Below are 72,089 nucleotides of genomic sequence, written 5' to 3' on the forward strand. Positions count from 1 at the left end.
ATATGCCAGGTCGAGTGTCCTGGGAGATGTGCATGACCCACTGCCCCTCAACGTCTTAGCCGTGGACGACCCACCTTCCTTGGGGGACCCTCAGGTGCAGGCCTGGACGATGCATGGGATGCTACGTCAGAGAGTACCTCCTCCTCCTCCTCCTCCCTCCCTGCGGCTGGTGTCACACTTTGCCGTGATGTTGCTGGCCTTGTGACACAGGGAGGGTGCTGCATGTTGGCAGCTATCTGACGTAGCGATTGGCTAATTTCCCGATGCACCGTCAAGAGCTGAGCCAGACTTGCCTCCACCCGTCCATAATGTAGGTCTTGCCTGGCTATTTGCTCTGCCTGCTGTTCTTTTACCTGGTTGAGGGTCTCCGCAAGCTGGCCTATCTCCCTGGTGTCCCGCCGGTATGCCTCCAGGATGTTAGCGAGTTCAGGCATACCGGATGCTGCAGCTGACTGGCCAGAATCTCACCTCCGCCTTCCGCCACTCCCACCACCCTGACCCACACGAACACGGCCTGCGCTTGTGGGCACATCCAATCGACGGGCCCCCCGAGTGCTGCCAGGGTGGAGGTCGTCTGCAACCTCAGGGGCGCCCGACAAAGGGTGTCCCTCATTTTCAGACTGGCTCGATTGTGGATCATGGGCAGGGCTGTGACCTGTCTGCTGGGATGTGGTGGGAAAGGGTCCGGTGGTTGGCTGAGATGTAGCTGGTACAGTTGCTGCAAGCGTTTGGGATCCAGAGGAGCCAGGTTGATTGGGGTCATCCACAGTGCGTTGAGTGGCGTCGCTGTCGGTGGGGTCTGGGTCCTGCTGAGCCTGGGACTGGGATCCTTCTCCCCCCTGGTTGGGGGGGGCACACGTTCCCCTGTGTGTGGGAGAGACAGACACTGTTAAGGCACTATCAAGTGACATCTTGTTTAGTTATCCATTATGAGCATCACAGTTCCACAAGCTTCACATTGTTGACATAGTTCTGTTGTGTATGTAGTGGTAGTAATTTGACATGTACTCTGGGGTATTTTCATTATTACATTATCTTGACAATAACTGACACAGCCATTGCTGTGTCTTGTATTGGCGGCACAACACATGTAAGGCATTGGTCATGTTCAGGCAACATCCAGGATACGGTGTAAATCCTTATGTCTGCGTCAAGCATGCACAGAGTTTAGATACAGCATGTTGATGTTAGAGACAGAGCATCATTAATTTGCATGACATCTACTACTTTGGATGTCTTTTGCTGTACCGTGATGGCCAAACTATGCCAACACCCCTGGACCTGTACACACACTTATAGATCATGGATTTAGAACTTGGCACTTCTGTAAGACGCATTACCTTGTCAATACCCATGTCCATGTTGGTACTTCAGTGCATCCACAACGTTCATGAGATGGGGCACGTACATTGTTTGAGCACCACAATGGACTTGAGCATCTGCAATGTGCATGTATGAGTAGTATGCGTTTTCATATGAGTGAGTGTTTTGTTGTGGTACATGACAATTGGGACAGTGTTGTACTCCAAAGCCTGTCCCCAGGGGATGAGTTTCTGTAAGGCGGGTGTAGGATAGGCCATGGTAGTAGTTTGTGTGTGATTTGCAAGCGTCCATCGTTCATGATTTGGCTGCCCCCTGACGTTGCATGCTGACATATTGGTGGTTTTGTCTTCATGCACAGGGTGTGTGACCTTGTCCTGGTGTTTGTGTTTGCAGTGATCACTGGAGGGACTTGTGCTGCCTACACCTGTGGCCATTGTGTACTACAGAGGTTTACGATATGTGTGTCCTGACACAGTACAGTGTTGGCTGGAAATGGTGTGTGTGTTGCAGGCACTTAGTGGATGACTGCTGGTAATTAGGAGACATCCCTACACATTCTGCTCTATGGTGTTGTAAGGCCTGTGCAGTGCTTGGGTGCAACTGTGTGTGTGCCCAGGGAGATGCGGTGAGGTGACAGTGGGAGGGAGGGCGACAGTGGGAGAGTGTGACAGAGGGAGAGGGCGACAGTGGGAGAGGGCGACAGAGGGAGAGGGCGACAGTGGGAGAGTGTGACAGTGGGAGAGTGTGACAGTGGGAGAGTGTGACAGTGGGAGAGTGTGACAGTGGGAGGGAGGGCGACAGTGGGAGAAGGCGACAGAGGGAGAGGGCGACAGTGGGAGAGGGCAACAGAGGGAGAGGGCGACAGTGTGAGAGGGCGACAGAGGGAGAGGGCGACAGAGGGAGAGGGCGACAGAGGGAGAGTGTGACAGTGGGAGGGAGGGCGACAGTGGGAGAGTGTGACAGAGGGAGAGGGTGACAGAGGGAGAGGGCGACAGTGGGAGAGTGTGACAGTGGGAGAGTGTGACAGTGGGAGAGTGTGACAGTGGGAGGGAGGGCGACAGTGGGATAGGGCGACAGAGGGAGAGGGCGACAGTGGGAGAGTGTGACAGTGGGAGAGTGTGACAGTGGGAGGGAGGGCGACAGTGGGAGAGTCTGACAGAGGGAGAGGGCGACAGAGGGAGAGGGCGACAGTGGGAAAGTGTGACAGTGGGAGAGTGTGACAGTGGGAGAGTGTGACAGTGGGAGGGAGGGCAACAGTGGGAGAGGGCGACAGAGGGAGAGGGCGACAGTGGGAGAGTGCAACAGTGGGAGAGTGTGACAGTGGGAGGGAGGGCGTCAGTGGGAGAGTGTGACAGAGGGAGAGGGCGACAGAGGGAGAGGGCGACAGTGGGAGAGTGTGACAGTGGGAGAGTGTGACAGTGGGAGAGTGTGACAGTGGAAGGGAGGGCGACAGTGGGAGAGGGCGACAGAGGGAGAGGGCGACAGTGGGAGAGTGTGACAGTGGGAGAGTGTGACAGTGGGAGGGAGGGCGACAGTGGGAGAGGGCGACAGAGGGAGAGGGGGACAGTGGGAGAGGGTGACAGAGGGAGAGGGCGACAGTGTGAGAGGGGGACAGAGGGAGAGGGCGACAGAGGGAGAGGGCGAAAGTGGGAGAGTGTGAGAGTGGGAGAGTGTGACAGTGGGAGGGAGGGCGACAGTGGGAGAGTGTGACAGAGGGAGAGGGCGACAGAGGGAGAGGGCGACAGTGGGAGGGAGGGCGACAGTGGGAGAGTGTGACAGAGGGAGAGGACGACAGTGGGAGAGTGTGACAGTGGGAGAGTGTGACAGTGGGAGAGTGTGACAGTGGGAGGGAGGGCGACAGTGGGAGAGGGCGACAGAGGGAGAGGGCGACAGGGGGAGAGGGCGACAGAGGGAGAGGGCGACAGAGGGAGGGGGAGACAGGGTTGGAGGCAGGTTGTTTGTGCTTGTTCACTTGCTACACTGCCTTACTGTGTCACAAAATATTGTATCTCTGGAAGGTGTGTCCACAACATGATATTGTTTAGGAGCTGTGGTCTACTATCTTGTGTGATATTTCCCTATCCCTGTACATTGGGCATGGTGCCTGGGTGAGGCCCTGGGGCATATGGGATGAGAGCAGCCTCCTACCCTCCACCTTCCACCCTTTGTGGGTCCCACTTGCAACAAACCACTTTTAGTTGTGTCCTGCTAGGACTTATGGCCACCCACCCCATGCTGCTGGGCACTGTTGTAAGTCCACCAATGTAACATGTATTTTTTGTACACTCACCAGACTCAACGGCTCCTAATATTCCATGTACTCCCGCCGGTGGCAGCAGGGCCATGACCTTCTCCTCCCAGGGCTGGTATACAGGAGGTCTGCGGGGACCACCACCTCCAGTGTGGTGTGCAGAGGCGTATTCCTGGTCCATTTTCTTCTTGACCATCCTCCGCAGATCATACCACCTGGCCTGGCATTCCCCCTTGGTGCGCCGGATGGGTGCAACAGCATTGACCTGGTCTACGATCCTCTCCCACAGGCGTGTTTTTTCTGCCATGCTGGTCTGTCTGACCAATGCGCCAAACAGCTGTGGCTCGACTCTGATGACTTCATCTGTAAGTATCTCCATCTCCGGGTTAGTGAACTTTGGATTCTTGGGTGTGGTCATGGTGTGGGGTGTATGTGATTGAGGGGGTGATGGTGTGTATGGATGAGGGTGTGTGGTTGTGATTGTGAAGGGGGTGGTGTGGGTGTAGATGTGATAGGGTGTATGTGTGAAGGTATGTGGCTGCTATAGTTGGTGTGCTCTCTGTTTCGTTGCAAGAAAGGGTATGTTGCAAAGGATGATGGGTTGTATGTGTGGAGCCTTTTATTGGTCAAATAGTGGGTGTGGCTTAATTTGAATTGGTTGTGTGTGTGTTATGTGGGGTGGGTGTTAGTGTTGACCTCTGTTTGGCTGTGACCAGGACATTGATTCTCTATGGTCTGTACACAGGAGACATGTTCAGTGTTGTTGTGCCACTTGTTTGCAAAGTCCTTGTGCTGGTTTGGGTGTTGGCGTTATGTGTGCGTGTCGTACTTGTGCGTGCGAGTGACTGGTACGGGCCATTGGCGGGTGGGGGTGTTCGCATAGGCTTGTTGGGGGTGTGTGCGTGTCGTACTTGTGCGTGCGAGTGACTGGTACGGGCCGTTGGCGGGTGGGGGTGTTCGCGTAGGCTTGTTGGGGGTGTGTGCGTGTCGTACTTGTGCGTGCGATTGACTGGTACGGGCCGTTGGCGGGTGGGGGTGTACGCGTAGGCTTGTTGGGGGTGTGTGCGTGTTGTACTTGTGCGTGCGATTGACTGGTACGGGCCGTTGGCGGGTGGGGGTGTTCGCGTAGGCTTGTTGGGGGGGTGTGCGTGTCGTACTTGTGCGTGCGAGTGACTGTTACGGGCCGTTGGTGGGTGGGGGTGTTCGCGTAGGCTTGTTGGGGGGGTGTGCGTGTCGTACTTGTGCGTGCGAGTGACTGGTACGGGCCGTTGGCGGGTGTGGGTGTTTGCGTGGGGGTGTGTGCATGTCGTACTTGTGCGTGCGATTGACTGGTACGGGCCGTTGGCGGGTGGGGGTGTTCGCGTAGGCTTGTTGGGGGTGTGTGCGTGTCGTACTTGTGCGTGCGAGTGACTGGTACGGGCCGTTGGCGGGTGGGGGTGTTCGCGTAGGCTTGTTGGGGTGTGTGCGTGTCGTACTTGTGCGTGCGATTGACTGGTACGGGCCGTTGGCGGGTGGGAGTGTTCGCGTAGGCTTGTTGGGGGGGTGTGCGTGTCATACTTGTACGTGCGAGTGACTGGTACGGGCCGTTGGCGGGTGGGGGTGTTCGCGTAGGCTTGTTGGGGGGGGGTGCGTGTCGTACTTGTGCGTGCGAGTGTATGGTACGGGCCGTTGGCGGGTGGGGGTGTTCGCGTAGGCTTGTTGGGGGTGTGTGCGTGTCGTACTTGTGCGTGCGATTGACTGGTACGGGCCGTTGGCGGGTGGGGGTGTTCGCGTAGGCTTGTTGGGGGTGTGTGCGTGTCGTACTTGTGCGTGCGAGTGACTGGTACGGGCCGTTGGCGGGTTGGGGTGTTCGCGTGGGGGGGTGTGCGTGTCGTACTTGTGCGTGAGCGAGGGGTACGCGTGTGGTATGTGTTGACGCTGCTAGATGCGAGCCGCATATTGCCGTACGTATCATTATTCAAGTGCGATAACTTAGTTCCGTACGATTCGCTGTCAGGCTTCTCGTAAAGGATCGTACTTGTGTGTTTGTACGGGCTGGTTACGAATCGTACGGTAGGATTCCCGATGCATGTTCATACGGATCATCGACTGTGATTCGGACGGTTCGGTGATAATCGTACGGAAATAGACGGGAACGGATCGGAATTCGCAGGTCGGACGTAAAGTTCCCATTCGTACGGAATCGGATACGGATGCGAGTCGTACGGCAGAATATTTTCCCGGATCGGAATCGACCCCTCTGTAGGTAAGAGCGGCAGAATTTTCTTACACGACCTGAGTGCAAAGGAAGTAGCAGAAGTCACTGAATTCACTTGGTCTCTAAAACTGAGCTTCTGGTCCACCCACACTCCTAAGTTTTTTACCTTCTTGGGTGCGGGGAGAGGACACAAGGTGCCTGGCCACCATTCAGGGGTCCAAAAATGTGGATCGTTGCCAAAACATACCACCTCCGTTTTACTAGAGTTCAATTTAAGGCAGTTTTGGGCCATCCACATTCCTACGACAATCATGCAGTCCTTAAAAAGAATCGCCGTGCTCCGCCACTCCTCTGTTTGTAATGCGACCACGATTTGTGTGTCCTCTGCATAGGAGGTTAAGCTAAACCCAAAAGACTGAATAAGGGGCGCTAAAGAGGACACATACACATTAAATAGTGTCAGGCTTAGTGAGGACCCTTGCGGGACCCCACACGGTAATGAGAAAGACTCGGATGAGAATTCCCCGAATGACACTGACTGACTTCGATTTGAGAGAAAAGATTTCAAAAGTCCCCATTCAGAGACCTGAACTCTGATCTCCCACAGCAGGCCCATCAACAAATCGTGATGGACCGTATCAAATGCTGCCGAGAGATCAAGCATGATCATAGCAGCCTTGCCCCCTTTACCTAAAATAGTCCGGATCTCTTCAGTGGATTTCAACAGAGCCAATTCAGTGCTATGGCCCCCTCTGAATCCATGCTGAGTTGGATCCAATGCTTGCATCGACTCCAAAAAGTGACCAAGCTGCATGTTTAAATTCCTCAAACAATTTTTACAGGTAATAGGAGTCTGAATATAGGCCTGAAACTATTGGGGTCTTTTACATCTAGATTAATTTTTTTTAAAAGAGGCAGGATATAGGTTTTTTTCCAATCTAGCGGAAAGTATCCTTCTGAATACATAGTATTGAAAATGGAGGTCAAAACTTGGGAGATCGGTTCTGCCGCTAACTTTGCTATAGGTGTCGGACAAGGGTCAGAAGGAGAGCCAATAAGAAGATTAAAGGTGTCATTAACTGTAAGCTGGCAAATTTATCCAGATGAGCTTTCTGTTCTGAATTTAGGTCATTCGTAGGGCCCAACGTCCTCTTAGCTTTAGCATTAGAGAAAGTGGAAAAGATGGCATTCACTTTCTCATAGAAGAATTTAGCCAGTTTATCACAGAAGGGTTGATACAATAAAGCAGGATTCTACATAATAGGTTCTGAAGTCCAAGTGTGCTGAGCAGCATTGAGGTAGTCCGTGAGTCCTGAGATAACCTTATACAGTGCACAATGTCTTGGGGTTGAACCAATTAAGGAGGATAGAGGAGCAGCTGGGGGTCGAATAGCAGGGAGGAGGTACGTTTTAGAGTAGCAATGTCAGGAAGAGACGGCGAGCAGGAGATAGCGTTTTGCTGGCGGCTATCCATTCGGAGGGAGCGGTTGAGGAAAAGGAATTTAAATTGTTTTTTGAATTTTGTGAAGGATGGGATAGTCCTGATACCGACTGGGATGGCATTCCAGATTTTGGGTGCGTTTCCGGCGAAGGACGTGCAGCAGGTTTTTTTGCATGTTTTCATGGGGATGAGTAGGAGGGTGCTGGAGCTCCTGAGGTTCCTTGCCTGACCAGCCCTCTTGAGTTTGGTAGCCAAATACTCAGGTTTTCCTGTGTGCAGGGCTTTATGTGTGAGGCAGGCAGTTCTGTATCTGGCACTCAGTTCGATTGGGAGTCATTTTAGTTTTCTGAGTGCTGGTGAGATGTGATCGTATTTCTTGGTTCCAGTGACCATTCTAGCTGCTGCATTGAGAATAGTTTTGAGGAGGGCTAGGTGAGATTTTGTTGTAACAATGAGGGTGGCATTCCCATTCTCGAGTCTGGATAGCACCAGTGATTGGGTGGCTTGTTTGAGGTCGTTTGTTGGGATGAATAGTTTTATTTTGTTAAGTAACTTCAGGTTGACGAAGGCACTCTTTGCGGAGTTCTTGATGTGATTGACCATGTCGAGTTTTGAGTCTAGGGTAATTCCTAATGATTTGACGGAGTTGGTCAGAGTGCGATTGCCGTTAAGAGCATCCAGAGTTTTTAGCCATTCTGAAATATGAGGGTTCTCCTCTTTGTTGGAGATGAGGAGTATTTAAGTTTTGTCTTGGTTTAGTTTTAAGTCGTTAAGCGACAGCCAATGTTGGATTTCTTTTAGAGTGACATTTAGTCTGTGAATGTCATCAATGGAGGAGGTTTCAAGATAGATTTGGGTGTCATCTGCATAGAGGTGGAAAGGGATGTTAGCTTTTTTGAGTATGATGGTGAGGGGTTCCATGTAAATGTTGAACAGTTGAGGTGAGAGCACTGAACCTTGGGGGACGCCCCTGTTGACAGGGTGTAGGTCGGAGGATTTTTTAATTTTTTTTATCCTTTGTGAGCAGCTATGTAAGAAGGAGGAGAATCATCGTAGGACCACCTCATCAGCACCTACCCTTTCTTCTAAAGACTTGATGAGAAGTTGGTGATCAACCGTATCAAAGGCTGCCGATAGGTCTAGGAGGATGAGGAGGCAGCATTGGTCGGTATCGAGGGATTTGTGGATGTCGTCTGTGATGTTAAGGACCGCGGTCTCTGTGCTGTAGCCTCTTCTGAAACCCGATTGGTGGGGGTCAAGAAGGTTGATGTTATCCATGTGTTGAGTCAGTTGTTGGAGGACGTATTTTTCCAGGATTTTGGATAGGAGGGGGAGATTGGATATGGGTCTGAAGTTATTCAGTTCCTTGGAGTCGAGGCCTGTTTTTTTTAGTAGTGGCGTGACTTGGCCAACTTTGAGGCATACAGGATGATGCCGGTTCTCAGGGAGCCATTAATGGTCCTGCACCAGAACGGGGCTATGGAGAGACTCAGCTTTTTGGTCAGTTCGGTGGGAATCAGGTCAAGGACGTGAGAGGCTGGTTTGGAGGTGGAGATCAGTTTGAGGATCTCGATTTCCGGGTTGGGGTTGAAGGACTTCAGGTTTTTGTGGGGTGCTTGGGTGAGCTATCTACTGTCTTTTGATGCAGGTTTTTGCAGAGGAGGTTGACGTTGATGTCCAGTGAGAGCTCAATCTTGGTGATTTTCTCTTCGAAGAAGTTGGCGACGTTTTCACAGAGGTCTTTGGAGGCCTGTAGGAAGGATTCCAGGGGTTTGGAGGTTTGTTGTCTGATGATAGTTCATTGGACCTGTTTTTGCGTTGTCCCGGGAGGCGCAGAAGAAGGTGGATTTTTCGCTGCAGATGTGTTTTTTGTATTTTCTTTGGGCAGCTTTGACTTGTTCGAGTAGGTTTGAGGAGGGGTTGCTCCTCCATAGCCTTTCTGTAGCTCTTAGTTGTCTTCTTTCATTGTTGATCTCCATGTTGAACCAGGATCTGAATGGGATGTTCCTGTTTTTCTTAGTTTTATGGGGCTACTTGATCTAGAATGGATGTCATGTTTGTGTTGTAGTGGGTGGTGAGTTCTGTTGTGGATAGATTGTCCTTGGCAGCAGTGAGGAGAGACTTAACCCTTCCCTCTAGGTCAGCCATGTTAATCTGTGTGAAGTTTTGAGTCCATTTCGGAGGGTCTTGGGTGGGGGGGTTTAAGTGTGATAGGCTGAGTGAGGTGGAAAAGGATTGAGTGGTGTCGGGCACGATGCGATCTATCGTGACAGTGTTGTGCCGGGTGCTAATGGTGTCTAGGATTGTTCCTTTGTTATGGGTTTATAAACCCTTAGCTGTAATTGTTTGTGCAATAAACATTTAAAATGAGCAGTTCTTACAAACTCTGAATGCTAACATATTGAAGAATGATTTTAAAGTAAATGCAATTTTTGCAATATTTACCATTTGTGCTTACATTAACAGGTAATGTGATTGAATAGGGTAAAATTGAGTTTAAATTGTTTTTCCACAGTTTTGTTCATTAAATTTAAATCAGAGATTTGTAACATAAAGTTTAACTTATGGTCAGTTTTTCACGGACACTAGAGAGCCAATGGTATGATGGCTGCACCCTCGTGCAGCTCCGCTGGCCTGGAGATAAAATCCAATCATTATCCTTGCAATCTGCACCATATTGAACAGGGCATTGGAGCGAGGAGAGTCCTGAGAGCAGGCGTGCAACTCAAAAACCCCGGATAGCACTTGACAACGCTTGCTGAGGACCACTTTGCGTGTACGGTGATGGAGAGGAGAGGCTGCAGCTATGCTGTGAGCAGAGACCGTGGTGATCTGGGAGAGGCCTGGCTGTGCACCCGTAGTGTGCTCAGGCCAAAGCCCAGTGGCTGTGTGAGGTTCTGGGAGTACCTGTGATGACACTTGTGCAAGAGAGGTGAAGCAGCTCAGGCCCGACTGATGGTACCATCAGGAAAATCTATTCAGAGAGGTGCAGCTTGAAGCGGCACATAAACATGGTGGATCCGCTCCCGTAGCTTTGCCGCTGGGACACTTTGCCGATCTGTGTGTCTTGGTGGTGCAAGTTGGACAGGTGAGCGCCTGGCCCCTGACACCTTGAAGAAGTGGAGGTTAGTGATTCTGCAAGCGGGAAAAGCTGACTAACTAAGCACTGATGTCAGGGCCGAACCAAAACCGGCCCTGGCAAAGTGCTCGGCTGGCCCTCCGTGGGGTTGGGGGTGCGGCCCAGCTGTTTGCCAGGGTCAGTTTTGGCTGATTTTGTTACAGGGGCCAATATTGCAGCTATCCTATTGCAGTAACTAAAATGGCCCCCCAGAGGCCCAAAACCAGTCCCCAAAACCAGTCCCCACCCTGGCGGCCCACCGGGGAAATGCCCGGTGCCCGCTACAGCCAGTCTTGACCTGACTGATGCTGAAGGCTGGTGAGCCAAAATGGAGCTGATAAGAGACACTGTGGCCTAAGGGCTGATGAAGCCATCAGCCTAGATTGGTAGCAGCGCCTGAGAGAGAAATAGCGGCTCAAGAGTAGCTGAAATTAACCTTAGGGGAGTGCAAGAGAAATCCTTCTGATGTGATATAAAAGGAGGCTGACCGGTTGGACGGTGATAGCAGATGCCTTTCAGTGAGAACAGCAGTGCTAAGAGATTTTGTGACTCAGGGGCAGCTGTGGTGCACCACGCGAGAGTGATATTGGAACCCTGATATTGCAGGGTGTAATTTGAAGTTGTAGTTACAGAGATAAACACAGAGGAAACTAAACATGTGCAGGAGCCCGATGTTGGTGTTGATTGCCCTGCCTACACTGGCTATAAGTCGAGCACCTCCTTACAGTCTATAGGTGGTTGCAGACACACCCCACTTTGACATATACACCGACTACGATGAGACACAGACTCACTTGGGGCACAGCCTCTGGCTCTTCCTACCAAATGTGCCCCTGGTTGAGAATACACTGTGTATTAGCTTGATCAGTTTGTGCCAGTTCGTCACCGTTGTGATGGAGTAACCCGTCTGCCAAGATATAAATCAGGCACATAGGGGGATATTCTCAAGAAATGCCAAAAATGATTGCTAACTACGGTTAGCGATAATTTTCTTAACGCCGCATACCGCAGGCAACTATCGCCTTGTTAGCGACGTTTTCACAACATGTTGCTACATGGTGATAGCTACAGGGATCAGTGGTAAAAACTGCTGCTAATATTAACGTTATGGCGAAAGGAATTCCAGCGTTAGCAGGCGAAAACTAACGTTAGGCCTATTAGCGATAAAAAACTCATGTTAGTCAGCCCAACATGAGCTTTTTTTATCTATGAGAAAAAATAGGCTGTCAGTCTACCCCTGATAGAAAATATGCCCCCCCAAAAAAAGGAAAAGCAGAATGAAGCAGCCAGGGCCAAGTGCAGCACACATCAACAACCCCTCAACTCACCCAACATCCAGGATGACCAGGATGAAAGCCTGGATGCCTCGCTGGACCTGCACCTGGATCTTGGATGCCTCGCTGGACCTGCGCCTGGAGCCTGGATGCTTCGCTGGACCTGTGTCTGGAGCCTGGATGCGTCACGAGACCTGCGCCTGGAGCCTGAATGCCTTGCTAGACCTGCATCTGGAGCCTGAATGCCTTGCTTGACCTGTGCCTGGAGCCTGGATGCCTCGCTAGACCTGCGACTGGAGCCTGCAGCTGAATGCGGAGGAGCTGTGGAGTTGATGAGCCGTGGCGGTAGACATTGAGGCGCAAAGATCGCCCGTACCTGGTGGTGAAGTCTGGCAGGTCGCATGGAGACATGTTGCTGACCTGTGTGAGAAGACCGCCTAGCAACCCTTGGAGTTGTTAATGTAGTGAGGTCTGCATCCCCTACTAAGATCCCCCACTACACTGGGGCACAAGGAGGGCATTAACAATGGTGTGTGCTGTCTCCCTTCATCACAGACCGGATGATGTTGGGGTGGCCGTATGCTGTGGAGGGTGAGGCCCCTGTGCTACGGCAAACTTGTGTAGCATGAGTGCTGCAACATCAGGCCTAAGGGGGGCCTGCTGCTTCAACTGCATCTGGAGGTCCACCACCAGACTAGGCGGTGACTGCTGTACACAGCCTAGTGAAATCACGCCTGGCTGATGCTCCTGCTGGCTGAGTCACAAATTTGGAGAGAGTGCAGTGGATTGCACCATGGTGTCAATGTCCAGGTAAGGAGAATGTGGGATGCGTAGCACAGGAGGGCTGGGGGCGAATTGCTCAGGCCTAACACATATAGATGGCACACCTCTAGTGGCAGCTTTTCCACTATGGCAGAAGAGCATTGCCCCACTGACTGAATCAGTGCAGAAGAAGAACAATAATCACATGATGATAGCTAACTGATGTAATCATGCCATGTATCCTCATGGAGCAGAGCATGGGAGGATTGGCAATCCCTCTCAATTGCGCTATGACTGTTTGGTCGCCCCACTCAGGCCTCCCAAAGCAGTCATACACACTTCCCTGTTTGCAATGCAGGCTGCATTAAAGCCTGCATGGAGAACATGCCCACCCCTCCGGCCCTTGGCTGCATGACTTGCCAATTACCAATCCCACCGCTGCATCGCAGCGTTGTGATTGACTAAGGGGAGGGAGCCTGCCAACTTCCTTTTCCTGGATGCAGACGCAGGAGAGCAGGAGCTACGAAAACACGGGAACCGGCTTCGAGGTAAGACTTCCCTCATTAAAATGTTTGCAACAACCGCTCTCACTCACATGCCCGCGTCCACACCCCATCCTGTGATTTTCTCAGCGTTTACCACCTCACAGCTGTCCAGCCACGCCCCAGCACTTCTCATTGGCAGCTGCTATGCACCCATGCACAGTGGGCGCACGACTTATGTGCCAAAGGCACATACACATTATCGATGCATGCCATAACATCGCATTCTATTCCAATGCATCCTAATACTAGGCACATTGCACCAGTAGAATAGGTGTTGCATGGCGGAGACATAAATAGCACTATTCCCACTTCTGTGAGTGCAACCTAAAAGTAACCTTTACACCCCACACCCAACCGTGAACCCAGGAATACCATTTTGAGCCCCCAAAACACACCCTGATTTTCATAATTTACCCCAAAAAACACCCCAATTTTCATAATTTACCCCAAAACACACCCCAACTTTTATAATCTACCCCAATGTTCATAATTTACTCCAATACACACCCCAAATATCATATTTTACCACATAATACACCCCAAATTTCATCTCCAACAACCAAAAGCCATACACACCCTAAAACTAAAAAATATCCTATTACTGACCTCACAATTCTTTGTAATGGAACGCAATGCAAAGGCACCTGCGTTGTTGGGTTTGCGTTGTAACGGCATTGTGATGTAATGTCTGCGTTGTAGTGGATGTCTCCCGTGCCAAAGGCAAGCCTGTCTGCATCCGTCTGTCCCTAGAATGCGCAAAGCACCAAGCACCCCTCCTCTCGGACACTCCACCGCTACGACGTCAGCACCCTCCTCGCCATCAGCCCTGGATGCCACAACGCCTGCCAGGACCAAATTCTGTTTTGGAACAGACATTGCCATCGTCATCACTTACGGCTACTAAATCACCTGCAAATCACCCGACCTGTAAAGGAGGAGGCATTGCCATCACCTACAGAAGCACACTCTGACTGACCACGCACTCTAATGACCCAACGCTGACCCTGGAACACCTCAACTTCCAGATTCGGGCCAACCCCAAAACCATCTTCTGTGGAATACTCATCTGTTATTACTTGCGTCATGGAGCGCTGCCCAGTGAATACAGCGTATCCGTGGTGTCGCAAGAAGGGGGTGGTGAAAAGTGTTGCAACGCTGTCTTGTTGCAGCGCTGCAACACTTTTCATGAGTTAGGTCCAGGTATGCGCACCATCTTATTGAAGGTGTGTTGTCCTGCCCTCTAATTCTGTGGCAGGGCAGTGCAGCAACATTGCTTGCTGCGCGGTCCAGCAAAAAAATCTGCTGAAATTAGGCCCCAATAGTTATCTCCATTTTAAGACCTGATATTTTCTGGTCTTAAAAAACTGTCTCTAGTTGCAGTTAGAGCCATTTTTAGGTCCTCTGGACGTAAGGAATCCCCGTGTGAATATGGAGATGTTGGGTTAACTGCACAATTTGCACGGGAATGCCTCCCTTACATGCCATTAGCGATAATTATCGCTAACAGAAGTCGTGATCTTTTAAATTGACGTTTTCGCCCAAAAACTGTCGCTAACGGCTGTTAGCGACAGCTTGTGAATTATGGCAATAAAAATATTGCCGCTTTAGCTGGGGAGGCGGAGTGGGCTAAAGAACGGTGATGGATTAAACCCAGATCTGTTGATTGGGCGTGAGTGTTTGATTGGTTCAGATCCTCCGTCCATCACCACCCCCTTTTGTACCACTTTGTTCGCCATAAGTTGGCAGGGTATGCTCAGAAGTGAGTCCCTTGCTCACTTTGACACTGGATTCAAGAAAGCCGGGCTGAAGATGGCTGAAATGCCAGAAACTGTTCCTCGGAAGCTTGTTTCCGGTCCAGGGAAGCTATGGCTTGGCAGTTCGGGCTGGACTGTTCCCATGAGGCACAGGGCCAGACTGATTTGCATATGGCCATGTCTGAACTGGGGTGGCGGAGTGGGCTAAAGAACAGTGATGGATCAAACTCAGATCTGTTGACTGGGTGTGAGTGTTTGATTGGTTCAGATGCTCCGTCCATCACCACCCCCTTTTGTACCACTTTGTTCGCCATAAGTTGGCAGGGTATGCTCAGACGGGAGTCCCTTGCTCACTTTGCCACTGGATTCAAGCAAGCCGGGCTGAAGACGGCTGAAATGCCAGAAACCGGTCCTTGGAAGCTTGTTTCCGGTCCAGGGAAGGCATGGCTTGGCAGTTTGGGCTGGACTGTTCCCATGAGGCACAGGGTCAGACTGATTTGCATATGGCCATGTCTGAACTGGGGTGGCAGAGTGGGCTAAAGAACGGTGACGGATTAAACCCGGATCTGTTGACTGGGTGTGAGTGTTTGATTGGTTCAGATGCTCCGTCCATCAACATCCCCTTTTGTACCGCTTTGTTTGCCATAAGTTGGCAGGGTATGCTTAGACGTGAGTCCCTTGCTCACTTTGCCATTGGATTCAAGCAAGCCTGGCTGATGACGGCTGAAATGCCAGAAACCGGTCCTAGGATGCTTGTTTCGGTTCCAGGGAAGACATAGCTTGGCAGTTCGGGCTGGACTGTTCCCATGAGGCACAGGGTCAGACTGATTTGTATATGGCCATGTCTGAACTGGGGTGGCAGAGTGGGCTAAAGAACGGTGATGAATTAAACCCAGATCTGTTGACTGGGTGTGAGTGTTTGATTGGTTCAGATGGTCGGTCCATCATCACCCCCTTTTGTACCGCTTTGTTTGCCATAATTTGGCAGGGTATGCTCAGACGTGAGTCCCTTGCTCACTTTGGCACTGGATCAAGCAAGCCTGGCTGATGACGGCTGAAATGCCAGAAATCGATCCTAGGATGCTTGTTTCGGGTCCAGGGAAGACATGGCTTGGCAGTTTGGGCTGGACTGTTCCCATGAGACACAGGGTCAGACTGATTTGCATATGGCCATGTCTGAACTTGTGTAGGAGAGTAGGCTAAAGAACGGTGACGGATTAAACCCAGATCTGTTGACTGGGTGTGAGTGTTTGATTGGTTCAGATGCTCCATCCATCACCACTCCCTTTTGTACCGTAATGTGAATTATAGGATTATAATTGTCACAGTGGCAAAAAAACTGCTACTGTGGCATGGTTTAAGTCATCAGAAGTATAGGGATGAGGCGGAAAAACATAAGTACTGGAATGGAGGACAGGAATCAGGGCATGTCTGGCCGATTTCTGGATCCGGTGACCACAGGGGAAGGCCAGAGGTCAGGTCACCTAAGGCAAACATGCTCTGTGCAAGATGTGACTGAAGGACATGCCTTATGGCCACAATTGTTCTATGTGATCACTGGGCTTGAGTGAAAGATATGCATATCCAGCACTATGCCAATGAGACTGGAGAATTGGACAGTGGGCATTGGGCACGGTTGAGGGTCTCCTCCTGCACTCTGTCTTTGCTGGGCAGGGCCAAAGGCTGTTCAAAGCTGGCCCTGGTGTAAGGAGTACTGTTCCATATTCAAGGCTTTGAACACAGCAAGTAGACTGTAAGGTAAAATTATGTTACATGAAAATGGTCAAAGTTTTGGTGTACTGTGGAAAAGGGGAGTGGTTTCATTGCTGTTTTTGTGGGATGTGAGAGAACAGAACTGTAGTCTGTAGAAGGAGTTTAATCAGTTTCTCAAATGTAGACTTTATTTCAAATGTCAAGTTAACATCATTTATAGAACCAAGTTTGATCCCATCTCAGTGAATAATTTCATGTGGGGTGCTAATAGTTTGACATTTAGTTTAATGTTGCAGTACCTGATTTCACTTAAACCTCTAATTGTGGGCTCCATAATTAAAAACCTTTCTTTTAAGGGGCCCAAGGGCGGCACGACACGGACTCGTATGGAAAGGTACGCCTGCGACAAGAGTGCCTCTCCCCCCGCGAATGGAAAAGGGCAAGCAGCGAAATCGACGGATGTAGGTGGAGGGAAGAAAGCGACGCTGGATGATGTGATGCGGGCGCTAGCGCAGGTGCAAACCACAGTTGGATCTATCTCTACCGAGATAACACTTATCAGAGCGGACCTCCACAAGATGTCCGAGAAGGTGGGGTCACTGGAACTAGTCACGAAATCGTTGGTGGAAGATGTATCAGAATTGCAGACGGAGATGGAGAAAATGGCGGTCGAAAATAAATTGCTGAAAGAAAAACTGGACGACCAGGAAGGGCGCTCTAGGAGGAACAACATAAGAATCCTTGGGGTTCCGGAATCTGAGGGTATTAGAGCAACTGACCTCTTCGTGGAAGATCTAATCAAATCGAAGCTCCAGCCTAAGGGTCTGTCAACCTTCTTCTCAGTGGAGAGGGCACATAGAGTGCCGGGGGGACGTCCGAAGCCGGGAGCAACCCCGAGACCCATATTGGCGAGACTTTTTAACTTTCGCGACAGAGACGCCATTCTACAAGCAGCGAGGGTATCCCCTCCAGTGAAGGTCCAAAACTCCACCGTAGCCTTTTTCCCGGACTATACGGCGGAAGTGGCCCGCCGTCGGAGGACGTTTTTGGAGATAAAAAAGGAACTGCGAGCGAGAGAGATTCAGTACTCTATGCTATTCCCTGCCAAACTAAGAGTAGTGGCGGACAACAGGACATGGTTTTTTGACAATCCGGATGTGGCTCGGGACTGGCTGGAGGGTTGGAGGCCGGCATCACAGCCCCGCCGCTCGAGTAGGAAACCAGGGGATCGGCATACAGGTGAACGCACGAACTCCCAGCAGTCGGAACTTGAAGAAGAAAGGCGCTCCCCAGCAAGAGACAGCGTTACTGGTGACGTACTGGCAAAGGAGTAATAGTCTGGTAGACACAGAACACCTCTTGAGGGTGGAACTTGCCTCAAGAAAACATGACACAACATGCTGTTACCGTTGCTAGGAACCATACACTCCGGACTGGACGCAGCACACCATACTGTAAAGGGGTGCTTTGGCCCCGGGTAGACCCATCCCAGTCCCGGAAATTTAGGCTGCGTAGAGTTCTAAATTGCAACAGGACAACAGGTTGACGCCTCAGGAGTGGGGCATCAAGTGACTTCAGTAACTCCACTGCACATCATGTCCTGGAATGTTAGGGGATTGGGTGACAAGATTAAGCGTGGATTGGTTATGCAGGGTATCAAGAGGGTGCGACCGACACTGGTTCTTCTCCAAGAGACACACCTTACGGGCACTGCTACACAAGCGCTGGATAGACGGGGTTACCAGATGATAGCTCACTCGGAGTTTACCTCCGGATCACGTGGGACGGGCATACTATTGCGAAGATCGTCCCAGTTCATAACTCAGACCACTAAAATAGATGAACAGGGACGCTTCGCGGCAGTGCATGGACAGTGGGAGGGTAGGCCGCTGAACGTAGTTTCAGTGTATATTCCGCCGGCGCTGCATGCGGTGGCTCTGCCCGACCTAGGGAAGTTCCTACTGGAGCTCCCGGAGGGCGATTTGATAGTGGGGGGGGATTTTAATGCAGTGATACATAATGCACAAGATAGATTCCCGACTCGAGCACAAACTCCTGGTCCTTCCCGATTCGGTGACTTCCTGGAAGCACAGGGCTTGATTGATATTTGGCGACACATGCACCCAGAGGAGCGACAATATACCTACTATTCCGCCACCCATAATAGTTTGTCCAGAATTTACTATTTTTTCACTCTGGGCACTGGCCGCCTCACGATAGACGAGGTGCAGATCAAACCAAGAGGTATTTCAGATCACTCGCCGTTAACGTTGACCCTGTCCAGTCAGGAAAAGACTCGTAGAAGAGTCTACCCAATATATCCAGGGTATCTCAAGGTCCCGTCTGTTAGTAAAGAGTTGAAAAAGGCGACCCGAAACTACTTCACAGAAAACCTGAACTCGGTTGACTCCCTGTCAATCCTGTGGGAAGCCTATAAAACAGTCCTGAGGGGGCAGGCCGTCTCGTCCGTATCAGGCCATAAACGCGCGCTACAGAGCGACCTAGTAAAGCTCGAGCTGGAACTGAGCAGAGCGAAGGCGGCCCATATGACTGCCCCGTCGGATGATACGTTGCATTCCCTTCAGCTGAGCCAACGACTCTATGATGGCCACCTGAGACGCCAAACAGTGGCAGATGTCGCGGCGACCGCGCATAGAGTATACGATATCGGAGATAAAGCGAGTAAACTCTTGGCCTGGCTGGACAGAAAAAAGGGGGGTAACAGAACTATACTGCAAATAACTGACGCAACCGGAATAATGCACACGCGCCCGGAAGAAATTGTAGACATACTGGCAGGTTATTTCCAAGGGGTGTACTCCCCAGCGGTCGAAGTAACGGAGGAAATGGCTAAAGAGGCTCTCCGCGGTGTTCTAACCCCGACCCTATCGACGGACGCGGTAGAAGAACTCGACTCTGACTTGACAACTGAAGAGATTCAGTTGGCCATTGCAGCTATAAGATCGGGCAAGGCTCTCGGGCCGAACGGGATACCAATCGAATGGTATAAAACACGGTCAGAATCACTGAGTGAGCCCTTGCGGGCGATGTATGAGGAGAGTAGGGAAAATGGAATCCTCCCCCTCGATCAGCGAACGGCGACTATAGTGGTAATCCCGAAGCCAGGTAAACCGCCTAGTGAATGCACGTCTTATCGACCGATCTCGCTTCTTAACGCCGAGGCTAAAATACTAGCAAAAGTGTTGGCGACTAGACTGATGCCCTTCCTGGAGCACTTGATCCATCCAGATCAGTCCGGCTTTATGCCGCATAGGAGTACTGCGCTAAACCTCCGCAGAGTGCAGGGAGCTCTGGCTAGAGCGCCCTCGCTGACAGAACTGGCAGTTATATTATCCCTAGATGCCAAAATGGCATTCCACATGGTGGAGTGGCAGTACTTATTCGCGGTCCTGGCTCACATGGGGTTCGGCCCTAAATTCATCTCCTGGGTGCGGCTGCTATACACCAGCCCCGTGGCCCGTGTGGTGGCGAACGGGCATACCTCACGCGAAATACCACTGGCAAGGGGGACTAGGCAGGGATGCCCACTCTCACCTCTATTGTTCGCACTGGTTCTGGAGCCTTTGGCTGTTACCATTAGGAAAACCCCGCTACTAAAGGGGATCAGCTGGAACGACAACTGGGAAGACAGGGTCTCCCTCTATGCAGATGACATGTTGATTTACCTGACAGACCCAGAGAGAAGTGTCCCTAGCCTATTAGGGATATGCGATACCCACGGACGAGCATCCGGATACACTATAAATTGGGCAAAATCGGTCATCTACGAATTAAAAGGCCCCGCTCCGACTCTCCCCGACACTTGCCCCTTGACGGTGGCGACAACCTCCTTCAAATACCTAGGAATCTACGTCACCCAGGACGTTCATGAATTCTTTGGGAGAAATCTGCAACCTCCTCTCACTCGGTTGAGAAGCGATGTTAGACACTGGAAGGCCCTTCCGCTGACGCTGCTGGGCAGAGCGGAATTATTTAAAATGATGGCATTGCCGCGTTTCCTGTATGTGCTCGAAAACACACTGACCTTGATACCCCCAAGCTATTTCCAAAAAGTGACAGCCGCAATGACGGGCTTACTATGGGGAGACTGCCTGGCTCGCATTGTGCATTTAAAACTTAATAGAAGCTGGTATGATGGCGGGATCACCCTGCCGAATATGCAGTTGTATTATTGGGCAGCACAGCTCAAAATTATTAATCAGTGGCTGCACACCTCACAGACTGAACCGGCCTACCTCGCAGACAGGGCACAACTGGGCACTCATAGCCTGTTGGCACCGCTGTACCACAAGGGAGCTGCGGCAAAATTAATGGGACCCACAAAACACACAGTATTGTTATGGCATAGGGCACAAACAAAACTGAAGTGGGGGGGAGCAATCACAAAGTTAACTCCGTTGTGGGACACAAAGGCCCTAGGACAGCTACGACAGACTAAAGGGTTCACCCAGTGGGATAATATAGGGATCTCCATGGTGGGGGACATGTGGTCGAGAGAAGGGGTAGTCCCGTTTTCATATCTTCAGCAACACTATGACCTTGGTCCCACTGAAACGTACAGATATGTCCAGATCAGACACGCCCTGATGGCAGCAATCCCTGCAGACACAACAGTCCCGGAATCCTCGCCGCTTGAAGATCGCCTGCTCACTGATTTTATGCAAGAGGGCGCCACCTCCCTGACTTATCGTAAACTGCTAAATAACCTGCCTGACCCATTGGAAAAGTTGAGAGAAAAATGGGTGGCGGAGATAGGAGAAATGGATGAAAAAGAATGGAATGCAGCCATGGCGTCCCCACGCGAGGCGGGCATATCAGCTAGGTTCCATCTGGTTCAGCTAAAAATTTTGGCATAGGATATATTATACAAGGACTACACTACACAGATTACATAGGGCACCTCACCCACACTGTCTCAGGGGCTGTGGGGCAGAGGGAACTTTCATACATACCATCTGGGAATGCCCATCCCTTGTGTGCTACTGGCAGCAGGTGTTGCGTACCATCTCACAAACACTAGAAACCTCTCTGACGCCTGACCCTCGTGTGTGCCTGCTGAATGTGTGGGACGCTAATGATCTAACGCTTTATGGTAGATTGTGGGCCACTGTGGGTATCGTGACAGCAAAACGAGATATAGCGCAGAAGTGGGGGGCAGCAGAGGTACCAACTTTCTCACAATGGTGCAGGAACATGGACACACTTATGGTAACAGAACGGGCGGTATATAAATTGAGGGCGAACCCTCGTAAATGGAATGCGATATGGCAACCATGGAACACCTATAGGGGGGACCTGTGTGAACCCCTAGAGGAGGAGGAAACTGACAGCTCAGAGGACGAGATGGATGACAATTAATTGCTCAGGGCCACTGGATACTGTGAGGACGCTAGGAGGAGCAACTCCGAGACACATAACAGATTCATGGTGTGGGTCGGGCAGGGGATGGGGGTGGTTGGGTCATAAAGCAATGGAAAACAGATTAAGAACGAAAGGGGATGTTGTTTTTTTTAATTAATGAGTCACTAGTTAAGTTAAGTTAATATAAATCAAAAAGCAAGATAACATTCAATTTTGCAGATAATGTGGATTGTCGGTTGTTAGTATGTATTATTGATGACGCTGCCGGACCGCTGGTTGTCGGCTGAATAGCTGTGTATCTTTCTATCCATCAGAGGGAATAAATGTTTCGACCGGCCCCAGGGTTGTAGGCACACTACTGTATTTTACTGACACTGTCAATAAAATCTTGGATCAAAAAAAAGAAGAGAGAAAAAAAAAACCCTTTCTTTTAAAAAATGAGGAGAAATAAAGTTTCTCCGCGTTATGCCTCCACTGGAAAGGTGTAAGATTTTGATGTGTTATGAATCTAAATGGAGTTGCATGGGAACACCCACGCAATGCCCATGGAATGCCTACCCAAGGCAGAGTAGGGCAAACAGTGATTTGCGCTGCGTTGCTCTAATTCAGATTGATGAGGTTATTTAGAGCCACGCCAAGTGGCTTTGCAAGACTTCATAAATCTGATTTAGAGCTTTGCGTTGTGCATGTACCACATTGCCTGGTGCAAAAGCGATGCAAGCCTCCCATAAATATGCCACTAAGGGGTCAGATGTACTAAACACATCACAAAATACTTGTTTCAAATTGTGGCCAGTTTTTTCACTACTAGTGTGGTATTTAGTGTACTTACCTAAGTACTACTAGATCTGTTTGCAAAATATTGAATCGTAGTGGGTCACATTTCCATTTATCTCATGAATATTAATGAGGTAGGTCGCAAATTGCGACCCTCTATGATTCACTGCCATCACAGAGATGGTGTTATGCTGGAGTAAGTAGACAACCATGTCTGTGATTGCTTTTAAATAAAGCAATATTTCTTTGTAAAATGCTTAAAAGCAACATGGAATGTGTTAAAAAAAAGTCTAACAATTTTTTTAATACTAGGCAGTGGTACATGGTACTACTGGCTACTCTTAAAACATGTTTTTGTCAACATTCATGAAGGGGAAGAGGGTCCTTGGGGACCCCTTCACATTTGGAAATGTTTTGATACTACCTTTCAATAGTCTGTAAAATATTAATGTTTTGCGACCGGATTTCAGTCGCAAAACGTTAATACATTCCGTTCTGGGTCTCCATTTGGAAGGGACGCCCTAAACACGCCCCTTTCAAACACCAACTTGGAATGTAGCCACAAACTCAAACAGTGATTCAGCAATGTGTTATAGAATATTATTTCGAGTTTGGTACATGCACAAAGGCCATTTTGTGCTAACAAATAGTCTGATTCTGCGAATCAGACCATTTGCAACCACAAAAAGCCTTATTGTATCTGGCCCTAATCCTGTTAAACACTCATTTGTAGAGCAAAGTGTAGTCATGCATACTTTATAAATTAAGTCATGAGCATCTTTAAGTGTGTAAGTAATGTTTCATCGATTTTACATCTTTAATCTTTAAAACCAGCTTTATATAATGAGACATTTGAAATGCATATACTTCAGAGTAATATGTAGTGAATTCAGTATACTGCCTTGGGAAAGTTTGTATTAACCTGATATCCCAGTAGGTTAAGCTCTTGTTGCTAAGAAAAAAAGAGCGATGAATTACAGCACTTTTAATAATATTAAATATAAGGTTTCGAGTATGTAGTCTAAGTGTGATAACATACATGTAATTGGATTAAGCAACTCTGAAAAAGGGCGTTTATTCTACTTTACTGAAGACTGATAATATGTAAGTGATTTGGGAAGGTATGATTTTTTTAAAGAAATGTTGGTGTTTTTGATGATTTTTGAACTTCATATTATTTTGAATAAATACAGAGTGCTATTTGAAAGGTCTGTATACATGTTTTTGTATACGTGTTATAAGTTTCACAAGGCTGAGTCAAGCAGACCTTTACGGAGCTCCAGAGGAGGTTTGGTGATTATTTCTATTCGTGACTTTTTCATGGTCGATAGAAGTTTCTTACCTCCAAAGGATGGCGTCCTTTATTTTAATCTGTTTCTGTTCTGTTTCCAGTGGTTTTCTTTTACCTTTGTTCTTATTCCTGAAAAGGATTTCAGTTGCTGAAATGCTTGTCACAGTTGTGCGTGATTAAATATTTATCTACCTAATTTCATTTGAATAACAGTACTTTCTCCCTCCTCATATAAACCTGCTACTTATCTGTAGGATCAACTTTGTAACACTGCTGACCCATGTTTCTGAGCTTATCTACCTTCATCACCCGTGCTCCTTCTAGAGTAACAGATCTCCACAACATCATTGCAGATTCTGGTTCTTTTGGACCCATGCCTCCTACTCATCAGGCATTTCTGCCTTCTATTCCTGTGCATCACACTTATAAGGTAAGGACTGTGTCCAGACTCTCCTCTGATTGTAAACCCTGCTCACTCAATGCCCTATTCACAAACTCATTATGTAGTATAATTAGTAGTACTACAGTAGTTCTACAAAAGTACTACAAAATTGTATTCACAAACCTAAGAGTGTAAGGGCCAGATGTACGACTACTCTAAATTGCGAGTCGCAAATTGCGAGTCACAATTCAGAATGTACAACAATGTCAGAGACACTGATTGCGATTCCCAATGGGGTTGCAAAATGCGAGGCTCATGAATATTAATGAGCCACTCGCAGTTTGCGACCCCATTTGGAATGGCTGGCACTCCCAGGGATGGGGGCCTGCTGGGCACAGCAGACCTTCATGTCTGGGACTGCTTTTCAATAACGTAGGTTTTGTTTGTTAAGGCAGCCCGTTTTCCTTAAAGGTAAATGGGATGGATTTAAAAAAGAAAAATGAAACGTTTTTGTTTCATTTTTTAAGGGCAGGCAGTGGTCCCTGGGAACACGGCCTGCCCCTAAAAAAAAATTCCCCTCCATTTGTAAAGGGGAAGGGTCCTTTTGTGAGTGCATTACCACCCTCTTGAAGAGGGTGGTAATTTGCGAGTGTTTTGCGTCCGCAATTGCGGTCGCAAAACATTCATACATGGCTTTGGGGTCGCTATCAGGAAGGGAACGCCCCTTCCTAACAGCGACTCGCAAAACACTATTTTACTAGTCGCAATTTATTTGCAACTCGCAAAATAGTGTTTGTACATGGCCCACAAGGCTTTAGCATGCGCAATCGGGTCACAAACCCATTTGCACATGCTAAATCCCGTCGTACATCTGGCCCAGAGGCCTATTCACAACGGTAAACCTACAAGTGAGTATAGCTCCACATGTAAAATTGCTCTTACCCTAGGTACTAACAGTACTACTTTTGGCTATTCACCATTTCCAAATTTAAATGTACTCAAAGCATACTTACATGCCTCTGCACACTTGGCAAAGATCTTCGCCATTGTGATAGAGATCTCTGCCTGCTGGGCAGAAATCTCTGTCACTTGGGTAGAGATCTCCCTATGATAAATACACAGGACAGTTTCAAAGTGTATTGAACTTTGAAAAAATATTAAAATACTGTTATGCTAAATGTTAATGTAAACTAAATGTATAACATTACATAAAATGTTACAGAAGGCCTGATTCACAAAGGTAAACTTACAATTGTTTACTATTCACAAAGATATTTTACTAATAGTATCTTTATTATTACGGAGTCTCCGCAATTAAAAAGATAGGTTTGTCCTGTCTTTTAATGAATCGAGATGATAGAGAATGTTTAATAACGTGTAATATATATATAATTATTAAAAATATAAATATTTACATACATTTTTTAATTCCACCTACGTAGAAATATTTACATGTATTCTGTAGTTATACACATTTATCATACATTATGTATAACAGTATTAACACATGTATTAAATATATATATATATATATATATATATATATATATATATATATATATATATATATATATATATATATATATATATATATGTATATATATATAGTTCAAACAGGTTGCCACAGGTGAAGAGGCCACTCAGAGTATAACGCCTTTCAGCGAGGGCCCCAACAGACGCATCGATCAGCCTTCCTCGGCAAATGCAGCTCAACATGTTTCGGGCCACCGCCCTTGATCACGAGCCTCCAGAAATAATGAACATGGCCGCATGGAGTTAGAACACCTGCATTTATTTATTCAAGTCCGCCTACATGGGCGTGTCTTTGAGCCTAATGCGGCTTCGGCAACAGGGTGCCTTCTGGTACTTGCAGTTCAGCTCCAAAAATGTGTTACCCCAGTGGGTTGCACCAAGTTCATGTTTTCATCATTAAAATCCCCAGTGGGTCCGAGGAAAGCAGAAAGGTGAGTCCATTGGATTAAGCAACCCCTCGTGCTGACAAACTCTGCTCCTTCCAACACCTGGAGTGTTCAGGTGAAAGGATCCGCATATATGCGTCGGGCCATCCTCGCGACCGAGCCCGGCCGCTAAAATTGTTCAAACAGGTTGCCACAGGTGAAGAGGCCACTCAGAGTATAACGCCTTTCAGCGAGGGCCCCAACAGATGCATCGATCAGCCTTCCTCGGCAAATGCAGCTCAACATGTTTCGGGCCACCGCCCTTGATCACGAGCCTCCAGAAATAATGAACATGGGCGCATGGAGTTAGAACACCTGCATTTATTTATTCAAGTCCGCCTACATGGGCGTGTCTTTGAGCCTAATGCGGCTTCGGCAACAGGGTGCCTTCTGGTACTTGCAGTTCAGCTCCAAAAATGTGTTACCCCAGTGGGTTGCACCAAGTTCATGTTTTCATCATTAAAATCCCCAGTGGGTCCGAGGAAAGCAGAAAGGTGAGTCCATTGGATTAAGCAACCCCTCGTGCTGACAAACTCTGCTCCTTCCAACACCTGGAGTGTCCAGGTGAAAGGATCCGCATCTATGCGTCGGGCCATCCTCGCGACCGAGCCCGGCCGCTAAAATAGTTCAAACAGGTTGCCACAGGTGAAGAGGCCACTCAGAGTATAACGCCTTTCAGCGAGGGCCCCAACAGACGCATCGATCAGCCTTCCTCGGCAAATGCAGCTCAACATGTTTCGGGCCACCGCCCTTGATCACGAGCCTCCAGAAATAATGAACATGGCCGCATGGAGTTCGAACACCTGCATTTATTTATTCAAGTCCGCCTACATGGGCGTGTCTTTGAGCCTAATGCGGCTTCGGCAACAGGGTGCCTTCTGGTACTTGCAGTTCAGCTCCAAAAATGTGTTACCCCAGTGGGTTGCACCAAGTTCATGTTTTCATCATTAAAATCCCCAGTGGGTCCGAGGAAAGCAGAAAGGTGAGTCCATTGGATTAAGCAACCCCTCGTGCTGACAAACTCTGCTCCTTCCAACACCTGGAGTGTCCAGGTGAAAGGATCCGCATATATGCGTCGGGCCATCCTCGCGACCGAGCCCGGCCGCTAAAATTGTTCAAACAGGTTGCCACAGGTGAAGAGGCCACTCAGAGTATAACGCCTTTCAGCGAGGGCCCCAACAGACGCATCGATCACCCTTCCTCGGCAAATGCAGCTCAACATGTTTAGGGCCACCGCCCTTGATCACGAGCCTCCAGAAATAATGAACATGGCCGCATGGAGTTAGAACACCTTCATTTATTTATTCAAGTCCGCCTACATGGGCGTGTCTTTGAGCCTAATGCGGCTTCGGCAACAGGGTGCCTTCTGGTACTTGCAGTTCAGCTCCAAAAATGTGTTACCCCAGTGGGTTGCACCAAGTTCATGTTTTCATCATTAAAATCCCCAGTGGGTCCGAGGAAAGCAGAAAGGTGAGTCCATTGGATTAAGCAACCCCTTGTGCTGACAAACTCTGCTCCTTCCAACACCTGGAGTGTCCAGGTGAAAGGATCCGCATCTATGCGTCGGGCCATCCTCGCGACCGAGCCTGGCCGCTAAAATAGTTCAAACAGGTTGCCACAGGTGAAGAGGCCACTCAGAGTATAACGCCTTTCAGCGAGGGCCCCAACAGACGCATCGATCAGCCTTCCTCGGCAAATGCAGCTCAACATGTTTCGGGCCACCGCCCTTGATCACGAGCCTCCAGAAATAATGAACATGGCCGCATGGAGTTCGAACACCTGCATTTATTTATTCAAGTCCGCCTACATCGGCGTGTCTTTGAGCCTAATGCGGCTTCGGCAACAGGGTGCCTTCTGGTACTTGCAGTTCAGCTCCAAAAATGTGTTACCCCAGTGGGTTGCACCAAGTTCATGTTTTCATCATTAAAATCCCCAGTGGGTCCGAGGAAAGCAGAAAGGTGAGTCCATTGGATTAAGCAACCCCTCGTGCTGACAAACTCTGCTCCTTCCAACACCTGGAGTGTCCAGGTGAAAGGATCCGCATCTATGCGTCGGGCCATCCTCGCGACCGAGCCCGGCCGCTAAAATAGTTCAAACAGGTTGCCACAGGTGAAGAGGCCACTCAGAGTATAACGCCTTTCAGCGAGGGCCCCAACAGACGCATCGATCAGCCTTCCTCGGCAAATGCAGCTCAACATGTTTCGGGCCACCGCCCTTGATCACGAGCCTCCAGAAATAATGAACATGGCCGCATGGAGTTAGAACACCTGCATTTATTTATTCAAGTCCGCCTACATGGGCGTGTCTTTGAGCCTAATGCGGCTTCGGCAACAGGGTGCCTTCTGGTACTTGCAGTTCAGCTCCAAAAATGTGTTACCCCAGTGGGTTGCACCAAGTTCATGTTTTCATCATTAAAATCCCCAGTGGGTCCGAGGAAAGCAGAAAGGTGAGTCCATTGGATTAAGCAACCCCTCGTGCTGACAAACTCTGCTCCTTCCAACACCTGGAGTGTCCAGGTGAAAGGATCCGCATCTATGCGTCGGGCCATCCTCGCGACCGAGCCCGGCCGCTAAAATAGTTCAAACAGGTTGCCACAGGTGAAGAGGCCACTCAGAGTATAACGCCTTTCAGCGAGGGCCCCAACAGACGCATCGATCAGCCTTCCTCGGCAAATGCAGCTCAACATGTTTCGGGCCACCGCCCTTGATCACGAGCCTCCAGAAATAATGAACATGGCCGCATGGAGTTAGAACATCTGCATTTATTTATTCAAGTCCGCCTACATGGGCGTGTCTTTGAGCCTAATGCGGCTTCGGCAACAGGGTGCCTTCTGGTACTTGCAGTTCAGCTCCAAAAATGTGTTACCCCGGTGGGTTGCACCAAGTTCATGTTTTCATCATTAAAATCCCCAGTGGGTCCTAGGAAAGCAGAAAGGTGAGTCCATTGGATTGAGCAACCCCTCGTGCTGACAAACTCTGCTCCTTCCAACACCTGGAGTGTCCAGGTGAAAGGATCCGCATCTATGCGTCGGGCCATCCTCGCGACCGAGCCCGGCCGCTAAAATAGTTCAAACAGGTTGCCACAGGTGAAGAGGCCACTCAGAGTATAACGCCTTTCAGCGAGGGCCCCAACAGACGCATCGATCAGCCTTCCTCGGCAAATGCAGCTCAACATGTTTCGGGCCACCGCCCTTGATCACGAGCCTCCAGAAATAATGAACATGGCCGCATGGAGTTAGAACACCTGCATTTATTTATTCAAGTCCGCCTACATGGGCGTGTCTTTGAGCCTAATGCGGCTTCAGCAACAGGGTGCCTTCTGGTACTTGCAGTTCAGCTCCAAAAATGTGTTACCCCAGTGGGTTGCACCAAGTTCATGTTTTCATCATTAAAATCCCCAGTGGGTCCGAGGAAAGCAGAAAGGTGAGTCCATTGGATTAAGCAACCCCTCGTGCTGACAAACTCTGCTCCTTCCAACACCTGGAGTGTCCAGGTGAAAGGATCCGCATCTATGCGTCGGGCCATCCTCGCGACCGAGCCCGGCCGCTAAAATAGTTCAAACAGGTTGCCACAGGTGAAGAGGCCACTCAGAGCATAACGCCTTTCAGCGAGGGCCCCAACAGACGCATCGATCAGCCTTCCTCGGCAAATGCCGCTCAACATGTTTCGGGCCACCGCCCTTGATCACGAGCCTCCAGAAATAATGAACATGGCCGCATGGAGTTAGAACACCTGCATTTATTTATTCAAGTCCGCCTACATGGGCGTGTCTTTGAGCCTAATGCGGCTTCGGCAACAGGGTGCCTTCTGGTACTTGCTGTTCAGCTCCAAAAATGTGTTACCCCAGTGGGTTGCACCAAGTTCATGGGAAATTATGTAAATGTAAGATGCGGTGTGAAGGGAGAATTAACAAGACTTTTCCTATAAACCGAAGTGTTCGCTAGGGGGGTGTACTGGACCAAACGCTATTCCTCCTATATATTAACAACTGAATTGCCTACATAATAACTTGTGTCAATGACTCCCCAACCCTGGCAAGAGAGAAAATACTGGGACTCCTCTTCACGGACGACAAGTTGTTGTTGTCCAAAACTAGGAGGGACCTACAAAACTTGATTGACAGCTCCAACCAGTTCTGTGAAGACTTTGGCCTTGAAATAAATACGTCCAAGACCAAATATATGATTTACACCAAGAGAGGCAGAGTGAGAGGGGTCATCAAGGTGGTATCTGAAATATTGGAAAGAGTCACTGGAGTTTGATTTTCTGGGTATCAGGCTGGATGATACTAGATCATGGGACCCTCAGTTCATCAAGAGCACCTTAATTGTGAAACACCAAACTGCAGTCATTCATTAATTTCCCAAAAAAACAGCTTGGTCCAGCAATTTAAATTTATAAAGCACAAGCAAAGGGGTGGGGGGCGCACTATATGGGGCCGAATTATGGGGCCATTGTAATACGATCACCTTGAGCACAACAGAAAATAACTTCCTTAGGGGCCTGGGCTTAGGAAAGGCATGCCATTTGTCCTTCTTCGCCTTGATCTGGGGATATCAGTACAGTTAGCGTTGAGACCTTTATTGTTCTGGGTTTGAATTTGAAGTACCCATGAACTGTGCCACCTTAGGGAGGGCTTGCTGGAAGCTATTAGGTCCAATGGGGTGTGGAAGGTCAGATGACTGGGGTTGCTTAAAAATGCCTGGCTTGAGCTGGGGCTAGAGAAACATTGGAGCGAGCCCCAGTCTATTTTTTGAGGAGACGCTCTTAAAGTAAAAAAACTGATTCATGAGAAAACTATTGGCTGTAGGGACCATTCACCCATGCTAGGTTGCCTAACAAGTGCTTTCCTTCTCCACAAATCCATAACCAAGGGGCAGGAATTCCTGGAATTTATCCACCCAGTGCATTCCCAGTCTCTCTTTCTTCAATTTAGTTACGGAACCCTCCAGTACCAGCTTTTACTGCTAATTGGGGGAAGTGGAAACAGGGATCTGCTTGTTGTTTCTACTGCAGAACTTTCCAAGAAAGTGATGAGCACTTGTTCTTTTTTTGCCCACTCAATGTTGATCTCAGAAACAAATGGATTGTCCCTCTGTGTTGATCGCTTAGCTTACAAATTTGAAATAAAGCTTATAGAATATGTAAACGCGATACCACCTTGATTGTGGCTGTGGCTGTCTCTAAATTCTTGCATGTAGCCTGAACAATTAAAGCCAAAGCATTAGGCCCAGTGCAAGAAGCTATGTCCTAAATGATTTATGCACAAATCTGATCTTAAGGAGACTTTAACTGCCTGATGACATTTTTTAATGTTTTATGTATGTATCTTTGATGATGAGACTATGGAATTTGATCCCTCTAAGGGCCCAGGCCACCACTAACCATATGCTCTTCCGGAAACGGATTAAAACTTGGTTGTTCTCCTCCATCTAACTTACTTTCACTGGCTGCGCTGCTGTATTATTCTCTGGTATGTCCATAAGCGCTGGGACGTCCCGTTGCTGGGGTAGCCATGCGCTTTACAAATAAAATTAACATAACATAACATAACATAACAGACTGACTTCTCAAAGGATCAATAAACAAATCAGTATGAAAGCAGAACAATACTCAAAGCCTCCATCCCAATAGCACTGATCCTCCCCATATTCTTTAAAGCAATTGAGGTTGGTGTCCCCTGACAGACACATCTTCACTTTGAAATATGGAACCACATGGCCACATGAAAATTTGTAACGCAAAGTGCAGAAAATTATGCAAACTGCGCAAGCGGAGCTGAGTTCACCACCCAGACTTACTTCTTTTCTATCCATAATTGAAGGTTTTCCACCATCTTCTTCCCACCAACATTTACATGACTCAAACTACATCTGTACTTCTTCTCAGAAGTGCTTAGATGGGTGTGGAGGTCCAAATGTCTGTGTCCCCAAATGGTCACCTTCTGCTGCCTTATGTTTCGTAAAAACAAATGTTTTCAATACCTCTTTGAAGTTTTCTGCAATGTTTAATTTGTTAACCAAGGACCCAAAAGTGCTTGTGTAATACACACTACTCTTTCATGCATGTCAAAGTCCATTCCTCCTCTTCAATCTGAAATCCTACAACTGTTGCTTTTTCAGATATTATGGATGATGTGCATCTTATGATGGTATTATCATTTTTATAAGGTCTGACCTGAACCACACAAAAGACAATGGAAGCTGAAAAAATGTCCATTTTGAGTAACTACAATTTTTAGTATTGTTTTTTAAGAACCAGCCATTCTAAAAACACTTCACAATGATTAGACCCATTTTTGTTACACATACAAGGAGATGAAGGATCTGGATAAGATGTTTAATCTTGAAAGATGTTGCAATTGGCAATGTCACATCCATTGAATTGTGGGGTTTCCTGCACTAAGAAATTTTAAGGTGTTTCCTATATTATATGATCTATTCTATACATTTTTTACATCTTGTTTGTCCTTTTTTCGTTTCCTCTTCTTGTTTCAGAATTGGCATGTCCATTTTGATGATTATTTCTAGGTTAAAATAGAGGGTATTCTCTGATGCTACAAGCATCAAACATCAAGTAACTGTAGCACATCCTGATTCAGTGAATCATGATTGGTTCAATTTTATATTTGCACTTATGAATGCAAAACAAAACCACCACTATGGTGCAAATGGTACATAAATACATTTTATGTTTGGGGTGAGATTGTGATCCTTTATAACTGCGGCAACCAGCATAGGTAGGTAGACACCTACAAATCCATGGTTGTATATCAAAATATCGAGTGACAAAATATCCCCCTTGAATAATATTGTACCCAGTGTATCTACTACCACAATGTTGTGAAGGTAAGTATATAGAGGCAAGTAGAAGTTTCCAATTCTTAACTCCACATATAGTCATGAACATATCTTGAAGATACATATATTGTCACAAATTGAAAATCTATTACCCATATATTCTTACAATCATCAACACTCAAACCCATTAGCTTGTGGGAATTAATTTTCCTGTTGCCGGTAGTGTCTCACTCTGGAAACACATGTAAACATGTTCATTTTAAAGCCAGGAACATTAGCTTTTCCACAGTGTAGAACAGGACGACTCTGGTCCATATGTGGGGTTATAGCATGAATGATTACTCCACAGTCACAAATATTGCCCTTTAGGAGAAAATATGATGCAAATGAAAATTGTACTATTATTTATGCATTCTAAATTTACCACCAATATTTCATGAGGAATTTTCCATGCATTTAGTATTCTTTGCACCCACATAACAAAACAAAATTATGTAATGCACAGGTTTACCTCCTTACATGAATGTATAGTTATACATTTTAAAAGTTTATAACATTTTCAAAGAGATCTCTGGGAAACCTGAGACAGCAACAGATTTGTAGCAGGAGTCTGGGAAAACTATTCAGAATACCTAGAGCGAGTAATGCAAAGGGTTTTCCACATGCTCAGTTGTCCAATTACACTTTTTTTTCTATTCGGAATGTTTTTTTTAATTGAAGAAAATCCTTCCCCCTTATATCAGCACTAATTTTCGGGATGTTCCTTTTCCATTCCCACCCTGGAAATGAATTTACTTAATTAGAGTAAATATTAAACTGCTTTGAGAGGTGGGAATGGGTTGGAAAAAAGGATGTGAGTACCACAATCACATGTATTTTGATGTATTCCCGAACTTTCCATTGTATCTCTGCCATGTTATGTTATTATGTTTATATGCATTTGTGTAGAACATGACTCATACTTGAGGGTATCCTGGTGCTAAATCACGAGCTTAATATGCTGAGCCAGTGCCATCGCAGGGTGAAGAGTCCAGGTCTTCAGTTTCTTGAGAAATTCAAGAACTCAGAAGGCAGCTCTAGTGTGCAGAAGCAAGTTGTTGCAGGCTTTAGGAGCAAAGTCGGAGAATACACGACTGCCAGATCTAGATCTACATATGTAAAGGGGTGGTTGTGCAAGTAGGAGTCCAGCTGAGCTGAGGTCTCTGGTAGGTTTCTGGAAGTGTGTGTGTGGTGTTGAGGTATGTGGGGCCAATGTTGTGTAAGGCTTTGTATGTGTGTGTATGTGAGGAGGTTGAAGAGTGCTCACTTATGGATTGAGAGTCAGTGGATCTCTTCGAGGTGCTGGGTGATGTCAGTGTGGAGTGAGACGCTGAGGGCAAACCTGGCCACTGAGTTTTGTATGATCTGAAGTCTTCTGGTCAGTTGCGTGTTGGTTCTGGCATAGAGTCTGTTGATGTAGTCCAGCTTGCTGGTGATTAGGGCTTGGGTGATGGTTCTGTGAATGTTGGTGGGGGCCATTTGACGATTTTCTTGTGCATCTTGAGTGTGTTGAAGTAGAAGAGAGAGACTGTGTTGACTTGGCTGGAAATGGTAAATTGGTAGTTGATTACTAGTCTGAAGCTCCTGTGCTCCATAGGACTCCTACGCCCACACATCCCACATATACACTGAACCAAAACAGGAGGAGGACCTTTCTTTTACATTGCTCCTAAAGCGTGGCACAACCTCCAACTCCACATCAGGGCCTCCTTTTCTCTTCTTGAATTCTGCAAGAAGCTGAAGACCTGGAGTTTCAATTGACCAACCTACCATAGACAGAGCTGGGCACACCCACATGTTCAGCATCAGGATACCCTTTGAAGTCATAGTGAGCTCTGCAAATACACATAACAGAACAAGTGTGTTCTGTGTTACTGGTGGTGCTCTCCGAGGTGGTGAAACGTTGGGTGGCTTCTTTGAAGATGGTAGATTTTGCGTGATATGGAATGCAATGGAATACTTATTACCCCCTTGAGTAGGATTTAAGCTTCCATAATATTGCACCCTTATGGGATAACATTATGAATGTGTAAACACCTTCTTAAGTGCTTTTGTAAATGCCAAACTTGCATTTATTTTCATAAACAAACCACTAGCATGAGTAAATTTTCTTTGGATTCGTTCTGAATCCCCAAAAAGGGAGAACTCTGCATCGAACAGAGAGGTAACTAAATGGGAGCAGAATTCCACCTTTTTAAGTTGGGGCTTTGTGAAGAATACCCTACGTATTTTGCGTAGACCTAAAAGGTGAGTTATTACCGTGTTACCATTCCTATGTTATACCTGCATTCTCACACCCGTATTAGTCACCTCATTTTATGAGCTCAAACACTTCCACAAATATCTCGAGTCTTTTCATTGTTTTTATCCTAATATCCCCAGTAACGATATTGCTGTAAAAATATGCATTGTTTAAACTAACTGATGCACGGTGAATACATGCAATCAGTTCTTTCACATCAGTGACTGTGCCAGTTATAGGTCACCCAACAAAGAGAATGCAACATTTAATTATAATCTCGAGTTCTGATTTTGTGTCTTTTGCTTAGTCTTTGTTGAGTTATTTTTTAACACTAAGCTATATCATCATCCCACTCAGCTTTCAGAGTTTTAGGGTCATTTGGAGGGTAGCCTTATAAATTGCCGCGATGACTGAAATCATGACTTTTAAGCCACTTCTTCACCCATTAGCAATTTGTTCTGCAGGTAAAATATAAAAGAAAGTTTATAAAAGTATACAATTTCGATATATTTTTGGCAGACGTTCTGCCCTTTGAAACCGGCACAAAGCTGCGTGCAAGTACTTCTGAATCGTAAATTAAAGGTGTGCGTGGCCAGGTTTCATGCTTGTTAACTTTTATATGAAGTAAAAAACAACTTTCTATGCTGCGTTAGGAGAAGTCGTGTTTTTCAAATTCAAAACAGGTATTAAATGTACAGTCCATGTTTACTTTTTGCATCACGAAGACATAAATGCTTAGGCACATAAGAACCTGAAGGAACATAGGGCCTCATTACGAGTGCCCCTGTGTGGAGGATGTTAATTCCACGCCCTTGGAGTTAAATGTACTGGGTCCCGTCAATTTAGGGAGTGAAATTAACAGGGATTGTGGCTTGAACCCTCAGAATCACCTGACAAATGAGGCGTTACTGCGGGAATCAGCAATTCAGAGTTTGATTTCCCCAGATATTTTCTCATCCTAAATAGCTGAAGGAAATATAGAGACCTGGCGCTTCTGCAGAACTTACATTTACCTTTGTTACTGGCTTCATCGTGAGTTTCTAGGCACTAGTAATGAAGCTTCAAAAATATGCCTCTTCCCTTGTTTGCTCATCCCCTATAAACTCTGCTTGCTTTCCAGATTTAGGATTAAAGAATGTTTTTATATTCAGACAATCACTTTTCAAATTATTATGATTTTTTACTTACTTTGCTGTTGTGGCAAGAGAAGGTTTCCAAATTCATATGACTGGCAGAGAGCTGTCTGAGGGTGAGGTTTAAAAATTGTAAGGGCAAAGGAGTGGGTCTCCCTCAAGGATAAGAACGTAAGACGTATAAACAAAGAGAATCCACTAGGATGGTGTTGGTGATCCCTACATCCAATCAGGGTTATTAGCTATTCAGCTCAGCTCTTTCACTTGGCTATCTTCATGACCTCTGCGCACAACCACCACAACCACATTTCACCTATCTTCATGATGCCTGACCTTTCTGTAACTTTTAATACTATCAACCACTCAACTCTTGCTGTAAATCCTTATCAGTTTGCTTAACACTGGTTAGTCCTGAACTAGTAACCTTCCTATATTCATAACTGTTACTTTTCCTTCTCTTGGAGCTGCTCACTCTTCAAGTTGGCTTCCATTCTGTTAGCATTCTACAAGGCATACACCTGTTGCCATCATCTCCGCTAGATGCTTTTCACATATTCTTCCCATTTCAGACTTGCACCCCTCATGTCCAGTCACAGATGACTTACTGCTTCACAGGTATCCAATGCAGTCTGGCTCTCTGCACACTCAACTTGTCTACAATTGAGACAACGTATTTTCAGTCCCATTTTGAACATGATAATATTACCAACCCTATCTAATTCTGCTGTGAAATTCTCACACTGGCATCACCCCTCAAAATGTAATGAAATGAAATGAAAAGGCAACTTATAGAGGCGAAACTTTCACCCAAAGGTGTCAAGGCGCTTACTCATTGAGGCTGAGGTTCGACAGACCTCAACAACTAAACAGCTAGGTCTTTAGCGCCTTCCTGAACGCTAACAGATTGTTCTCATGTTTCAGATTTGATGGGAGAGAATTCCACAAGCTAGTAGCACCCAACAAAAAACGTATCCCTCCCCAGGAGCATTCTTTCACCCTGGGAACAACAAGATCGTTGGACGAGGATGAACGAAGGTTACGAGCTGGAATGTAGAACAACAGATTCCGTTTTAAAAAACCTGGTCCTATGTCCTGAGTGGTCTTAAAAACAATACATAGAGCTTTGAACTCTATACTTTTTTTTATTGGCAGCCAATAAAGATACTTCAATGCTGAAGAGACTTATTTATATTTTGGGATGTTCAGTAGGAGCCTGGCTGCAGCATTTTGAACAACCTGAAGTTTGGCTAAGCATTTTTTTAAGGTTTAAGGTTAATGAAGAGCCCATTGCAATAATGGGCTCTCGAAAGGACAAGTGCTAAGACCACCAGCTTACGAAGCTCAGCTGGAATAAATGGAAGGATTTGTCAAAGGATTTTCAATGTATAAAAAGAGAGTGAGGTGACCTGATTGACATGTTTTTCAAATGAAAGTTTAGAGTCAAAAGTGACTCCCAAGTTCTTAACCTTGGTCACTGGTGTAGGTAGTGGTTTATTTTGCTCTACCAAGATGATGGAATACTTCATACCTATCACTGTCATAGCAGCATGGTATCATGTGCTGAGTATCAAATCAGCCTTACTCTTCCAATACATACAGCTAAGATGTTTGCAACTGCATAAGTCCTCAGTAACTATTGCAGTTGCCCAAACCTTTGAGATTTACCCCGCACTCTTTCTGCCTACTCAATAAAGTTATTAACTGGGAAAGGTATGGTGCAGTGGCCAGGGCAGCTGACTTCAGAGCACAGGGCTCACGGTTGCATCCAGCAGCAGTTCAGCTTAGCACCGTGTGAATCTGGGCAATAGCTCACTTAATTACCACAATGGCCTGCAGTGCATTGAGACCAGTAAGGGTGAGCAGTTTGCGCGATTTATTATCACTGAGACTTTAAACAAACTCCTAGTGCATAACCAAACCTCTTGCTTAGGCTTAGGCCAACTGGTCTTAGTATTTGAAGCCATCAGTGACATCTCCCTTATCTCTCCAAAAACCTCATGTGCTATGCCTTTCCTCAACTCCTGTGCTCATGGCAGTGGAACAAAGGAATTTTAGGATTATTGGAGGACATGACCGTTAGTATTCAAAGATATTTTGGCATTGTCGCATCTGAGAGACTAGGATAATCCTTCACAGTGTTGGATAGAAGATATTTCATGAATTCTTTAGAGAGTGTACCTTTAATTATTTAAGATTTCCTTTGACAATACTTCAACAATTCACAACCTATTTATAGAATTCTTTTAAGTTTTCGATCTGGGTTATTTGAGGAAGTAGCCTCATTGTTTGAAATGCTTGATATTAGCCATTTGAATAAATGTTTGTAGGCATTTATATCATGTTTGGGAGAGTTGGACCGTGTATATTTGAGGAGTCCTTGCAGATTATTGACCCTTGATATCTGAATAATACTTGGACGGCACTGATTGCATGTAGTTGAAAGCAGTGAGTTTTTTTGGGGGATTTTGGGATACTAGAAAAGATCTGGAAAGATTTTGATCTCAGCAAGCGAAGAATGCTTGAAGGGCTGAACCTCCAGTACTTGAGCAGAGGGTATAAAGGCAGGGATTCTACCCCTCACACTTAGAGAAGCGGTTATAGTCCTACTCTTGAAGCCCGGGAAAGATCCAATGTGATGCGGCTCATTTAGGCCCCTTTCATATTAAACTTTAACTACAAAATCTTAGCCAAGATGTTATCTACCTGCCTGCATGGAACAGACAATCTCCCCTGCACAAGCTGGCGTTATATCGCACAGATCTACTGTGCTGAACCTGTGAAAAAATGTTGCTGTCCTTCACAGAATAAATCTTACGTTTCTGGCTGTGGCGGCTCTGCTGGGTGCCGAGAAGTCCTTTGATTCTGTGGAGTGACCTTTTCTTCATGCCACACTGCGGAGGCTGGTGGTCCCAGAGGGATATGTGGCTCTCATGCACTTTTTATACATGCTACCAACAGCACGCATCAGGGTTAATGGCACGTTGACCAGGCCACTCCCCAGTTCCCGAGGCACTAGGCAGGGATGTCCAATATCGCCACTTCCTTTTATAATAGCGATGGCCCACTAGTGCAACAACTTCATGGAAGCCACTCTCATCGGGGGTTGCAGTTTAAGCCTGGCCCTTTATTAGTGACCCTTTATGCAAATGACATTCGGCTATATGTGGTGCTATATGTGAGGAACCCTGCTGATAACCTCCCACCACTCTTGACTGAGGTACATCGTTTCAGCCCTCTATCGGGGCTACCTATAACCTGAGGAAAGTCGGAGATCTTTCCACTAAAGGAAGTAAAAGAACTGAGGCAGTGGTGGGTTATCGGGGGCCTGGTGTGCGTCAGAGGAAAAATACTTGGGGATTTATTTACAAAGGGACAGAGAACAGCTACTGAGGCTGAACTATGGCCCAGCAATAGACCAGCTTCGCGACAGGGTGGAGAGGTTGATTCACCTCCCACTGTCCATAGCTGGGCGCATAGCCATTATCAAAATAGTGGTCGTGCCCCAGCTCGTCTATTTGTTCAACAACATGCCCATTCCCTTGACGAATGCCTTTTTTACTAAAATCCGCACAATTTTGATATGCCTCATTTAGGAGGGGGGGAGTAAGCAGCCTTACATCAGTTGGAACATCGGTGTCCTTCTGTTTGAACGTGGGGTTTAGGGTTCCAGACATACACCTTTACAACCAAGCGGTGCAGTGTAGATACTCCCAACACTGGTACCACCCGGATGACGGTGTTTCCTACGCCAAGCGGGAGAAGAATCTAGTAGCCCCTACGCAGATGGCAGCCCTTCTTCTGGCTGGACTGCCACAGATCAGAACAATGTTCAAACTGTGTCCACTACATGCTGGGCATGGAAGAGATTATTAAGAAAGACGGGTTGCACCACAATTTATTCATCGGCACTTCTATTGATGGCGAATCCATGGTTACCCATCACAATGAAGCCTCTAGTGCAACGTACACTCCAGCGACATCCGCTGCACATGTTTGGGGACCTCTTTCCCGCACCACCCAATCTCACGAACAGAAGACCCTCATTTCCGAGATGCCCCCTTACAAAGATCACTTCAACCAGGCTAGGCTCCAGGCAGCCCTCAGGGACAGAATACCAACATACCCGCTATAGCCAGACAGGTTTGCACCACTCGCACTGCTTATCACTGACACTAATGGAGACAACTCATAACTAGGCAATACTGTGCATGCTTAGCACTTACACCTATGCATGACACCAGATTGAGGGCAGCATGGGAGGCAGACCTGGAACATCCACTTACAGATTAGGTCTGGTTAGAATGTTGCACGCAAACCAAATTGGTGCCTTGTAACCACCGGCATAAGCTATAACATTACAAATTTCTGCGGAGATAATTTACCACCCCAGGGCTGATGGCCTATACAGATCGTGCCTGTTTCTCACACTGCCTCAAATGTCCTGAACCTGTGATAGAATTGCTCCATACTGGAACATCATCTTTGCAGAAATGGTACGAATGACGAATTTCCAATTAGGAACTTCCCCACTGGTGGCACTACTGGCTAATGTCACCAATGTGCCTAGAGCATCACGCAGGTTTGTGGTGATGTCACTGCTGCTGTCAAAGAGACAAATAGCCTTGCACTGGAGCAACAAACGGGGTCCCACTTTGGAGAAATGGATCAAAAGTATCGTGTATTGTGACGCTAATAGTGAAATACTCGCAGAATTACAGCGCTCCACATCTAGACCTAGGGAAATATGGCAGCGCCTTAGGGACTACCTGAGGGCGCTTGGTGCAAAGGCTGATACCCAATGATCAGACGTACAGTCAGCCTCCCAAAGAACAGGGTGTAACACAATGGGAAATAGGTGGGGGGGGGCACCAAAAGTTACTTAGAGTCAACTAGAGTCCACATTAGCGCTGCGGAATACCATGGAACTTTCCACATCAGACTTACTTGAACTTACTGGGTCATACTGTAGAACATACGCAAACTATGTGAGGTCTCTTCTAAGAACTACTGATATTTCCATTACTGTATTACGAACTGATATGCATGTATGACACTGAGGAAATGTAAGCATAAATAAAGTTATAAAAAAAACTTAAGTACTTGAAGATACTTTGAGAATGTTTTAATCAGAAGATTTGAAGTCTGTTGGGAGTATTTCGATGCAGAGGTTGTCCATACATTTTGAAGGACAATTGCAAGTGTTTTTACTTGGGTTCTTAAATGCTCATTGAGAACGTTTGACCAAAGGTGTTTTCATAATCATTAGGAGAATATGCCCTTGTTTACTTTAAGACAGCGTAAGTATATCTCAGGTAGAAGAAGAATCTTTGAGAGAGTTTGAATTCAAGCAACTGAAGAAGCAGATAACTATATAACTAAACCATCAGATATGTTTATTCTTGGTACCTAGAGTCAAAGACCATGATAGGCCATTTCCATTTATGTGCCTTCATGTATAACACTGTCACAGAACCAAGTGGAAGAAAGGATTTGTTTGAGGTCTTGGGAGGGGGGATATAGTCAGGCATATTCTGGAGGCCCTAAGCATTGAGCTCTGAAGAGATGGATACTGTTTTACACAAGCAACGTGTGGAACAACATATGGGCAAGCCTGCTTTGCCACAAATACATTTGTGAGTACCGCTATAATGATATTGAGAACCAACATAAATAGAAATGTTTGAGCTGATAGCCAAGCTCAGCTCAGCTGAGTATTAAAATGTCAGGGCCAAGTCTAAGATGGACACCAAGAGATCAGAAAAGTTTAGATCAGGTCTGTGGAAATGTTCAATTATTGTGACTTGAAATACAGGATACAAAATCAACACAACCATTTCATAGATGACATCCTGTTCAGATGACCTGCTGCTTTGTTAAACTTCAAGTTTTACTACGTGGCAGTCATCCACACATGGAAATCTGTAAGGGTAGTCTTCCTGGTGTTCTCTCACCAACCCTTATGATGGGCAACTGCAGCTTGTAGGAGAAAAATCTGGACACAGATGAGAGGGGCCTGTACTGCCCAGCTACAAAGACTTATTGGATAGGCATGTAGGTCTAAGTAGGTTGAATAAGTAGATTGAATATGTGCCTCCTTCCATAAAGGGCTATTTTGTTTAGTTCGACCATATTCTCTACTTGCAATACAGATAAGTCATATTTTCAGCTATAACCAGGGTTTCAAAAGCACATACAACCAAGATTCACCACACTCAAACATCCAACAAAACACTTTAGATCATACATTTTAGTTCATACCCTATACATCCTTCATATATATTTCACATGAGTTTAAAGAACATCTAAAAAGATTCCTTATTTACCGACTTGGGGGCAGAGTAACTCCTTTTTTACGCAACGTAGCAAGGTAACTTGCTGGGTTGCGTTGTGTGAAAGGGAGACAGCAGAAATGTGCCATATCTACAAAGATATGGCGCATTCCTACTGTCTCCTAGCGCACTGTGCACTGCCTAGCACCAGCACAGGCAACCTTGCACCATGGTACAAGAGTGCCTGCATTACAAGTAAGACTATTTTTGTGCAGGAAGAGATACCTTCCTGTAGAAATCAATCCTTGGAGGCATTTTCCATTTTCTACATGTGCTCCATATTGCAGTATACATGGAAAAAGGAAATATCGAGGAGAAATAAAGACATTTCTCCTCATTACACCTCACTGGAGAAGGCATAGCATTTTGATTCACTCTCATATTGCACTGCCTCATGTTACTTTAAATTTACGAAACCATCCAAAGCCACACAAAGTTTTTTTTTATGGCTTAGTAAATCTCAGATAAGGACTTGACTTGACTTGCCTTGCGACAATTCGTGTCACACAAGGAAAATGCAAGACTGTAGTAAATCTGGGTCTTGGTACCTGGCCCTGTATGAACATCATTGTATACATTATATCTAATCTTGACTTCTTTCCACTCCCACATTTTTGTGATTTTGGTTTGCTGAAAATGATTTTGCATATAATATTATTATTCAGTTCAGTTAAAATTTCACAGTTATCAGTAAAAATAGTATGCACTGAATAAAACATTGTCATACAATTCTCATTAAGATGCATTCTAAAGTTACCAAAATTCATATCAATTGAATCACCACACAGCAAGGTAAAATAAAATGGATAGTGTTCCTAATGTAATTAAGCAAATTTGCTTTAAGAACCAAACGTAGAACAAAAATGTTAAAACTTCTCCAGGAATTTAACAACTGAAGATTGCAAAGAGACATTTACATGAAAATACTAGGTTAGCATGAAAACTGCGAGAGAGTGTAGAGTGACTCAACAAAAATCTGAAATTTTGTTCAAAATGTTATTTTATTAAATCAAAGTTTAAGCCATAAAGCAGTGTGTGTTAAAAAGCCTTTGAATCTGGCTAAAAGATTGAATCATTCGTCCTCACAGCATTCAGCAACTGCCTGAAGTGGCCTTTGCCTTAATTATTTGGAGCTATATTCTAAGCCATTTCTTGTGACTTTTTACTTCTCTTTCTTAGCAAAGGTTGAAAACCTTTGTTGGTCTTGAGGTAGCTTCTATGTTACATCCTACCATTATGTGATAAGTGAAATTGCTTCAAGAATTGTCCAATTGGGTACACTCTGTACTAAAATGTGTCTAATGTAAAAAATGGTATCTTTATATTGAGAAACAAAACACATAACAACCATTAAGGCGTTTCTCATCCTGGCCCTGTGCCAACATGTGTGTTGAATGTAAGGATACAAAATACATGTGTTTTCCATATACCCTTTATCCATTGACTTGCAATGCTTCAGCCAGATGGAAATATTGTGTACATTTGCTTTCGAAAAGAGGGGGTACTTTATATCAAATGTGTTTCCAAAGCAAATGACGAAACAGCATAGTGTATCCTGTAATCTGGCAAAGGAATACACTTTTTTATTACGTAACAGGTATAGTAAATTATTTTCTATTACCTATACAATTGTTGATGAGGTGATGTGTCCTTGAGGGGTGGCACTTCAGAGGCATAGGGGAGTATTGCATGCAAATGTGCTTGTACCAAATGAAGATAATCAAGAGATGAACCAGACAAAATCATACTGTCAGTATAACAGAGCCTATAGATGAGCTATCAGAACCACAAAAAAGTAAACACCATTTTACATGCATAGTTGAAGTCAACTGTCCTTCCAAGGAACTCTGCAATATTCCAATTAAATTCTGCAATCTGAAGTGGCAAAACACGGAAATGCACAATTGCATACCTTCTGTACCAAAACCTCCATAAATCTGATCTTTAAATAAGAATACAGACAATTGCCTAAAAGAGAACACAGATATCAGAGAACACATGACCCAACCACAATAGAAAGTTAGAGAAACAATCTTTCACTGCTAAATGTATTTAATATCCTGAGAGCAAAAGACTTTTTGGGACATTATGCCAAGAAGAGTATCAGGATCAGACCAGACACAGCCAAAAATCTTTAAAGATGTTCTTAGCACAACCCGTACAGGGGAGATAGCTAGAAGCTTACTCAACTACTCCCTGGAACTAGGTTAATTCCCATCCTTGCTGAAAACCTTTGACATTAGACCACTCTTCAGAAAGAAAACCTTTGACACAACAAACTATAAATCAAGATCAAATGACACATTCCTATAAATAACTTTATAAAGAAAAGTGTTTACTCAACGTTCAAAATTTAAAGAAGAACACATCTTGAAGTCAGACCAACGATTGAACCGGGCAGAAGCACAGAGCCGGACATTATATCCATTTGGGATGACCTAATGATCAAGGTGGATAAAACATTGGCTGCCCTTTTTCTTCTGGACCTATCAGTAACGTCTGAGATTGTCCTCCACCACATACTACTAAAAAGTCTCCATCATCTTGAAATACATGAAATGCTCTAAAATAGATTACTTTTTATCTCAGAGACAGGCTAAGTGTGTATACCTAATAACTTTCACGTCAGCTACTGGGCACTCAAAACCACTGTGTCCCTCAGGGGTATAATATATTTCAACAATTAAGTTGTGCCATAAATACATGGAAGAGTAAACAGCTAAAGCTCGACATCATAAAGGTAGAGACCATATTATGACATTCATACCTAAGGAAATTGAGGCCCCTCTAGCACCATCCAGTGAAGTAAGAAACCCTGGGAGTAAGCATGGGTTAAGACCTAGCCTAGATACCACATGTCAGCAAAGTTAGAAAGAACACCTCCTGCATAATACAAACATAAGTTGCATGTTCCCATACTTCGGACACCAACAAAAGCTACACATTATCCTTGCACTCTTAATCTCCACGCTTGATTATGCCAACAGTGTATACCTTAGTGCACCTAGTTAACCATACACAAAATACAACTAATCCAAAATACCACCAGCTCTGCCTTCACTCAAGAGAATGAATGACTCCAGTCCAGTAATAACTCAAGTGGCTACCTACAGCTAGAAGAGCACTGTTCAACGGACTCTGCATTATCCACAGAGCCTCCCCAGTAATAGAATTATTATCTCTACAAATTAAACTCATGCAACAAATACAAAACAAGACACTGCGCTTCAGGCTGGAACCATGGACTATCATACCACTCTACTATAAGGAATACATAGACAACACTGCTTTCTCAGTAAAAGCCAGCATGATTTGGAACTTGCTACCAGTCGAGATGTGAAGTATTCAGGAGGATGTGCACTTCAGAAGATAGTTGAAAACAAGGCTATTCCCATGATAAATACATCATCCCACAACCTTGGTATATAACTTGGAATGATAATTGCACTTTCAAATGCAGTCTACAGTTTATAGACCACAGATATGGAAGAGTCGAGCCAGCACACTGCTTTCTACATCCACGTAAATATGAAGGGCTTAAATATAACTAGTCTGGATATTATATTGCAATGTCGATTCATATACATAATCCTTCTGGCCAACACTAATACTAATACCATAATGCTCAGCAGTCAGCGGCTGGTTGTAGTTCATTCAAGTTGCATAATAACTATCTTCTACTGCGTAATCCTCTAACACATAAGACAGATTTGCTATGGATCTTGCCCAGCACACAGTACTTTTACTAAAGCCTTATAGCCTGCCGCAGCGTGCTATCCTGGCTAGTAAAGGCCCGCTGCAGTGTTAAAGGCCCGAGCCGAAGGCGAGGGACTTTAACAAGGCAGTGGGACTTTAATAGCCGGTATAGTCCTGCTACGAAGGGTTATAAGGCTATTAGAACATTCTGCCACTAGAGGGCAGAATGTTCTAACATATCAAACAGAGCCTTAAGGGAGAGTGAGGGGATTGAAATCCCCTCAGGCTCCCTGAAGCCTTTGTTCACAGCCAATGCTGTGAACAAAGAAACATTGCAATGTTGGCGCTCAGGGTTTATACCAGCCATTATAAGCCCGGAGCACTCCATTGTTTTCAATGGCGCTCTCAACATTCCAATGTTCTAATACCCTATAAACCAGCCATCATAAACCAAACAGGCAAGGAATAATTGAAGAGATGTGCCACATACAGCTGGTTAATTGGAGGACACTAATCTAGTCCACCACTGTAAGCCACAGCTAGATACATACTATAACTATTTCTCATCATTTCACAATTATAATCAAATATGGGATGACAGTACTAAGGTCTGTTCTAGGAGATATTCCCATAATTTCTTCCTCCACTCATGCCTGCTCAAGACCATAAACTTTAAACGAAAACCTCAACATGGACAGCCATGATAAGAAAAAATGCCTTAAAGGAACCTTCAAAGCTTCTCAAAGCTGCCACCTTACTGAAAACCATAATCTGTGCACCAACCATTCACATTGCTTCATCCCACAAACTGCTAAGTGCTGTATCCCATAACACAATACCTGCACCTCAGTGGCCATGACACATGACATGCAAACACTTCTCATATAGGCCCAAAAACAAAGACAGCCCTCTTTTAACCACACATCCTACACGACGTGGCATGCTGTCCATGTAGGCAGGGTTTCCTTGCCCCACACAGGGCAGCAAGCACTATATAAATGTTGCAAAACAATACAATACAAAAACAGAATATTCATCAAGCAGATCAGGCGCCTGAAAGATGTGCAAAATATTCATGACTCGAGAGCTGGTGCGCATGTTTCCCTGCATCACTGGGAGGTCACTGAAATGTGGTCAACAGACACAATTAATACTTAGCCCACTTCACAGAAATAGATTCTTAGTCTATCTGTAACTAAAGGCAGTCTTCTTGTAGAGTCATTAGCACAGATCCAAACAGTGTGCCAGGACCATAATGATGTAATTTACTCTGGTGCACTCTGGTTTTGACGGGGTCCTGAATGCTTGTTAAATAGGGTAGGGACAGTGTTGGGAAAGGTCAGATGCAGTTGAGTCAACCAATCTACTAGGGTGTGCATATGCTTGGGCACACATATGTACACTGATATGGTGTGTGCCTGCTCATACGCCACATCACTAATTATGTAATGCTGAACAGGAGAGATAAATGTGGTATTTTCTTGCACCTTACACATGAGAAAGGTTACTAAGGGTTCAGTATTGTAAAACATATGAAGGCATGTAGGGAAGCTTGTGCTACAGGAAGGAGGGATAACAGCAGGATGCCCAGAGGCAAGGTCCAAGGATCCACAAATGGAAGATTTAAGGGTTTGGCGCAGGAACATTTTTTTGACAGAGAAGTGTGGCACCTCTCTTTGAGAATCCATTAAAACCAATAAGGCTATGAATGAGGCAATGAGAGAGACTTAAAACATGCATAACCTGAAAAAACACTTCTGATTTCAGGTAGATTCTCCCTCAATTTTGGATCACTGAAAACCTACTTGGATTGTGCTGGACAATTAGAGAGTTAGGGCCATGTAGAAGGAGTAGGGAGTGTTCCCTCGGAGGCTTGTATCAGTTTCACTAGCAGTGCCTTGGTGGAGGAGTTAAAATTGCTTGAAATATTCAGGCTGGGAAGACTAGGAGTTCTTCTGACTTGTGCTCCTACTGGCATGTGCGATTCAAGTGCAGTCTGCCTCTGTCATGCTCCCACTTGTCTTCCTCCACTCAAACTTCTTAAGTCTTAGACGTGTGCTTCTCAGTCTGAGGATTGGATATATGGTCATGTCCTTTTTTAATTTTACCCCCAAAAGTGATGATGGTGAATTATTTATCACATTCAAGGTTTGAATTCTGCTATATAGGCTACTGGCATCTCAAAAAAATGTACAAGACTTCAACTATCCAGAGTGCAGCTTCTCACACACTTTTAAAGTTCAGTAAATGTATCCATATTTTGGCCAGGCTCAAAATGGGCATCTTTAAGTTGCTCTGTCTGATACATTCGATCTTCTATCACTCGGGTCCTCCTTTTCTGGGCACTTATATTCCCAAAATGTGTCCCCTGACAGACTGCCTCTAAGATGAAATATAGATATACATATGTTGGTGGGAGGCTGTTCAGAGTATAAGGTTCAAACCGTGAAATTCCTTGTAGTTTCTGTAGAAAACTGAAGCAAATCATTTAAAACTTCAAATCACTGGTAAAACCTGTTTGTTTAGCACACAAGCAGGCAAGGTTTTCCCCATTTGAACCCCTGACTCTTATTCTGTTATAAGGGCAATCAAGAGTCCCTAATCGAGTTTCAACCTAGTGTTGCCAACAAGAGCATTTGTGTGCTGTGGAGTGGAATGAATCCAGATTATGATGGATCTAGAATCTTGTTAGATTCTAAGTAAGGGGAGATATGCCTATTGGTGTCCCTTTCTGCAATTATTGAAGGGGAGGAAAGAGAATGGTCAATTGTTATTGAGCATGGTTGAGTCTGCTGGAGGTTGTTTTTAGCAGCGGTATAATATAGGCCTGCTTCCATATCTTTGGTAAAATAGCCGATTGGTAGAACTGGGGGTCTCTAGTTGGCAGAGGTAGGTACCACTGTCCAAATAGGGACTCTTGCTTCTAATCAGGTTAAGGAGGATACACTCTTTAGATAACCCCTGCTCACCCCCTTGGTAGCTTGGCACGAGCAGTCAGGCTTTTCAAAGGCAATGTGCTAAGTATTTGTACCAACACTCACGGTAACACAGTGAAAACACCACAAACTGACTCCACAACAGTTTCGAAAAATAAAGGTATTTAATCTAAACTACACAAGACCAAAACGACAGAAATCCAACATAAACAGTTCAAGAAGATGGTTTCAAATGAGTTCTTAAGGTTGCGTTAAAATAATCCACAGTTGCGTCACGTTTTAGCCAACAGTACCTTTAGATGCGACAAAAGTTCCAAGTGAAAAGCTGTAGCATTGAAAAGCAAGATATGCGTCACTCCTGAGACCCTGGGGAGGCAATACAATGGCTCTGTGATGACTCTCGCAGCGACGTGATGCGGTCCGCAAGCCAGCAGTGCGACAATCTCACCCAGTGACGACAGGTTCTGCGACAATACTCGCAGAAATGGTAATCTACCCCCACCGGACTAGTGCGTCCCGCAAGCGAAGGATGCGATGACTCTGGCAGCGGCAACAGGCGCTGGGACGATCTCGGCCTTCACGGCAGCGGAAATTTCCTCGCACTGACGAGGATGTGCTCCACAAGCGAGCGATGCATTAAACTTTGCAGAAAGTTCTTAAAATATTGGTTTCCAGCTTCCCATCACAGGTACAACTTCGAGAGGCACCACAACAGGCCCAAGCACTCTGGGAAGGACAGAACTCTCACAGTAGAGTTCAGGGAAGCTGGGGATGAAGTCCTTTTTTTCCTGGAACTTCTTAACCGGAAGCCAGCTCTTCTTCAGGCCCTTGGAGATTTCTTCAAGCAAGGGGACACAGCACAAAGCAAAGTCCTGCCCCTCTCCTTGGCAGCAAAGCAACTGCAGGTCATTCCAGCAAAGCAACAGCAGGACAGTCTTCCTTCTTCAGTCTTCCAGCTTTCTGCTTGGCAGAGGTTCCTTCTTGATTCCAGGATGATCTAATTTCTTGGGATCAGGGTCCCAATATTTATACCCCAAAATCCTTTGTCCTCTGAGGGCAGAGGGGCCTTTGCCTAGTCCAAACCAGTTCTGGAGCACTCTGTTGACATGACTCCTTCTTTCCTTTCACAGTGCAGACAAGAAACATCAGACGCCCCACAGGAGGTGGAGTCAGCATTGTGGAGGGAAAGCAGAGCCCTGAAGCACTTTGTTGACATGATTCCTTCTCTCCTTTCAGCGTGCAGGGCAGAGAATTGATACGCACCACAGGGGGTGGAGCCAGCACTGTGGGGGGAAGGCAAGTCCTATTCAGGTCCCAGGTGCAACTCCTCCCTCCCATCTAGATGCAGATCTCTCTATTCACCACTGGGCGGACTCATTCTGTCTCCTGGAATCCGCCAGCTCTGTCACTCAAACTCCGGTAACAAGGCATACACAACTCAGCAGAGGCAGGCTTGGCTAGTTAGGCTAGAAAATACCTACTTTCTGAAAGTGGTATTTTCAAACACAGAATGTTAAAACCAACTTCACTAAAAGACGTATTTCGTCATTCTGAGTACAGGCATACTAAACTGGAATTTCTACCATGTTCCCTGAGTCAGTTAGGATCATAAAATGTAATAATCTAACTACCCATTCCGGCCTATGGAGAACAGAGAGCCTTGCAATAGTGAAACACGGTAATGGCTATAATTCACTATTAGGACATGCCACACACACCAGGGCGTGTACTACCTTATACTTACAATGCACCCTGCCCTTGGGCCTATCATAGGGGTGTCTGATATGAAGAAAAGAGACGTTTTAGGGACTGGCAAGTGGGTGCACTACCAAGTCAACATGGACTGCACACAGGCTCTGCAATGGCAGGCCTTAGACACATTTTACAAGGCTGCTTCTGTGGGTGGCACAACCAGTGCTGCAAGCCCACCAGCAGCATTTGGTTTTACAAACCCTGGGCATACTCAGTGCACTGTACTAGGGTCTGACAAGTAAACCAAACACACCAATCATGGAATCACTAATCCATACATCAATTTATGATAGAGCGAGCATATGCACTACAGCACTGATCAGCCGTGGTAAAGTACCCAGAGTCCTATTGCCAACAACCACAGGTCAGGAAAAACAAGGGAGGAAAAAGCAAAAAGTTTGGGGATAACCCTGCAAAAAGGGCCATTTCCATTACCGATGTTATGAAGGAATTGCACAGCTCAGAAAATAGTGGCAGGAGCATCTCAGGGGCTAATGGAAATGTGTGAGGTTGACACCGTTCACTTGGTGAACCGGACTTGATTGTGGACATAGTACTCCCTCATTAATGAGGAGTGAGAAGTTGGCCAGGATGCTAGGGCACGATGGGTCAGTCTGTGCTAAAACCAAGAAAGATGGAATCAAAGGTGGGGTGGGGGGCTTTCATTTAAAGATCCCTGACATTTTTTACTGTACTAAGGTCTGTTCTAGGAGATATTCCAACAATTTCTTCCTCCACCCATGCCTGCTCAAGACCATAAACTTTAAACGAAAACCTCAACATGGACAACCATGATAAGAAAAAATGCCTTAAAGGAACCTTCAAAGCTTCTCAAAGCTGCCACCTTACTGAAAACCATAATCTGTGCACCAACCATTCACATTGCTTCACCCCACACACTGCTAAGTGCTGTATCCCATAACAAAATACCTGCACCGCAGTGGCCATGACACATGACATGCAAACACTTCTCATATAGGCCCAAAAACAAAGACAGCCCTCTTTTAACCACACATTCTACACGACGTGGCATGCTGTCCATGTAGGCAGGGTTTCCTTGACCCACACAGGGCAGCAAGCACTATATAAATGTTGCAAAACAATACAATACAAAAACAGAATATTCATCAAGCAGATCAGGCCCCTGAAAGATGTGCAAAATATTTATGACTCGAGAGCTAGTGCGCATGTTTCCCTGCATCACTGGGAGGTCACTGAAATGTGGTCAACAGACACAATTAATACTTAGCCCACTTCACAGAAATAGATTCTTAGTCTATCTGTAACTAAAGGCAGTCTTCTTGTAGAGTCATTAGCACAGATCCAAGCAGTGTGCCAGGACCATACTGATGTAATTTACTCTGGTGCACTCTGGTTTTTGACGGGGTCCTGAATGCTTGTTAAATAGGATAGGGACAGTGTTGGGAAAGGTCAGATGCAGTTGAGTCAACCAATCTACTAGGGTGTGCATATGCTTGGGCACACATATGTACACTGATATGGTGTGTGCCTGCTCATATGCCACATCACTAATTATGTAATGCTGAACAGGAGAGATAAATGTGGTATTTTCTTGCACCTTACACATGAGAAAGGTTACTAAGGGTTCAGTATTGTAAAACATATGAATGCATGTAGGGAAGCTTGTGCTACAGGAAGGAGGGAGAACAGCAGGATGCCCACAGGCAAGGTCCAAGGATCCACAAATGGAAGATTTAAGGGTTTGGAGCAGTAACACTTTTTTGACAGAGAAGTGTGGCACCTCTCTTTGAGAATCAATTAAAACCAATAAGGCTATGAATGAGGCAATGAGAGAGACTTAAAACATGCATAACCTGAAAAAACACTTCTGATTTCAGGTAGATTCTCCCTCAATGTTGGATCACTGAAAACCTACTTGGACCGTGCTGGACAATTAGAGAGTTGGGGCCATGTAGAAGGAGTAGGGAGTGTTCCCTCGGAGGCTTGTATCAGTTTCACTAGCAGTGCCTTGGTGGAGGAGTTAAAATTGTTTGAAATATTCAGGCTGGGAAGACTAGGAGTTCTTCGGACTTATGCTCCTACTGGCATGTGCGATTCAAGTGCAGTCTGCCTCTGTCATGCTCCCACTTGTCTTCCTCCACTCAAACTTCTTAAGTCTTAGACGTGTGCTTCTCAGTCTGAGGATTGGATATATGGTCATGTCCTTTTTTAATTTTACCCCCAAAAGTGATGATGGTGAATTATTTATCACATTCATGGTTTGAATTCTGCTATATAGGCTACTGGCATCTCAAAAAAAGCTACAAGACTTCAACTATCCAGAGTGCAGCTTCTCACACACTTTTAAAGTTCAGTAAATGTATCCATATTTCAGCCAGGCTCATACAACTTCATTGATTGCCAGTGAAGAAAATGGGCATCTTTAAGTTGCTCTGTCTGATACATTCGATCTTCTATCACTCGGGTCCTCCTTTTCTGGGCACTTATATTCCAAAAATGTGTCCCCTGACAGACTGCCTCTAAGATGAAATATAGATATACATATGTTGGTGGGAGGCTGTTTAGAGTATAAGGTTCAAACCGTGAAATTCCTTGTAGTTTCTGTAGAAAACTGAAGCAAATCATTTAAAACTTCAAATCACTGGTAAAACCTGGTTGTTTAGCACACAAGCTAGCAAGGTTTTCCCCATTTGAATCCCTGACTCTTATTCTGTTATAAGGGCAATCAAGAGTCCCTAATCGAGTTTCAACCTAGTGTTGCCAACAAGAGCATTTGTGTGCTGTGGAGTGGAATGAATCCAGATTATGATGGATCTAGAATCTTGTTAGATTCTAAGTAAGGGGAGATATGCCTATTGGTGTCCCTTTCTGCAATTATTGAAGGGGAGGAAAGAGAATGGTCAATTGTTATTGAGCATGGTTGAGTCTGCTGGAGGTTGTTTTTAGCAGCGGTATAATATAGGCCTGCTTCCATATCTTTGGTACAATAGCCGATTGGTAGAACTGGGGGTCTCTAGTTGGCAGAGGTAGGTACCACTGTCCAAATAGGGACTCTTGCTTCTAATCAGGTTAAGGAGGATACACTCTTTAGATAACCCCTGCTCACCCCCTTGGTAGCTTGGCACGAGCAGTCAGGCTTTTCAAAGGCAATGTGCTAAGTATTTGTACCAACACTCACGGTAACACAGTGAAAACACCACAAACTGACTCCACAACAGTTTCGAAAAATAAAGGTATTTAATCTAAACTGCAAAAGACTAAAACGACAGAAATCCAACATACACAGTTCAAGAATATGGTTTCAAATGAGTTCTTAAGGTTGCGTTAAAATAATCCACAGTTGCGTCACGTTTTAGCCAACAGTACCTTTAGATGCGACAAAAGTTCCAAGTGAAAAGCTGTAGCATTGAAAAGCAAGAGATGCGTCACTCCTGAGACCCTGGGGAGGCGATACGATGGCTCTGCGATGACTCTTGCAGCGACGTGATGCGGTCCGCAAGCCAGCAGTGCGACAATCTCACCCAGTGACGACAGGTTCTGCGACAATACTCGCAGAAATGGTAATTTTCCCCCACCGGACTAGTGCGTCCCGCAAGCGAAGGATGCGATGACTCTGGCAGCGGCAACAGGCGCTGGGACGATCTCGGCCTTCACGGTGGCGGAAATTTCCTCGCACTGACGAGGATGTGCTCCACAAGCGAGCGATGCATTAAACTTTGCAGAAAGTTCTTAAAATATTGGTTTCCAGCTTCCCATCACAGGTACAACTTCCAGAGGCACCACAACAGGCCCAAGCACTCTGGGAAGGACAGAACTCTCACAGTAGAGTTCTGGGAAGCTGGGGATGAAGTCCTTTTTTTCCTGGGACATCTTAACAGGGAGCCAGCTCTTCTTCAGGCCCTTGGAGATTTCTTCAAGCAAGGGGACACAGCACAAAGCAAAGTCCTGCCCCTCTCCTTGGCAGCAAAGCAACTGCAGGTCATTCCAGCAAAGCAACAGCAGGACAGTCTTCCTTCTTCAGTCTTCCAGCTTTCTGCTTGGCAGAGGTTCCTTCTTGATTCCAGGATGATCTAATTTCTTGGGATCAGGGTCCCAATATTTATACCCCCAAATCCTTTGTCCTCTGAGGGCAGAGGGGCCTTTGCCTAGTCCAAACCAGTTCTGGAGCACTCTGTTGACATGACTCCTTCTTTCCTTTCACAGTGCAAGCCAGAAACATCAGACGCCCCACAGGAGGTGGGGTCAGCATTGTGGAGGGAAAGCAGAGCCCTGAAGCACTTTGTTGACATGATTCCTTCTCTCCTTTCACAGTGCAGGGCAGAGAATTGAGACGCACCACAGGGGGTGGAGCCAGCACTGTGGGGGGAAGGCCTCCCTCCCATCTAGATGCAGATCTCTCTATTCACCACTGGGCGGACTCATTCTGTCTCCTGGAATCCGCCAGCTCTGTCACTCAAACTCCGGTAACAAGGCATACACAACTCAGCAGAGGCAGGCTTGGCTAGTTAGGCAAGAAAATACCTACTTTCTAAAAGTGGTATTTTCAAACACAGAATGTTAAAACCAACTTCACTAAAAGATGTATTTCATCATTCTGAGTTCAGGCATACTAAACTGGAATTTCTACCATGTTCCCTGAGTCAGTTAGGATTATAAAATGTAATAATCTAACTACCCATTCCGGCCTATGGGGAACAGAGTGCCTTGCAATAGTGAAACACAAAAATGGCTATAATTCACTATTAGGACATGCCACACACACCAGGGTGTGTACTACCTTATACTTACAATGCACCCTGCCCTTGGGCCTTCCATAGGGGTGTATGATATGAAGAAAAGAGAAGTTTTAGGGACTGGCAAGTGGGTGCACTACCAAGTCAACATGGACTGCACACAGCCTCTGCAATGGCAGGCCTTGGACACATTTTACAAGGCTGCTTCTGTGGGTGGCACAACCAGTGCTGCAAGCCCACCATCAGCATTTGGTTTTACAAACCCTGGGCATACTCAGTGCACTGTACTAGGGTCTGACAAGTAAACCAAACACACCAATCATGGAATCACCAATCCATACATCAATTTACGATAGAGAGAGCATATGCACTACAGCACTGATCAGCCGTGGTAAAGTACCCAGAGTCCTATTGCCAACAACCACAGGTCAGGAAAAACAAGGGAGGAAAAAGCAAAAAGTTTGGGGATAACCCTGCAAAAAGGGCCATTTCCATTACCGATGTTATGAAGGAATTGCACAGCTCAGAAAATAGTGGCAGGAGCATCTCAGGGGCTAATGGAAATGTGTGAGGTTGACACCGTTCACTTGGTGAACCGGACTTGATTGTGGACATAGTACTCCCTCATTAATGAGGAGTGAGAAGTTGGCCAGGATACTAGGGCACGATGGGTCAGTCTGTGCTAAAACCAAGAAAGATGGAATCAAAGGTGGGGTGGGGTGCTTTCATTTAAAGATCTGTGACATTTTTTACTGAAGAAAGGTGCAGAGCTCTGGCAAAGGGGGGATGTGCTACTGTTGCACAACTTCCAAAGCAGGTAACTTTTAGCTATGGAAAAGAATCCCTTGCAAGGTTGCATGATGATTCAATTTTATAAGTATCGAAGCACATCTTAGTTGTGCGAATTAGCTCTGGTAGTCTTTTGGGGCTCGTTTTAATTTTGATTTGTCTTCGGGGAGCAGTTACTGTGCCAGAATGGTTCATATTTTCTACAATGGCTTTTTCCATCTTTAATTCTTCTTTATACCACCTTATAACGGTAGCCACCAACAGGCTTAGAAGGGGCAGTGTGATCAATTGGATGTATGACGTTACAACGCATACTTTTACATCGCATGCCTTTAAAACGCGATATGGTTTGCGTTGTAAAAGTTGCGTCGTAAAGGCACTGCGTGGTAAAAGTTGCGTTGTAAAGGATGTTTCCCGATCAATTATGCGAGTTAACCAATCATTCATTCTTGTTGCTGAAACAGAGATATCACAAGTAATAGGTGACGATGTAAGTATATTTGAATGGTTAGTATTATGGACTTTTTGACTAGATACGACCTACTCTAGATTTGCTATTATGATTTGCCAACTGACTGAGAGGGTGGAAATTGTGATATTTGAAAAGGGACTGCAAAACCTTCTGACCACATCAACGGAAAAGGAGAGGTAGGATAAAACACCATAATTTTAAAGAAAATGGGGTCTAGAACACGCCTTGCCAAATGTCTTGGTGATCTAAAGGTAAAATGGATCTGCAACACCCAGTTGCTTCTTCAGAGGAGGCTGAGTCATTGTTAGTGGGCACATTAAAGTGCATATTTATGTACCCCAGATAGTAAAATCAGTGTATTTGTGTATATGGGAGCAAGCGATTCTAGGGGCATTGATAAAATGGAGTTTGGGTCTTGGAAGGTGGTAGATTAAAACGTCCTAGCTGGAGTTCTTTAAACTTCCATTCACAGTTCAGATAACCAGATGACTACTTGATGCCATTTTCCAGTCCTGCCCTTTCCTTTAACAATTAAATGCGTTCTGGGAATTTCGATGGTTAATTTCAGCTAAACCAAATAGGCTAACACATCTGAAAACAGTTATTTGTAAAAACTAAGGGGCATATTTACAAGGGCATAGCACCGCTGGAGTGCCTGTATAAATTATGCTCCAGTTGCGCTATGCCCTGTTCCTTATTCACAAAGCAGTGCTAAACCACTTTGAGTGGCTTATTGCTGCCTGGTAAATACGGCCCTTTTTTAAGGCTTTACTTTGCGTGAAAGGATCGTGCAATGGGTGTTGCTGTGGGCGTTTCCATGCAACACCCATTGCATTGTGATGCTGCCCCAGATTTACAAGGATCTGTAAATCTGAGGCAGCACCAAAAAATAACACCAGAGAAAAGCAGGTGTTAGAGTGGTGCAACAAGGAGAAATACTTTGATTTCTCCTAGTTGCTTGCTCTTTCTATCCATGCTGCATTCTGCAACATACATAAAAGGAGCAAAGCACCTTTAGCGATAGTTTTTGTGCAGTAAGGTGTTCGTTCCTACACAAAAACAATCATTAATGAATGGCAATTTGCTACTTATATGTGTGCGTAAAATGCAGCACACATAGAAGTAGCAAACCATAGAAGTTACCGTATCTTTCGAATTGTATTCCTTGTGATTAGATGGCAACCGCACTTTAGATTGGAGTTTGTATATTTGTAAAAACGATTTCCACTATGACCTAGTAATTTATAATTATGTATATTACATTGGTTTCTAAGAACGTGTTCTCTTATGAACTGCATGGATTGATATTTAAACCTGCCTTGTACTTATGTATTAATGTGATCTTGCACAAATTGGCACTTCATAACTATGAACGTACTTTATGATAGATTTGCTTGAATATTTTATGTTCTGATTCTTTTATAAAGATATTTTGACTGACTGAGAAGTAGCAAATCACCATTATTGATTTTTCACGTGGAAGAAGGGACACCTTCTTGCACATAAACAATCATCCCTGCAATGCAGGCATTCTTGCAAAATGGGGCACGGGTGTCTGCACTGGCGCCAGGCAGCTATTTTTAGCCCTGGTGCAGGGGAAAACACTGGGGTGCACCACATTGTTGTGAATAATGCAGATCCCTACGTTTTTGTAATGACACAGCATGCGGTGCAAAATTGCTTGCAGCGCGTGCTGCAAAATTGCTTTTAGCGCCACACTACACCATTTCCTAGTAAATATACCCCTAGGTCCCAGGACCAGAAAATTGTGATCCTAATGATGAGGCATCATCTAGTAACTTCAATAGCTGATGGTGCAATTTATTCCTGCGCTTATGTGCACCATCTAAGAGTTTGAATTGTGAGAGGGCCATTATCATATGAGGGTATAGCTTGTTTGCAGTTTTCTAGATAAAAGCACTCACTTTTATGAACTCATACTGACATTTGCGTGAGGTTTTTTCAAGGTTTGTAATAAAAAAGCTATGGGTCTCATCTACAATATTTTGAGGCAAAGCAGCACAGCAAGCCTTCCTGCTGCGCTGCCGTGCATCAAAAGAAAAAGGCAGGAGTGTGCCACATCTACAAGATACCCCGCATTCCTGTCATTTTGCCCTGTGCTGGTGTGATAGGTTTTGTGCAGGAAGGGACACCTCCCTGCACATGAGAGTTATTTTCCTCTTTCTATGTGTGCTGCAGAATGTAGAAGGTATTTCTCCTTGTTCCGCCTCCCTTCCACCTCCCAGGGTAGGCGTAGCAATCTGATGCATTCCCAGGTTTACAAAACCTTGTAAATCTGGGAATGTGTCGAGTTCCGTGAATGTTGCGTGGGAACTCCGACAGCAACACCCATGGAACCCCCTTTCATGCAGACTTATGTGTGAAAGGGGTCCATATTTACAAGGCCATGAAAAGCCACTCAGGGTGGCTTTACATGGACTTGTAAATAAGGGCAGGCTCATTATTCCGCCGGTACATAAAAAAAAGTGAGGCACTGGTGGCGCAATGGGCTTGTAAATAAGTCCCTATGCTTTTTTCACACATTAATGTGCACTACAGAGCAAGAAAAACGCATACAATTACTGACTAAACATCTGAGCATTTAAAAAGGCCGTTTCAAATGGTTGTATGTGTCTTGGATGAAAAACATTCTTAAAGAAAGTGGTTCTGAAGGAATGTCAAAACAATCTTGACAAATTCTATTTTCAAGAATGAATTTCACCAGGTTGCCAAAATCAACCTGGTAAAAGCATTTCTTTATGTAAAATTCCTTTCTTTTTTGGCTCTTCTACGGTGCCCTCCCTCGTTGAACACCCTGTTCCTTGTTTGCCTACAGGCAAAATTGCCTGCCCTCCTTTCCCTCTGTGATAATTTCCTCCCATGTTATACCCGTTTTTAGGTTTCGCCTACGCAGCGCACATGCGCTGCATAGGAGAGGATCTCATGTAATCGATCTGCTTTTCTCCCCAAAAAAGTGCATGCGTTGCATTGCTTTCTTTTGCAACGCGTGCACGTTTGGCGATTTCCTTGCGGGAGCCAGCGGCACCATCTGATTGCGCTCGCTCCCGCGAGGGAAACGCTGGGGAGTCAGCAGGGCGCACAGGGCCATCTGTCTGGTGTCAGGTTTCCTTGCTCCCTGCTGCTTTAATTAATTTCCTGATGGGCTCGCGCATTCTAATGCGGCTTTTCTTTTCCCGACCACACTGGTTTTCTTTCATTTGTTCATCCTCTGATTCCGGGTGGCACAGGCGCATGCGCAAACTTGGACCTGCATAGTCTTGGCATGTCAGTCTGTTGCAGTCTCCTTTAGTCTTCACCTGTCAGTCTGTTACTGTCTCCTCTAGAGCTGGTCTGTCAGTCTGTTACAGTCTTCCATAGACTTTGTCTGTCAATCTGTAACATTCCTCTATGGACTTGTCCGTCAGTCTGATGCTGTCTCGCAGGGCCTCCCTGTAGTGTCTTGGCTTGGGCCTTTTAGACTGCCAGAGTTCTTCTGCTGTAAGCAGCCTCTCTCACTCGGCAGCCAGCAGCCTCCCTCACACGGCAGCCCTCGTCAGCCAAGTTTATTATTATATGTTGTGCCCATCACCTGAAAACATTACCTCTCCGAGGGGGGCGAGACCCCCCTTGCTTGCAGTCAGCAAGTAGGCCTGGTGGTCACACACTCTGTCTGTGGACCTGAGCTCGGCTTGGGCTTGTTGAGGGAGAGATTTGAATCCCGTCTGGGTCCAGGGACTATGCTGACAGCGGCGGGGCCTCACTGGCTGCTCCTAAGGCAGCCCTCGGGAATGCGCCCCCCCATGTTTCCCACTCGGGAGACGCAAACAATGCATCAATGTCAGCTCAGCCCTCCCTGCATTATTTTGGCATCAGCCGCTTCTAAGAGCGATGGTTGTTCCTGTTCAATAAGGCATTAACTCTCCATAGAAAAGGAACCCACTGCAGTCACGGGCCACGTGCCGGACATAACTAGGTTGGCCAGTCTCTGCGTGCGACGGCAGTGTGATCTAGACCGTTTGTGCTACCATGTGGCAAAATTGAAATACATCTATGCATCTAACCACAAAGGAGCTTTTTTTAAAGTTAATGCTTAATTTATTCAGGTGGTTGCAGGCGGTACACAAAAGTTCTCATTTGGGGAGACTTGGGTATTCTTGACAGCACCAGACTTAGACCTATATCAAGAGACAACGAGCAACATATTCTGTCTGTCCAGGTAAATCTTGGACTAATGCTGACTGTAATGATGCACACCTGTAATGCAAGTGAAGCTTGAACCACTTCTGCACATGCTCTGCCCCTTCTGTGTGTGAGAGGAAGCCCGCACGACTGTAGCTTAGTCACTGTTTGTTGCATTTGTTTGAGGGCAGATTGCATTTCACTTGCCCTTGCTGTACCCGTTTTGTGGTGCAAGCTATTGAGATCTGTAGGTTGCACTTCTGTCTGTGTGCGAGTAAAGCTTGTACTCCCAGTGCCTGTGTTGTGTTTTTGGGATTAACAGGAAAACAGATGCAGCTGCTTCCCAGGCTATGTCTGTTTTGTATATGTGTGACTATTGCTGTACCTGATTTGTATGTGTGAAGTAAGAGTGCACTGTTGTATCCCCTCTTTGTGTGTGAGGGAAGCTTTTACTGTTGTGCTTGTGATGTAAGTGCATATATGTATGTGTGATGTAAGCTTGGGCTGATGTCTGTGGTGCTTCTCTTTACGCAACGGAACTTGCACTGCTTCTAGCCTGTTTTTTTTCGTCTTTTGTTTGAAAACATCTTACTCTTTTGGTTTCTATGCAGTTGTCATCCTCTGTGACTGTAGTGCTTCCATGCCTGCCTTTGATCTGTGTGTGAGAGAATGTAATGCTGCCGTTGCCCATTCTGCATATGTTAAGTGTGTGCAAGGACAGTTTGCATTGTTGCTTCGTGTATTTATGTGTGTGTAAGTGTAACAGAAGCTTTCACTTCTAATCCCCATGTGGTACCCATTCTGCTTGTCGGATACTACACCGTTGTTGCCTATGCTATATCATTTCTGTGGGCAAGGAGTGATTTCTGCTGTTGTGTGTTTATTCTGCACTGCTCCTGGTACATGTTCTTTGTATATGAGGGGAGTTTGCACAAGATGGCTGAAAGTGCTAAGTGTTTACATAAAATTCTCTCTTTCCAACTTTAATGAGTAATAATGTCACACCTAAAGTGTTTCTTTCTGTAATGTAAATATTTGTGCAGTGCCAATGTCCCAGCACAACTACCTTTTACCCATAAGAACAGTTGTGAAGCCCATGTTTGACAGAATTTACGAATGTATTAATAATGTGTATTGACATTTTTTTTGTGCTGAGATTTTTTTTATCATGAAGTGCAATTTTTGTAATGATTTTAAGTAACTGTGCAATAAACAAATTAATCTAAAAAAAATCTATATGACATACACTAGCATTTTGGACAATGGTGATACCAGTCTCTTCTTGATTTGTCAATAGCCTTCGATAATGTTGATCACCCAAATTATGGGGGAACTCCTGAGCTAGTTCTCATCCCTGACAAACCAAATGCATCTGCTCAGTTTTGGTAGCATCACCCGCAAATTTACCCCGTTATTAACCTTGTTCTTAAGGAGTCTGTTCTGGCGCCTATGTGGTTCAATTACTGTATGAAACGAATGTTGATAGCGGAGTCAGGTGTTGCTATTCACAGATATGTATAATGCACAGATCAATTTTAAGATCTATTCAATTTATCTTATAAATACTCTAAAACAATGCCTCTTGGAAAGGGGCGACCGCTCGGTCCCCCCGAACGTATGGATGGGGGCTCGAACCTCCCGGGAAGCCATTTTGGGCGGGGTGGGCGTGGCCCGGCTGGTATGCCCAAAGCGCGCGCGCCTTCCCCCGCCTGAGAGGGGTTGTCCTAGACAACTCGAAGGAAGACCACGCCCAATAGGCGTATCAGGGACGGGTACACGCCCTCCCGCAGAAGGATAAAGGAGCGGGAACCCAGAAGACCGTCCTCTTGTTCCTCGGATCGGAAGGCTGCACCCTTTCGTTGCTCGTGAGCCCTCGACGGAACAAGCAGCAATTTTGGAACGTGGTAATCCTGTTTTTTCTCTTTCAGTTCAACACGTTTTTTTCAGGACCTCGTGGATCGACCAAAGGCGGAGGACTCGTAACCATGCCTAGCAAACAAGCAGGAAAGGGTTCCGAGATGGAGAAGATGTTACGCCTATTGTTGAACCGGATGGCTTGTATGGACCGAAAGCTCGGTCAAGTCCAATCGCTCGGTAGAGGTTTGGCGGAGGTAAAGAAACAATTGGCGACAATGAACGACCCAGGTCAGCCGAAAAAGGTAATAGGCACGGCCTTGCCGGGAGTGGTTCCCGGGTTAAGAGGGAAGCGGATCAAAGAAAGGGCAGTCTCGGGGGGGGTCCTGGCACCAGAAGTGCCACTCATCGTCCCCCTAGTACCGGCTGGTGTCCCGGTTCAGGAACCAGTTTTAGGCCAGCCTATCCCAGTGGTGATCACCTCGACGAGGATGATGAAATGCCCCCAGAATTGGCCGCACAGTTGACCGCATGGCTTAAAACAAAGGTGGGGGGCACAGCGACCCCGGGAGATCCGGCCGAAGAGGCCAGAGTGTTAATGAAGCAGTTGCGGCAATCGAGAGATGTCGCGAAGGCGAGTGTTCCTCTTGTTGCCCCACAGGTGGCGCCAGGAGTACCAGCAGCTGGTCAGGAGTAGGCCGCGGCAACAATAGCCGATCCGGGTAAGATCGCATTGCCAATGGTGGGGGAGGGCTCGATACCCTCAAGGCGGGAAAAGGTTGCACAGCACGTTCCCTTGGCCACAAAAGAGTTAATATGGGGAGACAAGTATGTCAACATGTTTTCATTGTTAACGGACCATCGTGAGATGGAGTATGCTAAAACGCAGAAAGATTTGTGGCACCCTAGTGTATGGCGCGCCAAGATGGCAGAGTTCAGGGTGGAAGAGACAGTGACGAATTGGGTTAAGGCCTTCTCTATATTTACCGCAGTTATGGGGGAACGTAAACCTGATGTTATGACTGAGTTGGTTTGCTATCAGAATCGCATTATGGATTTTTATTCAATGTATGAGGGGGAAGAATGGAAAGGCTATGACATGAAGTTCCGAAAAGCAAAGGAATATGATGCTTCTCTGTCTTGGGATTGTTTGGACTCGGTGTCCTGGCACAAGCAACTTCTGCCAGGGGCGACAGGTACGTCCTCGCCAGGCGGGAGCGGGTCCGGAGTTGTCCGCCAAAAGCCCGGGGTGCCCTTTCGAGCAGGCACAGGTGGGGGCTATCAGCCTAGAGTTGGCGGGAAGGGCGGACAAGGAGGGGTCTGTTGGGGCTTCAATCGAGGCAATTGTAACAGACCGCAGGGGACATGCAAGTTTAAGCATGTGTGTGCCGGCTGTGGGAATTCCTCACACCCGGAAAGTACATGTAGATCAAAGAATGGCGGGATGGGTGGAAAAGGAGGACCTAAGCAGGAGTGAGGTGGACCTTTGTAACCGATTGCCTACACCCGTTGACCTAATGGTTATGATTCCGTGGTTAAACAAATACCCTGATCATGTGTCCGCTGGGGTGTTGAGGAAGGGATTCTTACATGGCTTCCACATCCCGGTGGGGGAAGTTCGGGGGAATTCCTTTTGTAGAAACCAGTTATCGGTACGGCACATCCCGGGCGTGGCAGAAAAGAAAATAGCAAAAGAAGTCAGTTTCGGCCGAGTGGCTGGCCCCTTTTCATGCCCACCGGTGGCCGATTTCCTCGGTAAATGACGCCATAGACCCAGAATTTTGTTCGGTACGATACGCATCGTTCGACGATGCCGTGGCCATGTTGAACCACCTAGGCCCTGGGGCGCTGATGGAGAAATGTGATATCGAATCAGCATTCCGGTTGCTTCCGGTGCACCCGCAGGATCAGCGCCTGCTAGGTTTTGCATTTCAGGGAAAGTATTACATGGATAAATGCATGCCCATGGGTTGTTCCATTTCATGTGCATATTTTGAGATGTTTAGCTGTTTTTTGGAATGGGCATTTACAGAGGCCACAGGGCATAGACATGTTATGCATTATCTGGATGATTTTCTGTTTTTAGGGGCAGCCGGTGATATGAAATGCGCACAGGCGCTGTATGATTTCTGCATCCTCATGAATGAATTCGGTGTCCCTTTGGCGCCAGGTAAGACGGTCGGACCATCTACTTCACTGGAGTTTCTGGGTATTGAGCTCGATTCTGTGGAGGGGTGTTTCCGACTACCAGTAGACAAAGTGATCAAGTTCCGGGCTTCCTTGATGCAATGCCTGAGTGGGGAGAAAGTGACCCTGCACCAGTTACAACGAACAGTGGGTCAGCTTAATTTTGCCTTGAGGGTGATTCCTATGGCCCGCCCGTTTTCGCGCTCTATCGCGCAGGCTATGGGTGGTCTCAAAGAGGCTCACCACCGTACGAGACTGTCTGGAGAGGTTCGCCAGGATATGCGTATTTGGTTGGCATTTCTGGCGGACTTCAACGGTCGAGTCGTTTGGAGCTCCCCGCCAGAGTCTTCGGAGGAATTGGGTCTATGGACCGACTCGGCAGGGAGCGTGGGTTTTGGCGCCATCTTGGGTGATCGATGGTCGGCACAAACATGGCCAACATGGTGGCACTCCGACGGCCTCACAGGTAACATTGGGTTCCTGGAGTTATTCCCCATCTGGGTTGCTCTGATGACATGGGCTGATGACTTCAGGGGACGCTCAGTGGTGTTTTGGTCCGACAATATGACTGTCGTAGATTGCATTGATCAACATGCAGCACGCTGCAAAATGATTTTGAGATTGTTGAAAGAGATTGTGCTGCTGTGCATGAGATTGAATGTACTGTTCAGGGCAAAACATGTGCCAGGTGTACTGAATCATGCGGCTGATGCACTCTCTCGTTCACGTATGCAGGCATTCAGGGGTTACCTGCCCACAGCAGACTTAGAGGCAGCACCATTCCCAGAAGCAATGTGGCTAATCGGTGCCTCGGATTACAAGACCTCGTGGCAGCGAGTTTAGCCCCCAGGACAAGGAAAGCATACAAAGGAGCGTTTCGTTCTTATTGCACATATTTGGGTCCTGTGGGGAGTCTGCATTGGGGGCAGGAGGAATCCTTCCTGGGGTACCTGGTTGCACTACACAGGGAGGGCCGATCAGTGGCAACGGCCGGTAGGCATAGGGCGGCCATTTCATTCATGGCCCAGGTACACGGCATAAAAGACCCTACGGGTTCCTTTTTGGTGAAGAAAGCCCTTCGCGGCTGGCAGCGCCTTGAGGGTTGCAAGAGAGATACGAGGCACCCGATTGGCTTAGACAGACTGTCTCTGTTTTTAGCAAAGCTGGACGAGACGTGTTCCTCCCATTACGAAGCAGTTCTGTTCCGGGCAGCGTTCACACTGGCATTTCATGGGGCCATGAGGGTGAGCGAACTTGTCGCAAGGAACAAGTGAGATATGGAGGGAGGTTTGTGTAGGGATCACATCCAGATAAGGGGTGATTCGATGGTAATCATGATAGCCAGGTCCAAGACCGACCAGGGGGCTATGGGAGATAGTGTGGTGGTACAGCGCAAGCGAGGGTCCCCCGTCTGCCCGTTGAAGTGTGTGGAAGACTATTTGGCGCTGAGAGCGGCCGCCTGGGGGGGGAGCTTGCTCCGACACAAGGATGGCACCCCACTGACGAGATTTCAGTTTCAGAGGGTGCTGGCACTGGCAATCGCTGACGCGGGCATGGACCCGTGCGATTTTGGGACCCACTCCTTTCGGATAGGGGCTGCTACTGAGGCTACAGCCAGGGGTCAGAGTGCCGAGGAAGTGAAACAATTGGGCCGTTGGTCCTCGAATTGCTTTAAGAGGTATGTGCGATTGCACATGTTGTAAGTGATCAATTGACATGCACTCACGTTTTCTGTCTTTTGTTTACTTTGCAGTTTCGCGGGCCTGCCATGCAGGGCGGAATTGGAGGTCGACCCTACATCAAGAGACCAGCGGTCAGAGATCACCGACTGGGGAGAGGATGGTATGGGTCGTGGGCCACTCATACGTGAGGCGCGCCGGTGACGTATTCAGGGAAGGTGACGCGATTCACGCACCTGGGGAATACGGGTTCAGAGTGGCTTTCCATGGGAAAGGTGGGCTCGTTTTTGACCAATTTGAGTCATTTTTCGGGGGACTTTTAAGGCGGCATAGGTCACCGCCATCTATAGTCATAGTACACCTGGGTGGCAACGATTTGGTGACACTGGGTAGACGAGTGTTACTTGAGCGAATCCTGTCGGCTGTTAGCTGGTTGGCTAAAAGAGTCCCGGGGTGCACGATTGCCTGGTCCCACATGATTACTAGAAGGAGGTGGCAGGGGGGCCTTTCGGTGTCAGCTCTGAACCATTCAGTTAAACGGGTCAATAATAAGATTAATAGACTGTTCCGTTCTGCACAGTTGCATGTCATTCCTCATGGGTGTATCCGGGGTGACCATATGTATCTGTATGATGGGGTTCACCTGTCCAGGGAGGGGAATGATTTACTAATAGGAGATTTGGTTGCATGGCTGAGAGGTTTGAGGAAGTATGACCTATAGGAGGAGTTGGGGGGACCGGATAGTCGGTCAACTATCCGGTCTGTGGCGGTAAGGTCATGATCAGTGAGCAGGAATTTAAAGGTCCCTAGAGTGGGGCGCCACCCACAATGGATGGGAGCGCCTGGGGGAAGACGGCCATTGGCCCCTTCCACGGGGAGGCGGCACCCACTAAGGATGGGGCGCCTAGGGGGAGATGGCCATGGGCCCCTCCCAGGGGGGGAGGCGGTTAAATGCCCCTCCTGACTAATTTCCCGGGGGCCGGATATCCGCGACGGCGGATAAAGAGTATGGGGTGGGGGGGAGAGTCCACGCTGTCCTTCCTACAGAGATCTCATACGGGAACTCGGACGACCCTTAAGATGGCGTCGAGTAGAAAGGGGGCCCCCACCACGACAAGGGAAGTTACAGTTGGCAATGAGGATAGAGCCCTCTGCGCATGCGCCGCTCACACGGTGAGGGCGGGAGTTTGGTAGTAGGGATCTGACACCGGTTAAGACCTTGCCGTTGGCCCTTAATGCTAGGATGTACAATTTGAATTAGAGTGTATGCATTTTCAGGATGTTAGCCAAAAGTACATGACTGCATCGAAATGTAATAAATGTCAAATTGTACATAATGCATAATGATGAAACTTTTAATTTAATGTTTTAAATTTTGTTTCATATTTTAATAAATACGGCCGGGAGGGTGACTCCCTCCCGTCTTCCAAAAGTTCAACGATTGTCCGACTTCCCATCCTTGGGGATGTGTGTTGGGAGGGGGTGGCGGGCATCCCGGCCATATGACCCAGCATAAATCAATGTCCACGCACCTTTTCAAGCATTTAAGTTTAATTCAAGAGTTTAATCTTATCTGCAGACCACTGCACAATGCGATGCAGTGCGCGCTACAAACTTGTTTACGTACCTCCAATTATCCATATTCTGGTTTTTAGCACCCCAGCACCCCCCACTCTGCCCCTCCCCACCCCGCTTTCCTGTCCCAATGTAACTCCCTCCACGGGCCGTGGCTGCAGACCACAAAAATGCTTGGAAAGAATGGCTGTCTGATGTATATATTGACAGTGTCTTCATCCTCAGCTCAATGAAGTCAAATTGCCTGGCATGTGGCTTTAACCTCATTTTCCCATGTCTTCACAAATTGAACATACAGCAAAAAAAGCAGCACAAAAAACAATGATTTATCCGACAAATCGACTTCTGCTTTGTAGTACAGGCCCTGGTTGTAGCCAGGATTGATTGTGGGACTGCCATCTCTGTAGGCAATCAACTGTGCTCTTTAATCTCAATTACATCAGAATTCACTTGATGGCCTAGTTCTTCTCAGGCTCAAGAAGGTCTAACCACATATCTCTAGCTGTAAGGGATCTCAATCCGTTGTTAAACTCTAGCTGGCTCGCATTACTTTCAAAGCACTAAACGTGCAACAACTGGAGTAGTTTTCACATCTCTCAAAATCTCTTGTGCCAGCATACGGCTGAGAAGCTTACACAACCTACAACAACAAAAAGCATTGGCATATCCAATAGGCCTCGCCTTTGGGACTTTGTAAGTAAAAAAAAAAGTGAAGTATTAGACTTCACATTTGCATTAACTTCGTATTTAGGATACAGTACATGTAAATGTGAAGTCTTAAACAAAAGTTTTTATTTTTTTACATACAAGGTCCCAAAGGCGAGACCAATTGGCTATGCCAATGCTTGTTTATAAAGCCTTATCCCTCTCCAACTTTACTTCTACCATTTTTAAAAGCCCCTTAAAACACTCATGCTTTATTCCCTTTTTAGAAACCCCTTATTCCCCCAATGCTCTACACCTGTTTTCATAAACCGCTTACTACCACTCCTGCTTTACTCTCTTTTTTCAAACCTCTTAGCTCCTCCCAACTATACTCCTGTTTTTTTTGTGTTTTTTTTACAAGCCCCTTATTCTTGCGTACAAATTGTATTCAAAATATATCTAGATTTTGAGTTTTTTTTAACCTGGCTTAAATTATTTATGTGGTGTTAATTAATGAACAACCAAGTTCATATCAGTGGGAAAAGTATTGGATGACTTACTGCTAGTTATGTTGCGTAATCTGAGCAGTAAATATGGCACCTCAATGCTTACATGCATGCAGCAGATTTGTTACCACGTATACAGGAATCTCATATGCTGTATTTTCCTTAAGGTGAGATTGCAAAATAAACCTCCACCTATCACGGTGCCAATCAAGACGCAGAGGCTATAGAAATGGACAGGCGACATTAACCTGCAAGCGAAGAGTGCATTTCACACACAATGACTCGAGAAGGTTGTCTCGGAGGAGTCCAGAAAGAAATGGGAAGAACTCAATTGATTTCATGCTAATGGAAAAAGCCTATTTGGTAAAAGACCCTCCTGGGTTAAAGCCAGGATTGTAATGTAAGTGACAATGCTACAGTGAGATGCATAAATATTTGAAATTCATACCTGAGAACATTTTAGCACAACTGTGAGAGGCAGCCGGATCAGTGGTGTCATATCAACTTTGTACAATAGTAACATTAAAAAAGAATGATGTGCCATAAAAAGACATGGCTTTAAACAGATATATTTTGGAAAGCTAAGTTGAGAGACGTAAGAGACAAATACAAATAAGGTCCATTTCCTTAGAACAACTTTTGCACTTCTTTCAGTAGCTGTAGAAGGGACTACCATTGAGTGGATATTTCCATAAGGAGGAAGTGTGATTTTTCTACTGATTACTACTGGTTAAATTGTGTCCAAAATCAACAGAACTTCAGGGCAGCGAAGCAACACTTCTCAGTGCGCCCTCCTTGCGACACCCTGGATTTGCTGAATTTACCTTACGACGCACCATGTCGCAAGGAGTTACAGATATGTCAGTATTACTGACGTATCTGTAGGTGCAAAAGTGAGGCATTGCTGGGGGGTGTCTGAAAACAGACGCAACTGCAGCAATGTATCGTTTCACATGGGGCAAGCCCCATGTGGAAGGGCCTGGGTCACCATTACGCCTGCCATGAGGCAGTCGTAAGGTTCTGGTGCAATGGCGTCATAAAAGTGGCACACTGAAATCTTATACATTTCAATGTGCCACTTCTACGAGGCTTTGATGTGGGGGAAAGCCCACCCTGCATACATTATACCTGATGCAGGTATAATGTAGGGCAGGGGTTTATGAAGTGACGCATCTACCTAGATGTGTCACTTCCTAAATATGGAGCAACGTGGAGCATTATTTATGCCACTGCAGTGTCATAAAAGGTGATGCAACTGCGGAGTAAATGTGACGCAGGGCTTCATAAATAAGGCCCTCTGTTTTTTACGAATGGGGACAGATTTCTGAGCAAGTGCTCACCTTCCCTCCTCTGGGTAGGAAGATGCATTTAAACACCAGGGGCTGTATCCTGATGGGTTTTGCAGGCTCTGTGCAGAACAAAACACATTTTTATGTGCCTTTAGTTTACCAACTTAATTTATTTACCCTGATATTTCTCCACATTTGTGCATTATTTTAGACAACATAGATGAAAAACAAAAAGAGGCAAATTCTGGTCACTGTCTGAAAATCAAACACTAACTCAGAGAAATATTGTGGTAAATAAATTCACACTACAGGTGCATAACACAGGCTCTACACTGAGCCAGCACAGACCATCCTGATACAGCTCCTACTATATTTTCATTTGCACAAATGTGTGTACTGTGCCATCTAAAAGATGTCAGAGGAACTGTATTCTATAAATAGTTGTAAGAGATTGCGTTATTAGTTGAGGGGGTGGATGCCTCACTCAAATAATATACACAATCCTTGTCAGGGTGAACCCTAAAAAACACTAAATTAGCTTGTGCTTAACCCTCTGGTAACTTGACCCAAAAGCAGAAAGGCTTAACTTAGAGGCAATGTATAAAGTATTTATTTAACCCCTTGGGTGCTCATGACGAGGTCAGCTCGTCATGAGCTACGGCGCTCCGGTGCTCATGACGAGCTGAGCTCGTCATAACCGCTCCCGTTCCGTGGAACGCTCACACGCTGAGCTGATTCCCCTGCTTTGCTGAATGTTCCATTGGAACAACCGTGGCTCATGACGAGCTGACCTCGTCATGAGCACCGGGGCGCTGTATGCGCCCCCCCTGCCCCCCAGCACAGCGGAGGGAAACAGCCCCGCCCGGAAGGTGTTAAGCAGTACACAAATAGTAATAAAGTGAAAACACAACACAAGAAAAATTCCAAAGCAATTTAGAAAATAGAGTACATTTTAATACATAAACAACATCAAATTAGTAGAACTAGAGTTATAAATTGTTTAAGCTTTTAGTGAAATCAAGCACCAAAAAGAACAAAGCTTCAACCGAGGGTATATGGTCACGCGAGGCTGGGTCAAAGTCAAAAGTTAAGGCTGACCGCGATG

This window comes from Lissotriton helveticus, chromosome 10 (assembly GCF_964261635.1).
Source record: "Lissotriton helveticus chromosome 10, aLisHel1.1, whole genome shotgun sequence".
Lineage (NCBI taxonomy): Eukaryota > Metazoa > Chordata > Amphibia > Caudata > Salamandridae > Lissotriton > Lissotriton helveticus.